Here is a 72,089-nt window from a genome sequence, read left to right as displayed (position 1 = left end):
TCAGGTGCCTAACACCCTGCCAAGCCTGCATCTTCCAAGTAAGTGACAGGCACTTGTGCCACAGCAAGCTGAGGGCAGATCAGCCAACGGACTTTGGTAAGAAACACCGCAGAAAAGTTTAATAAAATTAAACGAGGATGAATTCCCATAAAGGAGGGGAGAAAAAAAAAAATCCGGTTTAGATAAATACTTAAATTAAGAAGGTTCCCCAGAGAATTGCAAGGCAGATCCTCCGGTGACATTATATTTGAACTGAAACCTTATACAAAAAAAATATCCTACTGCTGCTGGCATTAAGACTAAGACACTTAGCATCTGTGCACACAGATCTACAGCACAGTGACAATATTGTCCTCTGCATTTCAAGGATAAGGTACCAATTTCCTTGAAGTCATCAGCACAGCCAGAATTCAAAGCATTTGGCTCATAATGTACTCACTATACAACACTGTTTCAAATATCTTCATGTCTTACTGGAAGCCAGAAATATTCCTTTCTAATCTTCACAAGCTATCTCTTACCCTAATACAATACTTTTCTGCTTGAGTAAATAGCTCTAGCCTGTTCCTGGAGTTAAGAACATACAGTAGTTTTCATTGGGTATAAAACCATAAAACTGTACAGCAGAACAGAAACCTTTAGGGAGGTTCTTGGCATAAATAGATGCTCCATCAATTCTCTGAATGGCTGAAATTGTGAAAGCAGAACAGACACATAAGGATTAGATACTAAAGATAACTTTTGCTCTCAAGAGAACAGATGCTTTCTTCTACGGTTTATGAAAAGTCAATGAATGAAGTGACTGGACCTCTTTAGCTCTCTTTATTGCCCCCAACCCATATCCTGATTAGCCTGTAACGTTTTCCCTAGCAAAGATCCAGTTAGCAGGGCTTCCTGCATCCTTACATTCATATACAGTCAAGGTCTTGGTGTAATTATGAACAAATTCCTCCCTGGGGATTTGTCATCTCTCTCCTTTCTTCATATACTTCCCTGAAATATGCACAACTTTAGCTGGCAAAAGAATTCTAGTCAGTTATTTCACTGAACTCAAGTCATATGTATTTATTTTTATTTTTCTAAACAGGCACCTTCCTGCCTTTTGGGGAAATCCAGCAAGGCCTAAACCAGGGTAGATTTAGACTAGATATAAGGAAGAAATTTTTTGTGATGAAGGTGGTGAAACACTGGAAGAGGTTGCCCAGAGAGGTGGTAGGTGCCCCATCCTTGGAAACATTCAAGGTCAGGCTCGATGGGGCTCTGAGCAACCTGATCTGGTTGTAGATGTCCCTGCCCATTGCAGGGGGTTGGACTAGGTGACCTTTAAAGGTCCCTTCCAACCCAAACCATTCCATGATTCTATGGAACGCTAATAGAAGCGGTAGTTCTTCAGGCTCAATAGCAAAGAAGATTCTGTGTGTACGGAGGAACAAGTATAGAGAAAATTGGGGCGGCTGAGAAGCGAGAAAGACAACACAGCAGAGAAGGAGAAATGTTAAAATAACAGGCCAGAGAAAATAGAAAGACATGGTTCATCAGATGGAGGACAACGAAAATGAGGAAAAAGACTGTGAGCAGCTGCTAATGCTAATTTGCCCCATCCCCAGGTACAACAGGTTCCCAGGGTACCGTAGGGACCACAGGTGGTAACTGATAAAGGCACACACACATGCCCATGCAGAGGGCAATTCACCCCATCTGCCCTTTTATCTCCACTGACTAGAGAGCATAGACAGCCTGCTTACACTGAACCATTTAGGTTATTGATGCACCATGTTCCTCCCTTACTACTGACCATATGTGAGACACATATTTAGGTCTGCCCTGCTTAGAAATAGGCATGTTAAGCTACAGAACATCTTCAGTGGTGCAGGTAGATTAGAAAAAACAATGCTCTTACACTGGTGGGATGCATTTCCCTAGGGACTGAGGAAGTGAGCCACACTGATTTACCCAGGCCGTGTTGCAGAGTCTAACCCAGCTTAACTACCCGATGTCACAGAATCACAGACTGGTTGAGAGGGGAAGGAACCTCTGGAGGTCATCTGGTCCAGCCCCCTGCTCAAGCGGAGCCACCCAGAGCTGGTCTAGTCATTCTACGTTCACAATAATAATAACTATCCACCACACTATAGGCTTTCTCCTTTAGATTTTTTACAGTAAACGCATTGGAAATAATATGTTCACCGCTGGTTCACTTTCCAGTCCTCTTGAAGTTAAACCTCTGTGGGCATTACGCTGGGAAACCCACTGCTGTCCCCGGGAAGTGCTTTTCCTCAGCACCCAGCACTCGCACTGAATGAGAAAAGCCTTCCCTTCTTCACCTTCCTTTAGGAAGCATCCCCAGGGGCAGGAAGAGGGAAAGGCCATCCAAGACAGCCATTACTGCCCATCTCTTGCTGTTTTGAGCTTGATTTTATGTGCATTTGCTCCCTGCTTCAGCACACAATGGAGAGGATCTATCTGCCCAGAACGATCTGTGACAGGCTTTCCTGCTGCCGAACCGAGGCAGTAAGTCATTCGCGTCTTCCCCAGATGTTTCTGTTTTCTGAACTAACAGGAACCGCATGTACTGCCGGCTCTCCCTGAAGACCTGGGCCAGCACAAACAGAGAGGGGGGGAATCCTCCACTTGACTTCAGGAACGCGGCGCTTGCTCGCCCGCAGGAGCAGGGCCGGTCCAGGATGCTTCACAAGCAAAGGCTCTAACAAAGAACCGCTCCTGAACCACCAGGACCAGCATATGCAAGTATGACCCACTGGTGAAAACCCCCACATCTTTCAAAGGTTTTAATCCTTTTAAAGTTCTAAATAGCACCATGGCATCTTTGATACTTACAGTAACAATTAAGCATAACATACAGCAACCTTACCTATAGCAGTAAGTGAAGTAGCCATGCAATTTAAGATATGGGTAATTAACAGCGTCCTGTTTGCTCACTGATTTTTAGCACAGAAGTCAGTGTTTATTTTAACGGTGACAAAGCAAAGAAGCTAACCTTTCCTCCCAGTATTTAAAAAGAAATTCCTTGCAAAGTCCTGTCATCTATTCTCCTACGTTTCCAAATATCAAGGCAATGATGGTACATGCATGGCATGTCTTAGTCAAACTCTGTAGTCAGGATTTAAAAGAGGAAAAGCGATAGAGCAACATGTTTGCAAACACCTAAGTCCCTAATCTGGCCATTACATTTTACTGCATAATTTTTAATTTACTGCCTACTGAAAATTAAATTTTAAAGATAGGAAACACACAATTTATGTCAATCCAAATCTGGACAGGGGAATTCAGGCCACTGAACAGCACTTCACAAAGAGCTAGAAATTAGAACTCTACCTTTTTATTTCCACTGTTTCATTTGTGGTTTTTTTTTTTTCTTTGCTCTCTCATCCTTGCTCAGATATTTGTCAAAATCAGTTGTAGAAGGCTTCCTTTTCCAGCGTCCAGAAACATTTTGTTGAGTTATCAAAAAGAGGTATCAAAACTGTACTTCAGATTTTGTAGAGGCTTTTTTCTATCCAATGCACAAAAAATATTTGTTTACAGATGTTCACCAAAACAAGTTTTATTAAACTGTGCCACAGATATTGTCTCCAAGTTTATTAGGAGGTACAACATGTTTTCAGCTTAAATGCCTGTGGTTTATTGCTTTTTTAGTTTTGACTGCTAAATAGCAGTACTATTAGAAGAGACAGACTTCAGTGAAATATGACTCTCGGGGAAACAGGTTTCAGTAGTAGTGTAGGCTTACATAGTAAAGATTAAAAAAAGGCCCAATGTTCTTGTAGAATATTTCTTCATTTGTCTAGCTCTGGCCAGGCTAGATTTTTTTTATAATGCTTCTTTCAAGGCACTGGCCCTCAACCTGTGCTCAGTAATTAGCTAGCACTCCTGCAGAGTTCCTATGAATTTCTCTGCTGAAACTTTAACTCCCAAGTCAATCTGACTCCATTCTTCACAAAGGCACTCAAGCATGATCAAATAACAAATTAGAGAGAATCACCACATCCCTATGCTGGTCTAAAAAATTAGACCACCCTCTTTCTAATTCTGCACTTGCAGTTGTCAAGTCTCAACATACAATCCCAGGATCCTCTTACACACACTGCTCGAAAGCTTCTCTGCCAGTAGCCTGCAAGGCATGAAGCCGCCACTTATTTTGTCCAAGAACAAACTAAAACATGGGGTTAAAGTTCATAATTAACTAAAGCTCCATTCAAAGTCCAGTGATCTTGATGAATATCAGTAAATTTCAAAGACTGTCAGGTTACTTTCCTCCCCCAGACAAGCAAAAGGGCTTCCAGGAGACAAAAAGAACTTGATGTCTGCCTCCATGCCCCCGAGAATTATTATTATTTTTAATGAAACACATTGAGGGTCCACATTGCTGTAGGCTGTCTGCAACTTGGTTTATTTTTAGCTTGTAATACAGTTAATAAAAAACAGGTACAACCCTCATCCTGCTTTAGAAGCACATCTTGGAAACTGGACAACTCTGCTAAAGTCATCATCGAACAAGATTTTAAGATGCATCTAAAACACCATAAACCAAACTGTTCTTAATATGCCATAAAAGCATTGTTTATCCATGTGCATGCGTTGACACATCTGATGTTGCACTTTCCCATTGACAGGGAAAGCCAGCGCTGTTCAGGGAGACCACACACTATGTCACATTTAGCACCTGTTAGGAAAGTTTCAGCATGATTTTAATTATTTCCAAGCTCAGTAAATCCCCTTCTGCCTCCTTGCCGGAAGGGTTTACACCAATTAAAATGGTGTATCATGTAAACTGTTTAAGCCCCTAGAAAGCTTCAATTTCCATCCTAGTTAGCAAATTCCTCTCCTTTTCACTCTCCAGCTACAGCCTTGGTCATGACAGAATATAAAATGTAGTTTCACAGGTACCATAGTACCTAGAACTTAATCCAAAAACCCCTATATTGCTGTCAATACCTACGATGAATTCATTGCGCTATCTAGAGCTATCCTGCACTGACAGAGAAACCACGCAAGAGCAGATGAGCCGCTTGGCTCTTTCAGCATTTGTATCTAAAGATTAAATGTCTAGAAAAGCTGGGAACATGAATTTGGTATCTACATCTATGTCTATAGGTGTCTGGAAAAAGACACACAGATCGTAGCAAGCAGCCTACTGCTGCAATGGAACTGAACAGCGTGCTCACAGAACAAGCCACACAGAGGCTTTAATTCTACAGAAGGAGGTCACCTGAAGTTTCCTTAGTTCTGAATCTTTGCAAATAAGCCTAAGTTTTCTGGGAGCAGAGAAAGGATATTTGTTAGCGAGGAAGTTCAACTGGTCCTTATATTAACTGAAGATGGATTATATTAGCCGGACAAAACTTCAGGATTCTGTGCAAGCACAACAAATATGCTTCTGATAAATTTCTGCTCCAACTCAGGGTGGAGTTCTCAAGTTTTCAGTACCGTATCCCCTACAAGTCATTTAGGCACCTAAGTCCCAAGTACTCAAAAATCTGGATGCAAAGTTACCTATGTTACAAAGTTATTCTCCAGCACTTGTTAAGAAAAAAACAAAAAAAAAAACCAAAAAAAAAAACCCCAAACAAACATAGAAAAAAACCCAAACAAGCAAAACTTAACAACCTGTCCATAATCTTTCTGTGAAAGTTTTCATGTAAAGAGATACAAGTGCTGTAGTTAAGTTTTGTATTTTTGCAGGAGGAAGAGGAAAGAATTTGGACATAGCCCTGGCACTAATTATTCAACAATAAGGAGTTCTCCTAGAAAAACATTATATTGCCAAACATCTTCCACACAGCCGCACATTTGTGTTGTTCCTCCCTTGCGTTTCAGGAAATAATAAACAATGCTGTGGGCGATACCCAAACACAAGGTGATTTTAGTAGAAGACCTTGTTTGGGACCAACCCCTAGTCATGAACCGTTAAATACAATCCCTTAAATTAAAAACTACTGGCAATGTCCGAGGAAATGCAAACACATAAAACAAGTCAGGGTGGCGCTCGTACACCTAAGCCAAGGGCAACGGTGGCACTCAGGGGCAGACAAGTCTCTTCATTTCCTAATGGTGGATATATCAGTTTCTCCAGTAAATGGGTTCATTGCCAGGGTTAGCGTATGGACTGAGAAAACATCACAGCGCACAGACATACATGCTACCTTAGGCGTTTTAACAGTGAAGGCTGCGGACCCCTAGGAAAACACACCTTGCTGCTACTGCTGTGAGACCTCTTAATTCTCCCTGTTCATGGCAGGGGCTGGGATCCCAAGCAGGCTCATGAATTTCACTCCCCAACCCAGAAACAGAAGAGCTAAGAGTAACACCACCACATCAACGCTGTCAAGCCCCTTGCCAAAGCTCTCGCTGGAGATTCCTGTTACCATGAAACCTATGTGCACGCTTCAAGCCACAGCCCTCAGAGCGAGCCCACCCCTTCCCTAGGGAAAGGGCCAGGCGTCAAGGAGGAGATCCTAGGAAAGTGCTTTGCTAATCCAGCTTTCAGCTCCAGGAGAGTGTTCATGTCCTGGGGCAATCTTTTCATCAAGATTGTATCTGAATGCCAAAAATGAAGGAAATGAAAAATGAGTAAATAGCAAATTAAAATCCCATAGCACTTGATTGTGGAATCAACAAAACGTGGTGTTCCTGGAACAAACGCTGTGCCCCAGGCACCTCAGCAACCGCTGCCCAGCGCTGCTGAGACTCCTCAGTGTCCCTCTGTCCCAGTGGAACTGCAGCTGGGAACCACCAAGGGTCAAAGCAGAAGTCATGGCACACGTCAGGGTTTCTTGTTTCTTCCCTTTTTTTAATGCTTGCACTGCTGTCTCCAGTATGACTAACGAGACCTCCAACAACGGAAACAACAGATGGGGCTTCCACAAAGCAGCACATTGTCAGAGAGGGAACCGCATGGCTGGCAACTCGGCGGTAGCCCAGCATCACTGTTTCCCCCACATGTCCTTACGGGGTTATCTGCTTATTAGGACAGACCTGCAGGCTGCTGTGTGGTCTCTGTTTATGGAAAGAATAGTGATGATGCATTTATATGTATATTATTAAATTTAATTGATGGACATGCCTCCTTGCATATTAATACCAGGCAAATGCTAAAGCTACTTTCATGAGAAAAAAAAATTGGATTAATTAATACGAAAAATATAGTTCAAAGTTAACATATTCAGTGTGGTTGTAATGAGTTTTGCAAGTTCTTTACTGAATTGTCACGCTGTTTTCCTTCCTATACCACAAAACCTGTTGACCCCCCCCCCCATTCCCTAAGTTTACAGTCAGTTTAGAAACTGTGGCTTTTGTAACATGCAAACAGCGTTCTCTGAACACTTTCACTGGCTAGCTTCATCCCAGGACATTAATCTATCATCACTTCCCATCCTTTCAGGCAGTAACAGAAACCCAGAAGATAATTATAGTTAATTTTATGGCACCCTACTCACTATCACACCTGAGAATACTCCACTTGAAATCAGCAGGAAAATCCCTACTGAACTCCAGGGCACCTGGATGCCTCTCCAGATCAGAGTTAGAGGGTTTATGTTGTTTGGGTTTTGGCGTTAAACCTAGAAGAACATGAAGGATAAGGAATGCAGAGCAATTTGCAAGTGGCAAGTGTCAACTATAGGAGAAGTATCCTAAAAGGCTTATGCAATATTTCTCAAAATAAAAGAGATCAGGTAAATTCTGTGTCTAAAAAGATTGTTTCAAAGGCTTATGGCATGCAAACATTGGCGTAAAGTGCTTTACACGAAGCACCCTCAGAAGGGTACCCTTTCACACAAGGAGTTTTCTAAACTATTCTGCAAAATTTCACAATTACCTCTGTCCTGAAAGACTATGCATCTCTCTAAGGCTGCTGTGATGCCTGCAATACGAAGAATTACTCAAACTGTCCCCGAATATGCGATATATCCTTATGAAATCCGTCAATAATGACTGGAAATCTATTATGACACTGGAAAACAGAAAATATGGACTTGGGCAATTGGGTTGCTTCGTACCCAAGTTTCCACATCAGCTGTATTTTATCATAATTATATTGAGTGAAATACTACCTGACTGGATCTCCAGTGCAAGAAATATTTTTTTGCAGCCTTTAAGAGACTCTGAAAAAAAGAGAGGCTCCACTTAGTTGCAAAAGCTTATGCTAGACATGAGAAGGGACCCCATCTGATAAAAGAGGTAAGTAATCAGAAGTAGTCTGGCAAGACCATGATCGAGTAACTCAGTAAATACAGCATTACCTCCTCTCAGTTGTACATATGGTATGCACGAAGCATTAAATATATTAGAGACTGTACCTAGTAATGAAGATACCAATGCAGAAAGCAAATGTTGAACTGAGGATCCAAACTTGTCCATTTCTGACCGCCATGTGTCAGAAGAATCAGAATAAAGAAAACAAAGCCAACTCCAGAGAGAAAGACTCACACAACATCAACGCTGAAAAACAGAGTTTGCCAAAACCCTTGGAAACTGAAGTCCTGGAGATGTGCACAGCTCTGCTGAGGACTTAATTTTTATGGACACCTTCCCTTCTGGCCGCGGGGCCCCAGTTGTCTCAGGTCAAACTTACCGACAGGCCTGCGGTTCCTGCTGAATGCCCTGCCTGTCTGCTTGGCAGAAAAAGCACTTCACAGCCCCTGCAACACTGGCTCTAAAGCTCACTGGTTTAAGGTTACATTTTGACTTCTCCTTACTTGGAGTATGACTGAAAATACCACTTGTTTTGGCAAGAAAACTGGAAGGGATTCAGTGTAACATGGGTGAGCACACCAGCTATTAGCGTCTCAGCAGGAGCCGTTCAGGGATGCACTTCAATCTCCTCATACTTAATATCCAAGATTGCTTCAATCTTGCCTGAAATTTCTTTCCCCTTCCCACTCTCACAGGAGTTACTTTACTTTTCGGTGAACGAGTACTGAGAGCAGGAAGCCAAGGAAAGTCAAACATACCACAGATGGGTATTAAGAAAGCCTCCTTGAGCATTTCTCTGCAAACTATAATCCTTACTCACAAAAAAGCACCCTCAAAAGACAAAATGCCACCTCCAGATACATAAGGCTCTCCCCCCTCACCCCTCTCCTTCAGCCACAGACTCCCTAGAAGCAGATATGATGGTTTGGGGATACCCAGTTACAACCATTTCTTTTAGAGACAGGGTTGGTGGACTATGAATTGATTCCTACTGACTCAGTAAACCCTTTAGAGTTCACAGGCTCACAGGTCAAGGAGCCAAGGCAAACTAATACATTTATTCACAGCATCTTTTGCCTTTTTCTGTACCACCTGCCTGCCCCAAGTTGAAATGTAAGGGGCTTCCAATAGGAACTGACAGCTCTATATCAAGATAAGCCTGCAGTCTCGCATAGGGTTATCATCTAGCATTTCCTCTGCAGCACACAAGGTATCTAGCAATACTTTGTATTCAACCGATATTGTTCCCTGTCTTTCCTCTCAGAGGGAGGCCCAATTAAGTGCTGAACTGGGGCAATTCCCTTTCATGAAGCAGTTTTAACTCTGCTCTTAGAAGTTAGGATACAAAAGGACGTGTAGGCAGAGGCTTTCTCAAGTTTTCACTTCACACGTGAATAGAAATTTCAAAAGGTTCACAAAGTAATCGAGTTGCTTATCGTAGCTACAAAACGTAGCAAGTCATATCTATTTTAATTCCTCTATTAAACTTATGGATATATATATCCACGCAAAAATTTTTATATGTATATACACAGACAAACACAGAAACTGTGGTCCCCATACAATTTCTGCAAGTGTATTTAGAATTCGACATTCAAAATAAGACAGGATCCACAGCATTCCTACCAGAGTAAATCCAGTGCAACACAGAAATCAGGATGCTGTAGTGCAGGTGAACCCCATCAGCCTGTTTGCCTTTACCTGATACCATTGTAGATACACTAAACATTTGCTTCTGTTCTGCTGCTCACCATTTGGTGTAAGAAAAGCTCCTTCATCCAAGTTCCTTCTTTAGTCTAAATTTAAGGATTAAACAAGCCCCCAACAATTCAAGAAAAACACAACACTCCTTAGCTTGCATTTAAGGCTGCCGATGGATGGAGCAGACCTCAGCTGCTGGGAATCAGCGTTACCTCCCCTGGCAGAGCACCGCTGATGGAGCCTGCTCATTCGCAGCAGCTGCCGACTGCCTCACACCCGCCACACCGCTTCCATGAAGTTCCATCAGTGAGGGTTTTAACTAAGTGCTGTAAGCAGCTACGGAGGAAACCGAATAAAATATTGGCAGTTAAAATACATCCCACAAAACCAAGCTACAGCAACGTTTTCACCCTCGTGTTCTAGCTTGATTTTAGCACGCATTTGCGTCACAGTAACAAGCTGTCCCACAGGAAAATGGCAGTGTATAGGTAATGCATTTGAAATGTCTTTTCTACCTTGTATTTTTCCATATAAATTTAAGTTAGCGAACATGAACAAAAACATTTTTTGAAGTAAGTAAAGAAGAAAAACAACGTTTTCATTTCACTGTCAGCTGCCAGGTGCCCCAGAGGAGGACGTGGTGGTGACAGAGGAAGGCTCTGGAGCGTCCCCCAGGTCTCACTGCAGGCCCTGAGGGGAGCCAAAGCCCTGCCTGCAGGAGAGTCCTGCACGTAGGCAGTTACAGGCTCAAGACTTAACGTGCCTCCTTGTCAGGAGTTACCAAATCCTGTCTACTTTTGGTTAGCTCTCCTAGGCACAGCTTCCAGATTTTCTCTTTTAACTGAATGCTGGCAGGTGCCACGAGTGGACACACAGGCTTGCAAAACACCCACCATTACAGCACCCATCGCGCGTGTCACGCATACTCTCTTTCTGATACAGACGCAGCAGTGCGAAGCTGGATACCCCGCAGAGCACGTACTCACCCTCTCCTTCACCTCCAGGCCAGCAGCAGCCAGAGGCTCAGCCCATCTTCCAGCCAGCTCCTGCAGTAACACAGCTCCTGAGTGAGCAGCACACGTCCCCCAAAGACGGGAAGCAGCCACGTGTGAGCCCAACACCTTTCATGAGCTCTCTGGCAAGCTTTAGTCCGACCACGTGCACCAAACTGCCGATTCTCTGCTGCCAGAGCCCAGCTGAACCCCAGCTCCAGGCAGCCTGGGCCGCTCCCCCCACGGCTGGGCCAGGTGTGCCCGCCTCTATCCTGGCCTCACCAGGCTGCAGGCCCACAGCTGTGAGAAGACCTGCTGGAACCAGCCTGGAAACACAGCATAAACGCTACCCAAGCCTTCGTCTTCCCTGGCAGCTCTTCAGGTGCTGATGGAAAGAGTAAAAAAAGCCTAAAAAGTGCAGCCTATTTTATTGCTTATTGCTATGTGTGGTCTCCAACCAGTTAACGCTTGGCCGAACCTTGGCTCAGCTCTACCAGTTTCTGGAAAACCACAGGTCAGCCTTCCCATTTTGCAGCGCCAGCCCGGCAACAGGGGAGTTGCTGCCAGCTTTGGTGGCAAGCAGATGGCCCGCTCAAAACGCCCCCATTGCGGAGAACTGTGCCTCACTGCCTGACACGGTTTTCTTCAAACCATCCATGTGGGTGAAAGAACCATTATCATCAGCCCTGTTTATTCAGATGGGGAAATAAGTTGGGGGTGGAAATAAATATTATAATGTAAAGGCTGGAGAAAAATTCTGTGGTGTGCAATAAGCTAGACTGATCATAAAACTCTCCCTCTAGAGTATAAACTAATGCCCTTCACAGAAATCACGTCTCGTGGACAACTAATTAAAAGTATTGCTCAAATGATGACCGTACAGGTCCAGGTCCAGTTGTTTGGTTTTATTTTCCCCCCTAATCTATTGCTCTGTATTTCTCCCATGACAGCGTGAAAGACCTGCCTTCTCATTTCCTGAATCAACAGGTTTCGCTGCGTAGGAACGGCTGGGAAAGGGGCTGAGAGCAGAAGGCCGCTGGAACAAGCCGAACCAAGTATCAGGATCTACAGAAGCAAATGTCACACAAGGTCAAGCAGGTACTTTTAAAAATCTCCTCCTGGCACAAAGCCTGGGTCTCACTGATGTCCAGAGGCTGTTTTGCCATGTTCTCAATGGCACCAAAATGACACATAGGGACAAATCAAGTGAAACTACTCTTTAGTAAGACAAACACTTCTACAACAAAGAGGACGTCAAATGACCACGGGGTCACACGCTCAACTGTGGTCCTTTGTGCCAGCGTGCACTGGTAATTCTTGCTCAGGGATTCGTGATGAATGCACCAGGAACTCTGTTTTGCTTGAAGCTGCCAATACCCATACACTGGTGGTATCAAAACCAACACGCAGTCTAGCAGTGCTTTTGTATGAACCCCTTGCTTCACTTAGGTGTTGCTGTAGAAGCATTCTGCTCTTTTATTTTGAAAAATGTAAATTTTATTACTGTTTTAAAACTTCATATCTGATTTTATAGTGCACTATATAAGCTGGCCTAGCATTCTGAAAACCAGCAATCCTTAACCCAGAGCCAGTTGGGAGCTTTACAAATGACTTTTCTTTTCTTCATAAATTATCCTCTTCCAAGCTTAGGAAAACACAAGTAAATCGCTGAATCCACTTTGCTGATTTGCCGCATTTTTCTGAACAACAAACAAGAACATTTCTCTAACTTCGGGGCTGAAATTTCATCAGCCATGTTGATTACCTTTATCCACGAATTAGAAACCTGATCTTAGTTTGGTAGGTTAAAAAGTACATCCACATTCATGCCCGTATCCTTAAGACAGGTTTAGGTTACAATATTCCCAGACAATATTGTGTGGCAAGTTTTTTGGCTCATACAGGTAGGCAATTCAAACCAGCTCATAATTGATCTTAATAAACAGGACATACGAAGAGTGTATAGACGGTGTTTGCATGCGTGTAAGTCGGGTACGTAGCTAAGTAGCTTACCCCACAGTCACATCATGGGTCAGTAGCACTACCAAGCACAGAGCTCAGATTGTTCATGTACAAGTTCCCATTGGACATTACTCCCACAGATACTTCTAGAACGACTGGTTGTTTATTTTAATGAAATCAAGTAAAATATTTCCTCAAAAAAAATTATTAATGTTTCACATTCTTAGTTCTAGTGCTTCATTTACCAGCGTCACACATGCATGGGTTACACAAACATAGATGGGGCCAGAAAAGCTTACTTCGTTTTGTATTGTCAAGACAGTTTGATTTGTTTCCTCTCCAAGGAACTTGGAAGAGTCTGTAAGAAGGAAAAGTGCTGGGAAATAAGAATATAACCTTACGTACAGAAAAAAAAAAGCAAACAATAATGTTGGCCCTCCAGTCAGAGTTACTCCTTCTTGAGTTTGCACTGGATGAATGCTGCAATACAATTTTAATTGTCACATTACTGCAGGATTTTCTGATTTGGAGTAGGTATAAGGCATCCATCACGACTATTGTGCTCACTGAAAGAAAACACCACAGGACCGCCCCTCCAGGGTGTCCAGGAAAATTCGAGAAAACCCACGGACCTTGCTGGAATCCACATACAGTTCTAGGCACTTCAGGTGGAAGGTGTTCAGGTAGTGATTGCTGAAGATAAATCGATCCAGATAAGCTGATATGTTTGGGTTGAACATGGGTGGATCTGTGGTAGCTACTTCTTAATTTTTTTTTTTTTTTTTTTTTTTAGTTCAGGCTTTTACTACTATAACAACAGGGTTGCAGGCGTGGATTTAGGTTGGTTTTTATTTTATTGAACTGGACACTTTAATTGTCACTTTTCTTTCTAAATCGCCAGCTACTCACCACTGTTGGACAGCCTCCTAATTCATTCCAGAAGTCAGAGTATTGATATTATTACTACATAAAAATGAGTACATCACCCAAAGACTCTGCAAAAGGAAAGACAGTAATTTAAACAATGTAGTATGAGAATGTATCACTGTAACCATTTCCACAATGTGCCAGTGGCCAATTGCTACAAAAAAATATATAACTTAGTTTGTGATTACCTGCCGTGGCAAGGGGACAATCCCAAAGGGATCAGGAACCGATGACAGAGCCCTTAGCTTCACCACAAGAAATAAAAATTATCTCAATTATCCAGGAAGGCAGAACTAGCAATTTTAACTGTAATGAAGCACAAGAATCCTAGTACCAGATCAAGGCCCCCTGAACTCACCTTTTGCAAACACGTAAAGAGACAAATTCCTCCAGAGCATTTACAGTGTATGTACTGGAGCAGAGACCAAACACGAGATGCCACAGCGGAAGAGCTGACGGAGGTGGTGGACAACACGGCCAAGGCACCGTGGCTTCAGGCAGCCTGCAGCCCCATCTGCTCCATACGGCTCAAAGGCCTGCAGGGGTTAACACGGTTAACTTCTAGCTCCTCCACGGAGACAAAACTACGGAAGTGAATGTCTGCTTGTGGATATTTTAAACAAAAAAGAAAACATATGGCCCTCTGGAACTATGCTTGCTGTTTCTCCAGCTGATATGACACAGGGAACAGATAGCCTAGGCCTAGAACTAAATGCAAAAGCTTTATTTCAAGGAGCAATTAGAGAACAATTTAGGGAACATGCTTCACTTTTAAAAGTTCTCGGATTAGCAAAGCGGAAACACAAAAACGTTGAGAATGCTCATGTACGCTAACTAGTAAAAAATTTTAAAAGCACGAAATATCTTAGCTGTATAAAACAGTGGTTTCTTACCCATGCGAGGAATATTTCTGCAAACTATGAAAGACAACTAAGAATGAATAATTAAAACCAGCCTTTTCTCTCTCAGACGTTGTGATTCTACACATCAGCTAGTAACAAGCAAAAATTAGAACAGAAGAATGACGTTAATTCAGAAGGCTGAAAAGAAAGAGCAGTAATTTCATTTATAAAATCAGAAATTTCATTAAAAATGTAATCACGTGGATTAGAACCACAGGTGTGATTAACAGTGGAGGGCAGCCATGATGCGCATCTTTAAATTCAAGTCTTGAAACATGCTGGTAAATGTTTCACGGAACAAATTCATTAGGTAGTCTGGGCCCAAACGCAGAGCCTGTGTGTGCAGACACAATCCCACCAACTGCAGAAACCCAGCAGGAGCACCCGTGGCTCGCAGGGGGCTGGAGTTGTGCACTCCCCAGGGACAGCAAGGCCAGGAAGGATCTTAAGAAGTCATCTAGTCCAACCTCTGCCAGAGGATGAACTGTGCCTTAAACATCGCCAATGTTTAAAGTCTTCTTTGTTTAACTTTTACTTTAAAATTTGTGTAAATGATTTTCTAATGTTCTCAGGAAATGTATTGCAGGGCTTTGCAAAGTTACCATCAAGATTATTTTTCTTCTAATGCCTAATCTAAAGGTAGGCAATTACTTCTTGTCCCATGAACAGGGGATTTGGAGAACAAGGTTTTGGGTTTTTTTTTTATTGTCTTCTCTGCAATGGCTTTTTACAAATGTGAATACTCCTTTAGTCATTACTCCTGCAGACTAAACAAACCAAATTCTTTCAATTTTTACACACAAAATGATGTTGTCTAGCACTCTCATCTTTCTTGTCTCTCTCCACTGGCCTCTTTCCAATTAGCCCCCAACCTCCTTGAAGTGTGGTGCCTGAAACTGGATATAGTATCCCAGCTCAGACCTCATTAGACCTTATTAGGCCTAATTAGAGTAAAAGGTTATTTCATGTGAATTTAATGGGGAACGCTTATTTATTCAGTCTAGTATGAAATTTGTTTTTTCACAAAAACATTACATTATTCACCCATGATTAACTTGCCACTCACTGGAATCTGCATGTCCTTTTCCACAGAAGTACCACAACTAGCCTGGTCTCCTCCATCCTCTATCTGTTACTTAGTTCAATTCAATACTTTCTATTTGCCCTTAATGAAGCAAATCCTACGTATGTCACCTAATTTCAGCAATTAATTTAAATAACTTCTTGTTCTAATCTATTCCTCCGATACACTTTCAGCCTTTATCAGCAATAATTGCTTGTAAACGAAATATCTAGTGTATAATCCAATCTATTTTATAAAGTATATCGATTAGCATAAAATTGATCTAAGTAAAGGCCTCCTTATTACATCCTCCTAGGTGACAGTGGATTGCTGACAACAACCCTAAGTACAAATCACTCTTGCAGATCCATTTAAGCTATGCTTCCTGCAACTGGCTATGAAAATGCCAAAAGCCCCTTACCAAAATCAAGACGCATCACCTTTGCAGCTTCTCTCTTCACAAGTCAATTATTCTGTCACAGAAGGAATTATTTGATAGGATTTATCTCATATGGTATTTCCCCTTTTCTTTGAAATTGTGTATGAAAAAAAGAGAAGTCTGGAATTGAGGAAGAGATATAGGAACTATTTCCCCTCAGAACAAACATTAAAAACAACTAAAATGCATATTTCAATTTGTGAAGATCTTCAAGATAATTAAAACCATGAAGATAACAGCGAGAACTCAGAAACAGTTCCGAACTTTCAGATTTTGTTCAAAGATGTTTCACAGTAATGCTTGCATGTCTGAAAACATATTCTTAAAGAAAATGTTTGAGGAAATGGACAGCCCTGCTTTATGAAAATACATCTCTGTACTTTATGAGGAGTCATGGAGTCAGGCAAAATTAAAATGTAACTCTACATGCTTGTCTTCTTCCAGTCTACTGCATCTATTGCCTTCTGTTGTAGAGTAGTTAAAGCTCATGCTTACTATGAGATGCTTCAGTCATACGTATACATACTCCTTCACATCTGCCCAATGTTTAGATCTTTGTTGTGGTGACTGTAGCTTCTACTTGCTAATTTCACTGTTCCCCATCTGTCCAAAATTAAAGCTCCAATCACTAGTTCAATATATTGCTGCCATATGACTCCTCCTTGTCTTATCCATAAACTGGTCCATGTTACACATCAAACAGGCCAAGGGAATGTGCAGTTGTCCTTATCTAATTGTATCCCCTTTAACAGAAACGCTTACTTCTTCCAGATGCACTCCTCACATCTAGACTAAGACCCTGAATTAAAAGCCAATGAAAACTGGCCTTTATTTTTCTATAGACTTTGGTGAATTCTGGAGCAGTCCATTGGTGAATAAAACTCTTTCCCTACCTGTTATATTTTATTGAAAACATTGCTGTCCTACACACTCAGACAGAAGTAGTAGGTCTTTAATTAGTCTATTTTTATGTACAGTTTATGTTGTATAGATGATATAAAAGGTTAGTGATGGTCACGTGCTGGCCTAGGTTCTCCGAAGGCACACTGATGCTACCATGCTAGGCAACGGTTCAAAGAGAAAGAGCCAGTATTCACAAACTTGATGGAGGTCCTGTAACCAATCCACTAAACATCACAGCTGTAAAAGATTAATCTAAAACACTTAATTTCATTGGTCTGATTTTTAATATTGTACTTGATGTTACAAATAAAATATAACTTTGATGTTTAATTTATAAAGTTTTCACATTTCCGTGTAAAACCAACAGTAGGTTTAAAGTAAAAACAACTTTGTGGAGGCAAAAGCTTTTTCTTTAACTTCAACAAGATTCTAATTTTATAAGAGTAGAGAAACATGTAAACATAAACATTCATGATTTTTTTCTGTACACATCTGTGTAAATTAGTTGATACAAATATAATTTACTATAGAAACATTTTGTTTGGTTTTGCTACACACAGTTCTATGCTGGCATCACATACTAGTCGATTAATCTTTTAAAGAGTGAGACTAATTCATTTTGCATTCTAACCCCCAATATGTCCATTGCCAGCAGTGGACTTCATGTTCAGAGAATCAGACTCACAGTGTCAGCAATCTAAAATTAAACTTCAGTACAAGATTATAAATAATCAAAAATGAATGCATCATTTTCATATCATAATCTCCAGATGCTTAAAGCCATGATCCAACCCAGCTAAAATCAATGACAGTTTTCCCATTGACTTAGCTGGAATTCACCCACAGTTCCCAGTCACTATAGATTCTCACTTTAGTTTTGCAACTTTATCACAGCGTGAAGAGTTAAAAAGCGTGTAGTATCACAGCTTCAGTGTGAGAAGTAAAGCCTCTAAGTCTTTCTGGGCCTCTTTATCCTGAAAGAAACAGACAATCATGCATCAACTTAGATAGGATAAATCTCTTCATTTGCCTAATACGTGCCTATCCACATTTCTTTACTAACAACAGACATAACACACAACTGTAACAGCCACAGAATGTACAAGACTGCGTAGTAAGTTAATTTATCAGTGATTGCAAAAATAAAGTTTGAAGTGAAAACAAGAGCCAGATGGCAGCCCTCCCTTTACAGCTCTGTTAAAGCACTTAAAATGTTAGCCACAAATAGCCTTCCCAGCAGACCAGTAAGCCTTTCAGCTTAGGCCATAACTTTCATTGGTGTACTTTGCATAAAGTACTGCCTTGCCTTTTACTTTACGTAAGCTTGCAACCCAACTGTGTGCAGTTTTTCTGAAGATATTTCTGTGATGTTTGCTAATGATTTATTATGCAATTAACAAGAAAACATTGGGAAATGTAATTTATGACATTGGTTAGATTGTGGTTTCAATGCATACGGCCATACCTACCTGTAATAACCACCATGGACTGACTACACCCTTGGTATCTTCCACACTGGTGTTGGTGGGCTCTGCCTACGCTAATGGGCTCATAGCAGAGTGGAGCCAATGGGGGAGCAAGAGGCAAGTAATCTGCTATGCTCAGAGCCAACACTGTATTATACCTCCTAGGACAGAAGGGAAAGGCTCCTTTTAGGCTGATGTATAAGCGCACAGTTTGCACAGGGCTTTAAACCAAACCCAGCCCGCAGACCCTTTCACAGGTAACCAGTGACATACGTTTTTGCTGTTCCATGTATAATCTGTTCGGAATGGGGTACATGCATATGAATACGCAACCACAGTACAAAAAACTCCATTATTCTACCTATTTTTGAAACGTCTCCTGGATATAATCCACTTGCTTTACTGGCCAGTGCAAAACTTCTAGCTTGTGAAATGCACCTTGGTTTAAAACCACATTTCTAAAAAGTCAGCACCTCATACCTACAGGTTGGTAAGGGTCCAAACACCCAATACACGCACCCATGTATGCCTAGCTGTGCAAGCCAAAAGCACTTGGCACCTCACAAATTTTGTGCAAGTATTTCTGATGACAGAGACCAGTATTTCTTTCCCAGATAATGCCACAGGCAGTTCTGCAAGAAAATACTGCAGACAGACAGTGAAGTAATCACTGAATTTCAGGATCACTTCATTATCCAATCAACCAAAGAGCTGGAACAAAATACAGGACATTTTAAAATAAATTTTACGGGTGAAGAAATTCCTGCTTCTCTTTATTTTGGTTAGTTGTCTATAATGTCATGAAGAAACAAAGAAGAATATTGAGATGATAGAAACCATATGCCAGGCATGTCAAACTCCATTATATTATTGGTCTGGATTAAGGCATTAATACATTAGCTGGACACTTCTCTTGGAGTCGCTGCCTTGCTCCCACTGGCAACAATAGGCTAAACTATCTGCCTAATCATTTATCAGAGGCCTTAAAAGGCACATACTGAAAAGCCAGTAACCTCTTGCCAAAATACTCTAACAGAAGGAAATGTCACACTGAATTCAGCACCCCTTAACCTCCACGTCACTACAGGCTGCCTGAAGCACCAGCCTGTGGCTTTCAATAAAAATTGGAAAACTCAAAATTTGCATCAATATGTTGATTAATTCAGGGAAAAGACACTTTTTTTTCTGTACTGACTGTGGTCAACTTGTGAAAATTATTCTAAACTCCATTAAACAAAAAAAGTAAAAAGCCAGATATTGTCCCATGCTACTAAGAAAATGGAAAGGTTTCATTGCATCTGGTCCTACTCCTTTCACACTTTTCTAAACCAAAAATTATAAAGATGAAGGTTTTCTCATATCTGAATGGTGTTCAGCATTTCATGGGTTGACGGGATTCTTTACTCACTTTGCACGATACGGCATTTTAAAAATATATCTCCAAGCAACTTTGTATAATTGTCTCTCTCCTTAGAAGCAAAGGATTATATTGGGCAATGAGCTTTAATGAGTTGCAAAGATCCCAAAAACATTGGGCAATCTTTCCTGAATCTTCCTCTGGGCTTAGGAAAAAGAGCGAAACAAATCCATGATTGTTCTAAGAACTAGCTGGAGAAGAAACTGCAAACGTGCAAAGCGTCCTACCTCTGGGTTGCCAGTTCTAAACAAGACTACATCAGTAAAAGCAGGAATTGCTATTGTTGCAAACTACTTAATGGGCTGCGTTAATTGAGCCAGCAGCTTCCAGTCAATAATAAGAACTCAGATGGCAAAAGCATTTAAAAAAATCAGTAATGGCATTAAAAACAAAGCTGAGAATGGTCAGAGAAGGGAACTATTATGTCACCTTTGGATAGAGTCCTTCCAGACCAAGAGGTGTGTCACACGAAAAGGAGAGAGAAGCCACAACGCTGTTCAGTGTACCAGTCTCCAGTTTTAAAGATGAAAACTTCATTAATGCCCAAAGCTTGACTGTTAATGGGAAGACAAAGCCATAAATCCTGTATTTGGCCAACTTTCTTCCTCATTGATTTCTGGGTCTGTGGCTTTCTAAAAATGAACAATCAGGTCAGTTTTGGGGGGGTGGGGGTGTTTTTTGTTTGGTTTTTTTTGTTGTTTGTTTGTTTGTTTTTTTAAGACGGGCAGGCTTTGAACTCCCTCTAGAGTGCAGCAGGGAGAGGAAGAGGTGCAAGTCATAGGAGGAATGCAATATATTTGCGTCAGTCCCATTTGTTCACCCTGAGGCTTAGTTCAGCGCTGACTGAATACACAGCCATTTTTAACCTTGACCTTCTACTGTCAAGGCTTACATTTATTAAACACTTCTCATATCATTTTCAGAGTTGAATATGAGTTCAAAATGTTCTGCAAACTGCTGCACAAAAGGTATTCAAATTACAGGGTCAGTGACTGTGTTTTCCCCTCTTCCTATTTAGTTGCTTTGCTTTTATGTTTCATCATCCACAGGGGATATGCACAGGAAAAAAAGACCTGGGAGGTCAGGGACTGAACAAGGGAAGAGAGGGAGTTGAAAACAAGAGCAAGAAGGAAGAGAGAGCTCGTGGGGAAAAAGGGAATGTTCACTTAACTGGAGGTAGTCCACATTTTGACAGTTAATATCTGCTAAAAAAAATTACTGATAAATATATATACACACAGACATACACATATAAATGTGCATGTAAAAATTAAATGGCAATTAAAGCAGAGACTGAAAGACAATGATTTTACCTTCCATCTCTGCTAATTATTTCCTCATGCACTAAACACATTCAACCCAGGCGCTGCACATGTGCGTACTTGTTGACAAAGTCCCAACTGTCAACAGAGATTGATACAACCCCGTGACCACAGCCAAAATGGTTACACCAGCCAACTATAACATAATTGTGTGCAACCACTGCCAAGTCCCAAGCTGACATGCATCCTGTAGGGTTTCATTGAAGTCAGCAGGGCTGCATGGTATATTAAATGAGCTGGGCTGCAAGGGTGGTCCAAAGCTGTACTCTGATATGTGGTAACAGCAAAGAGGTGCTGAAAGGCACCCCTGCTTTTGGGTACAGCTGTATCATTCCTTTGCAGCTCCAGAAGAAATCCTGGACTGTTACAGAAGAGACTCCCAGACGTGCGCAAGGATTGTTAATTAGAGAGTAATAGCTCTTGTGGACAATATAAATCATATAAAGCTATATGCTATCCATTCTCAGTTTCATGATAGACTCACAGATGGTGTGACTGTAGTAGGTGTTAATTTGCATACAATTGCATAATACTGGTTTTCCCCTTAGATATTTCAATAAACCAATGCAATTATCCACTTGCAACCTTCTATATGACTGCTGTATGTCACAACTTAGGGCATTTTATGTTCTTTCATATTCTTAGTATCTTCCTCTGCAGATGAACCATGATTTCTCAAGGCTTTTAGGATCAAGGCAAGCACAGCTTTAAAATACGTAGCTGACAATAATTCCACGTTTTCTGATTATACTTCAAGTATAGGGAAAAACACTCTTTCACACCCAGAAGACTGAGAATGAACAGTTTGGCTAGTTCAAGGACTGCTGTTGAAAAATTACAGAACAGCAGAATTCAATTTAGAATAATTAATAGTTGTGTAAAATTTTTATCTGAGAGTTCTTTTCTAACTTAAAAGACTAAGTTTCACCTGTAATCTGGTTTCCTTTTACTATTGTACACATCGTGGAGCTTTTGGTGTTCAGGACATTCCCCTCTTTCTGTCCAGCCGCCGCCCCCACCACAGTGGGACCTACAGCCCTTCTTTCTGTGCAGGCATCACTGAAACGGCTTGAACAGGATCATGCCCAGTTATAGCCCCTTCGGAAAGATGCCTCTTGAGGCTCTCCTTCACCCTGTATATTGACTCTGAGACAATATATTTCAAACTTCTGGAAGCTTGACTTTCCCCAGCTGCTCTACAAAAATGGGAAACCGATTGCGAACCTCTTAATCCTGCAGGGCACCAGCACCTCCATGAATACTTTTCCTACTCTCCCTCTGCATCGTCAGCACACCAGCGGAGGAGACAGATACACTCCATGCTTTGCGAAATCGCCCGTTGATCAGTCTTGCGGCACTAACACACTAAAACTCTGTTACCTTTGCTAGGATGTTAAAATGAATACTTTGCAATAAACTAGTTAATTTAATCATAACTATAATAAGCTCGGTATTTATCAGGATAGACTTTATCCTTATGTATGAAACTACTACACTACAAAAAATACCTTCATCATTTTTTGGAATTATTTTTGGAGGGGGAGAAAGAATAAGCAGAGAATGCAAACAAACCTTTTGGCAAGAACTTCAAAAACATGCAGACAGCAAATCAGTCTGATCACTAAGAGAAAAATAGACTGTATTCTCTGAAGTGCAAAATAATGTAAAATATAAGCGGTCTCAACTTCTTTTAGCAGCTCTTTTACAAATGTCTCTTTTACCAGCATTTTACAGTCTGAAATCTGATCTTTTTATAATGAGTTTTTAAAAGGTCCATTCCCTGAGCTTGAACCACTCATATTCAGTGTAAACAGAATCCCTAATTAAGGAATAGTTTTTTAAAGTATATTCAAAAGATACTTTAATTTTGGGTTGGTGGTAGCTATTAGGAAATTCTTCTTCAACTCCACAAACAGTATTATTCAAAATGAACACAAATCTGAATACTTCCATTATTTTGCAATTGAAACACCATAGACTTTTGCTTGGCATTTGGAGAACAAATGTGCATAAAACCTAAAGGAACGAATAGCCTCTGAAAACAATGACATTTTGTATTGAGCTGATGATGTTGAGAAAAGAAAACGTTCTGTTTGATGAGAAAACAAAAACATTTTTTATAAGGTTAACAAATTATTCACATAGTTTCGATGGGTAGTTTTTTCACAAACAAGTCATAATTTGTACCCTTCACTTTAAAAGCAAAAGTAAATTGCTTTTTTCTCCTCAAAATCTTACTTAGAAGGACAGATTACCACAGCAGGTTCAAATGAGATCTGTTGGAAATATCACAGCAAGGTCTGCAACATATGACCACTCTATGGTGGCTGGAGTAGGCCTTTCTTGGAAAATCTGTTTTGGAAATCAAGATATACAAATGGCCTGTTGTAACAGGAACAACTGATGGGTGCTGAAGTTTATACTCTGCCCTCTCTTCCATCCCTCTGTAACTCCCACTCTTTTCCTTACAGACAATATTAAAAATGGAAATTAATGACCAGGGTAATCAATTAAGGTGACGTAAAAAAAAAAAAAGTAAGAAAGTCTTACGGGCATGATCTCTCCTCAGCGGCTGCATTCTTCTGTAAACATTCAGCCATTGTTCCTGCCCAATATTACATTTACCTCCTCCCCCACATGGACTTTTCTAGAGTTTCAAATATCACTGAGGCGAAAGGCAGAGTCTTTAAGAAGTCTCTGCTTCCTGCCATTCTACACCTGTAAGACGTGAATGCTGTAATGATCAATTTCTGTAATATCGAAATCTCTCTCACTTGTTAATTGCAACTCTGAATTGCCTTCATTTGTAATTGCTGGGAAGGAGGGAGTGGTTTTGAAATTAAGATTTTTTTTTTTAAAAATCACCAATAATTTTGTAAAATACATTCTCAGCTTTAGGGAAGTTTTCATCTGCATTTTAAGTATGACTTTCAACAGCTCTCAGTGCAAATAGATTTGCTTTGCATTCTTCCTGCTTTGCTGTCTTCGGCTCTTCCAAGACTACATTTTTTGCAATATAACTGCTGCTTTTTAGATTCGTTTTCAAAAAACACCATAGAGACCAGAACCTTGAAATTTTAATCTCTTTCTCTGCTAGGCTGTTAATCCCTTTGTGGTAAGCTTACTTGTCCTACAAGCACAGAGTTCACTCTCATGCCCATGCTCATCTCTAGATACAAGAAAAAAATAATTTCTTTACTATTATACTTTATAATCCTACATTGAGACTTTAATTTTCTACAAGTTCCAGCCTTGAAAATATCCAACAATTTTTGTTATAAACAAGAAATTAGTGTCCTGTTCCCCTTACGTGCAAAGTGCTATGTGTTAATCAAGAACACACACTCTCTCGTTTTGTCTTTCTATATGCAAGACGAATGCCCGTGTTTTCAAATTTAAATTACATTTTTCTCTCCAAATTTAAAAAAGTCATTTTTTTCCATCACAGTAGTCCACCACATCTGGTTTCGACAGCCCTTCATGTAGTCACACTCACCAAGGCTTTGAGCGTACTACAAAGTAATGAGTCTCAGTAAGGGTAATGCAACATCGACTAGATAAACAAAGCAGCTGTTACGCACTTTACAATAACTCACAGCAGCCCTGAGCATTAGGATCTCTTTTACTGAAGGGGTGAATTTTTCCCAGGACCCTGAGGTTATCCACCTGGACAGCGACCAGAGAAAAGCGGGACAATTTAATGTGCCGTGCACCTCCAGCAGTGAAGTACCACTCTACAGTATGACAGTATTTATGGCCAAGGAAGGACCGTATGATTCATTGGAGGTTTTTGTTTAGAGTAGAGAGGATAAAGAGTCTCTGAAGTAGTACTGTAACATCAGTTTTGTTTTCCAGATGTAATTTGCACCAAATCTCCTGTATTTCCTTTTAAAATAAAAAAATGCGTAGACTGGTTAGTTAAAAATGTGCCAAACTATTTTTAAAAACTGGTATTAGGACTTAGAGGAGTCATTTAATCAGAAGTTGTCTCTGATGGTTTCTTTGGTATCCTTTTTAAGGTTCATAATAGGGTTGAAACTGGCCATCTGATTTTTTTTTTTCTTTAACACAAATTACCTCTGTTTGGAAGCCCCTCTACCCCTTGAATTAAAAACATATTCTGTAAGTGGTAGAACAGATGCACAGAAGGGATATTTGGATGTGATACAACATTCAAGACAAAAATCATCTCACTTAACTTGAAATGTTACATGAAATGAATCCTAGACAAAGTGTCGAAGAAGTGCCCTGAGTTAGACCAGCTGAGAATTTGACCTGAGGATTAAAATGAGGTATGGGCTATTTTACTGATGCCGAGCACCTCTGGTTCCCACTGAAGTCACTAGAGACTGTGGATGCTCAGAAGCAATAAAAAGTAAACCATTGTCTACTATTATTTTTCATACTTATGCTGCAGGATGATTTGTATCATGAAATACTATACATTTCCTCAATGTGGCACCTTTCCAGCAACTTTGTCTCTCAGTCTGCTCCTGATTTTATGCCTTTATACATATACATGTTTCTCAGTAGAAGCCAACAGTTAAAAACAATAAAGGAATTCCCCTGCCTGAAGAAAGAGAGAAAACTCACATGAGAAACTGATTACACTTGGGAATGATGGGTTTCATGTGACTGTGACAACATACCACGCTGCTGACAACCTTGAGATCCTGTGCTGTGGCAAACTGAAAGAAATCCTCAGACTGCTGCTGCTGACCTGTGTTTTTTATTTCAGACCATGAACCCCATCTTTTACAGGGCTGTAGTCAGTTCAGGCACTTTATCAGCACCCGTTTACTATTGTCTCCCCAACACCTCTTTAGCCTTATTACAGTCTCTTCCCTCCCTTAAACTAACCTGACTAAATGTTATTCCTACGCACAGCTCCAAGCCCTGAATCACTTCAGTTCCAATGTTCCCCCCAAAATCAGCAACAGTCTAACACAATAACCAAAACAACACGTAATATTTTAATTCAAATGGGACTCGAGGTAACAGTTAGCATCAGCAGAGTTTATGTTCCAGATCTCCATTTCATAGTAATCCCTTTCAGCGTGCACTTGGTCTTACCTTGTGCTGATTGCTTTTTTTTAAAAAAATTGTATTACACACTATTGCCCCAATGCCATATTTTCCTGGACTTTTTTTTCTAAACTTGAAACACATCACAAGTAAACAAGACAAAGCAGACCAATCTGTGATATCAATAGAATTAGTCAAAACAGAAGAGGACAAGTCATCTTGTCCTCTTCAGATGGACAAAAGATTTTGGGGGCCCGTTTGCTGCTCTTTCTTCTGTTCACAAACCAGCATCATTCTTATTCTCATCACCACCCTGCTTGCCAGAATACACACACACTCCCCTCAGTTTGCTCCCAAATTCCTGCTCTCACCTCAGGGCCCCCTGAGGTCTGCCGGTACTTCAGAAACGTGATGGGGAGTTCCTTTTACCAGGGACTAAGCCCCTCCAGGCGGCCCAGGACACGCTGAACTCCAGCTCATGTTTAGACTGATGACACTGGACTTCAGAGGCAGGATTTACCTCTCATTAACTGCACAGTCCAGGAGTCAGGTGTCTCAGGTATACATCTTACACATATCTTCGCATCTAGTCTCTCTCTCTGCCATCAGGGGACAGAGAGGCAGGATGAGGCACCTGGATTCATCTGTTTCTCTCCACCAACTGTAGGGGGAGCCTCAGCAACTACCTTTGGTCACTAAAATTTTGTCCAGCTATTGTTATCAAAGATGAATCCCGATCTATGCTACCTCTATACTTTTTCAAGGAGTCTTTATGAATATGTAGAATGACTTCCAGTTTACTAAGCACAGGCAGTCTTCTGCCTACCAGAAGTTTCTGTGATACATGTTCATTTGCAATTTTACCAGATAGCTTCAGAGTTCATTGCAAGGTTACCTGGCCTGTAGTAAGTTGAATACAAGAAAAACAAAAAATTCACCAGCACAATCAGTGCAGATACATACAAAACAGGCTGAGTTAAAGCAGTTGTATGCTCTCTCCTTGACACCACTCGTCCTACTTTTTAGGCAAAGATGTAACATACCAAACAACAGATAATTTACAGCAGTCTTTCCTAAGTTATGTAATAGGCAAGCTGAAGGTATATTTCAACAGTAAGAAAAGAATAAAGCAGAGTTAAGAGATTATGAATGTCATATCTGTATCAATACATATTTAAAGAAGCACTGAACTTAAACAGTGATTGCTTAATTTATGATTGGTACATACTATAAAACTCGGGCCAAAAATAAAGGCCACCCAGGAGCAGCTGCTGGTGAGGCATGCAGTGGTCTTTCTTCCCAGCAGGAGCACTTGACATAAACATGTTAGTGCTCCACACACAGCATTTATTGTCAATCAAGTTACAGAGCTATTTAATGGTCTTTTTCCTTAACTTCAAAGAATTAAATGGGATAGGGCCAATTCATCTCTGATATCACCTCTCTCTCTCCCTACCACATCTGCTGTGCTCAGAGGAGGTCCCTTAGGCTGACAAAGCTCAGGTTTGAACTTGTCCCGCTCTGGGATGGTAAGGCACTTCCAGTCATAGGTCGGTAATTATGGAACTTGCTTCTACACGAGATCAGAGTGAACCTCCTTGCCATGACTTGGTTTATATTTGAGAAATTAAATCACTTAAAATCTCTCAAATATCTGTAGAAATTTTGTGTCCACATACTAAAAATACTCTAAAGGGACTAAAAAGGAATTTAATCATCTCTTAGAATAAACTATGTTCCCGTAGATGTAACTGGAAGAACGGTGCCTCTTTAACTACACTGTGGTTGAAAACAAAGGCAATCCTGAGTAACTCATCTACCCCTGCTATAGCTAACATGCTGCACTGGAGGCCTTGACAAGAATCACAAACCAGAGGCTTTCAGGAGCAGAAATAGAGCCTGTGAGACAAAAATCCAGAATGCTTTCAACTGAGAAAAAATAGGTCTGGGGCAAAATTTCAGCACAGCTAGAGTGACACACTCAACTGCTTACGCTTAAGCTAGTCTAATGAAATGGGTTGAACTACAAAGAGTGCAATTCAATTTCTGAGAGCCTCTGACACAGACAAGTCCCTGACAGTTCCCCAGACAAAGATTTTTTTTTTTTTTTTAAAGCTGTTGATACAGACAACTGTAATGAGCCAACCTACAGTGGAGGAAAAAGGAAGGTTCTGTGTTCAGAGGAAAAAGTGAAATATTATGTTATTACTGACAGTGCAATAATGGGTGCCAAAGACAAGACGGCGATCACAAGAGAACAAGTTATCACTCTCAATACCCACCTCATTAGTAACCGAGAGAATTGACAGTGCAGAATCACAGTACTTCAGTGCATTGTTTTTCTGGCCAAGATCTTTATAGCACTGAGAAGAAAAAACATTTTGTTTCCAATCAGACCACTGTAAGAATACCAGAGTCTACAAATCATTATTTTTAAAAGAACTTGGTTACCTTTGCCAAATACACGTAATTGTATTTGGAATATCCTGGATGCATTTCTTCTGCCTAAATAATAAAAAACAGGAAAGAAAATAGACATAAAGCTTGTGTGATGAGATTTATGTGGTCTGCATAGCATTTTTAGTAACGCACTATGCTTCCTCAAACATCAGACTGAATCATCCCTACTGTGTCCACCACAATCTGTTTAGCACTTAAAAAAAAACAAAACCAAAACCTCAAGAAAAGAAAACCCCAAACCCAAACCTTAAACCAGGCACATGAGATGCTGATATTGAACACAAAAATGTTCTATACTTCTTGCTCTCCTCTCTCCCTAACTGCTTTGTAAAGATACTGGATCATTCTAACCTATTGGATTCATTCACTTACACAGTGGGTTGGAAGACACTGCTCTTTCTAGATTATTAATTTTTATTTCCTCATCAAAGAAATAAACAACCAATGAACCATTCACACTTTGTGTAAGGGGTAATGAACTGCATTCTTCAACTTTATAATTATTTTTCTTTCACAGACCCATATCTTCTAGCTCTGGGTTCATCTTTCTTTTCATATTACCATCTTCTGAAAAGGTCAGGTTATTAAAACGGTTCAAGATTGTCTTCCTTTTAAAACACATCAAGGATGTTGAAGCTTGAAACGTCAGTAAAAACCTTACCAATTATCCACTAACCAAGAAGCAGCTTTAATCGACAAACAGATTTTGGGGGAGAAAAATTACATCAGTGAAATTTATAGTAGCTGTAATCCTTGGACCGAAACAATGCTGCTTTCACTACAACTGTGTATTATCAAACAACTGAAAAAGAAACCCAAACGGTTATCTTTTAGACAGTAATTTAATTTTTGTTGCAGAAGATGACTTAGACCCAAAATTACTCTGCATCCCACCACAAAATACCCTGAAGCTAAAGTGAACATTTCAAATTATTTCTACCACCTTTGGAGTTTGACCTTGAAGATAAAATCTCTTAAACTGGGAAGACGGTAACACATTGTAATGTCCAAAATTCAGGAGATCATTCCATCTTTAAATAGACTAAGAACACAGAAAACAAGCACTTTCGATAGTGAAGAAAATATGCTTGTCCAATTCCCTTGAGAAACTGTCTGAAAGTAATTGTAATGATGGAAGTTTATGCTTTGAATTCAGTCAAGTGAAAAACTTGTATTTTTCAGCTCCAGAAGTAGAAATGATTCATATAAAAGACACTGAAAGACAGACTTATTTTATTCATGTGTTGTTTTCTCATAACTGTGCATTCAAGTAGAATGCCCAGGAATATGGACCTATATGACAGAGCTTTCTTTTCTAATTCACTACAAAGGTAAGTTCATCCCCACAAATAAGAAAAACTTCTACTGAAATTTAATGAAAAGAGCTTCAGATCAGAAAAAGACAAGTGTCACAAAGTGGAAGCTTTCCCTGCCTATGTTAACCCTCTTGCAGAAACGGGCAAATCATCGGTTATCGCAATGGTTAATTTGTTTCAATGGCATATATAACTAATCTATATCCATCTCACATTGCATCCAATAAGTCTTAACCATGGCAAGTCATTGAAGAATTCTTTAAAACTAAAGAAAGAAAAGAAAAGTGCTAGCCACTCATCTCGAAACTAATTTTAAAATAGAAAAGAAAAAAATATTTTAGTAGAGAGCTCTATGGTATTTAGGTGAGCCCTAGATTTATAGCTACTGATCATAATCTGTTGAGCAGACATCTTGACAACAGTCAGATATAGCAGCTGGTAAACAGTCACACAGGAAAATCCTTGGCTAGGACTTACCTTAAGGAAATTCTGCAATGCTTCTTCTACTGTTGAAGTTGGTGGAGTCCCAAAGAGAGCAGCAGCTACTTTCTTTTCAATCCAAGACAACTGAGCTACCTATAATAAAAAAATAAAAAATAAAATTAAAAAAAAAAATATCAAAAGTCTTTAGGGCTGTTTCTAAGTTTTGGAGTAAATACTGTCCTGTGCCACTGTACTACTAATACAACCTATTTTGCAAAAGAACCTGTAAAGGAATGTTTTATACTGTCAGTTTGCCAACTCAAAGCATAGTCTTTTGGATTTTAGATTCTGTTAACAGGAAAATGTACACATTAAGAAATACATGACAAAACACCAACATCATTGATATGAGATTATTCCTATGTCAAAGCTTAAAGTACAGTTTTGGTTTCATAAGACCTTGCCATTTTTTAAAACCTAAGGCTAGAAATAGTGCTTTAAACCTCTTAAGGTTTTCATGAGACGGAGAGCTTAGCATGATAGACCATGTACTTGACTACTTTTCAACATTACAAAAAACTGTTGCTACAGTAAAAATTTCAGTGCTTTTGGTGCTTGTAAAGCAATTTCATTTATTACACAGAAGCTGGTGACAACCACTGTTAAGAAATAGGCTTAATTTCTTCCTCTTCAAATCTGACAAATAACATTTGCCAAAGCTCTCTTCTCATTTCAGGGACTGCTATAAAAGGACTTTACAGAGCTGTCAAATTGCCACACAATGTACATGACTTCTTCCCTTGCATATACTGATACCTGACAGAAACCGCTCTGGTTACTGCTATAAGGTATTTGGCTCCATCACCTAATCTGGCGAAACACACCTCACATCTCTAACGAAGGATGGAGCTGCAATGTGAAATGCAATGCGAGACTGGAGCCTGTTTAAATGAAGACATGAAGCCACCCTCCTTTGGACACTTCTACTACATCTGTAAAGAAAGGTCAGGACTTTATTCCTTCACATCAGTATTTGAACCAGCACTGATGGCTCCTGCCACAGAGTACAGCTGAGTTTAAAAATGGTAAAAAACAAGGTTCCATATTTTCCTAGCAATTTCTGGCCTGATCTATGCAGAGGCAACACAGAGAAGGGATGCACACAGGCACAGAAAGAGACCCTCTCATCGGAGACCTGGAGGTAAAATATGAGTCACATAGGGACATGTCTTTTTAAGAGGGAGCTGCAATTCAAATAACAGTTGAGCCTTTAACTCAAGTTTGTCCTACTGCTGTAAAAATTAAAATGGTTTTGGATAGCTTTAGATTATTCCCACCTCATTCCCTGGCTTCCCAGTCTCTTCAGGGCTGTTGCTGCTCCCCCCGCCTTCTCCAACTAAATCCAGCAATTATCCAGTAGATGTCAGTTAATTATGGTAAAACGTAAGAACCCATCCACACATAACTATCCACAGCCATCAACCAGAATGCTTCTTTTTTGGACAGACATCAAGCTCTATGTATTTCTTGTTGCAAACTGCCCTAAAAATACCATTGCAAAGAGTACAAATACAGTCCAGCACGCAACAGGAAAACGCATAGGACCATGTTTTCTCCTCTGGCCTCAATGACTTTAGCTACATAAGAGCAACGTTGCTTGGAGACAGAAGACATCCTGGTCGAGTCTTGCCGGTTGTTCGGCAGGGTCCAGTGCCTTATTTGTTAAATGCCATCAGTCAGTCTTTCACACAAACCCACCTAAAAATTATATTCCAGAGAGAAACAATATGAAGAAAATAAAGCTGGTTTTCATTCTTTCTTACATATCCCATCTTGAAGCCTCTTCTAAGGGAATAAAGTGTTTTTTTTACAAAAGCTCTCCAGCAGCAATCCCAGATTTCTTATCCATGGAAGCAACAAGATGTTTCCCTTCTCTGCACTGCAGTGCTTTCACACTGTGTTACAAGCTGCAGCATGCTGGTTAAAACTTCAAATTGTAGGTATGCATAGAATTCCCTCACACACTTAATTTCCCTAGCTGCTCTGTAGTTTCCGAGACACATTCTGCAAGACATACTAAAAGGATTTTTGCAAAAGTATTGTTTTCTTCATGCTAACTGATAGCCGCAGTGTTCTCTATTCTTTCAGAAGAGGAAGGGGTTTTCTATATTTCTAGGTCCATCACATCAAGATAGAGGTAGCTTACAGAGGGAGGAAGAGAGGGGGAAAAAATAAAGGGAATGCATACGCTTCCACTGTTCTCTGCAAGACCACATAACACCCTTGAGACACACATACACTGCACAGATACAATTACCACACAAGTGTCTGCTGTTACGCAATAGTGAGGGAACAAAACTGCAGTTTTTCCATGTGGAGGTACAATTACCTATTGAAAACACAAGTTCTTCCTGGCAGTTGTTTTACTTTCTTACAAGATGTAATCAGAACTTATTTACTGAGGGTTTAGTCCTTATTTTGTCTGGCTCGGGTGCTGCTTTGCACTATTCAAACTTAAAAAAGCCCAAACATATACGCACTTGGCCATTTTTATATTGCAAATCCCACCAACCTAAAACGACATTTAAAAGTGAAATGCATGTATGCACAATAGTGAATTTTCTTTAACGTGCACTGGCTCCAGCATTACACTTTGTGACTATTAGATAGTCTGAGAGTTCTGTAACGTTTTGAGCAGTCAGACTTATATGCTACTGGCTTGATGACTTCATTGCAGCTAACTCCAGCCATCCATAAATGAAGTGCCTGTTACGCAAGTTGTCCAGGTTCCTTGCACGGTCAACACAGAGACAGCCATTTCCATTAGGCAATTCCTCTTCACCTACATTAGCCTGGGATGAACACTCCTCTCTCTCTCTTCTTTCTTTCCTTCAGCTACAAAAGGAGCACAGACAATTATGCCTTGTGGATGGCTAAAGACAGGTGAGGTGAATCCCATCACAACAGCCTAACCATGCCCCATCTAAGTCAGCCTGCACCCCCCTCTGACTGAGGTGGGACAAACGGAAAAGACCTGTTTTATGCAAGACACAAAATTGTGTCCTGGAGCGATAATGATGAACAGGAAACTATACTCTTCCCCTAAACGCACACAAGCACAGCCTTTAATTTGAAATAACTTTATTAGAGTAAATCTTATGCCATGTTCAGTGAAATGGAAACATCATTCCTACTATACCAACGAACTTTATTAAGCATTCTCTGTGTGTGAGCAAGCACAGCCAACAGAAACCCTGGCGTAGCATGCTCTAGTGTAGTGCAAATTTGACTTCTACAGCCAAGGCTATTCCAAACAGCGCAAAGCATATCTGGAGGTCCATACAAAATCAAGTACAAAGAGACTGTAACTGTCATCAGCTTCAGCAGAACCATGATTTCGCTTGATGCGTGTTCCAAGAATGGTATAGGACAGCAGAAAGTAATAAGAAAAGCAGTTACTGCAGCAAGTAATAGCTACAACGACAACAACAAAATTAAAGAATGAAGATTGCCCTTGCCCTACAGATGATTTCCAAACCTTAAGTGAGTTTTGGTTTTTTAGGTCTCCCAAACCCTGATGTCAGTTCCTCCAGCAGCCTGAAAATTCACAAGAGCACTGCAAGGAACAGCGTGTTTCCACAGAATATCAGGTTTTAATGTGTTGGGTGACTTGAGGAAAATCACTCCCCAGCTGCCATACATGAGGAGAGCTGGTTCCACTCACTCAAGAGCGAAAAACAAGGGCCTGAGGGACCATCAGCCAACGCCTGAACTTCCCTAGGGCTGGAGGGGAGTGGGTCACCACGACAGCCTGGCCTCTGGCAAGGAGAGGAGGCCACTCTTCAGTATCCCAAAGCTAACAGAGATGCTTGTCTCAAACAATCTCTCCTACAGATCTGTCAAACAACAAGCTCTTGTCCATTTATTCTACCCAAATCTCTACCAATACCAGAGATGGAAGGAAGCCACCCACAGAGTTAAATTGTAGCTAACGATAAAGTTTGTACCCAGCATGCTCCTGTCAGGCCTCTTGTTCCTCTAAAGACCAAGGCAGAAAAATGTAGTGCTCCCCTAAATACTGGGAAAAGGGATTGCCTAACTTCCCTTTCTCTTCCTTAGTCTAGGATCAGCAAAAATCACATATGAACTAAAACACTGGCTGGAGTTTGTTTTTTTGGTTTTGTCTTCTGTTTGTTTTTGATGTGATGCAAACCCTGCCCATTGACAGCTCTTTTCAAATCCCAGGATGTTGGTTCCAAGGAAACTAACCCACTTGGACTGAAAATTCAGCCAGGACTGACTTGCAGCCCTAAAGGATTTCCTCCTCCAATGTTTCCTTGCTAATAGCTCACTGAAGACAGATCACACAATTGTCTTCCATAAAGGAAAATCATCCCATCGATCCAGCTTCAGTAAAATATTAATGACACCTACTTAAATATCCCCAGTGAGTTTCTTCTTCCTTTTTATTACGATATATTAATGCAAAATTGTATTACATAATTTTGCAATGTTTTGACTTCTGGAAGAGATTAAGTAACTGGACAGCAGTTTTAAAATACTGGCTTCCAACACAAATATTCTCTTTCTTGCCAGCTGAGGAACCAGGACAGCCTGCACAGGCATTTAGGCATTTATGCAACTTGAATTCCCTGGGCTTTTCACTTTCCAGTAAGGGGAACAGACTTACAGAGCACACAAACAAAGCAACTGGGTCAATTTGTTCCCTGATGTAACCCAAACAGATACTGGGATACACCAGAGATGAATCCAACACATGGCACGTAACCTGCAAAAAGAAAATCCCAAGAGATTTAATTTTTTAACACCCCATAGCATTTACCAGAGGCTCTGATCCAGTTTCACAAGTATACAGTAACTGTTCTGTGTCAGTCCTGTGATGGCAAGTAGCCATAAGTTTTAACTAGATACGTACTCTGTTTTAAAAGCTATTCTAAACATTATAACACTAAAAAACCCCCACAAAGACACAATTATAAAGGATTATCAGATAAATGCACCCAAAACTCTAAGAAAACTAATTCCTGTATACCATGCACCCAGATCAATTCGCTTCCAATAAATATCTCACTGATTTGAAGAGCAAAGTAGTTTCCACTTTCCCTTAACAAAAACAAAGCTGAAACTTGAAAGGCTCTAAACACTGCACTTGTTTTAAATCGTATGAACTAACCCAAGCGTATATCTAAAACATTAAACCTTCCGCAAAACATATGTACTTAACAAAGCCTGGTTTTGTCACAGAAGGCTGAGAAGAAAAAGTTTCATCCACCACCAAAAACATTTTAAACGAAAATTATTTGGCTGCAGTTGTTTTTCTTTGGAACAATAACATCTCTTTTACATACTAAACACTGGTTTGCTTTGCTTACTAGATATTTTAAAGTATCTTCATTACAATTATATGGTAATCATCTTTTCCTAACTTTATCACTAAATCTACCCTGGAAAAAATTACCACTACGTAGAAGTTCCTATCAGCTCTGGAAAAAGGAATATTGAAATAACATTTGGTAGGGTTGCACAGTTATCCATTACTAGCGGTGTTCAATTATGTTTGCTCAATGCATAAATAAATAGGGGTTTTTTTCCCCTTGTCACCTCTGCAAAACAAACAAAGAAATATTAGAGCTATACGTGGCTTCTTGTATGCATAGCAGGCCTCATAGGCAAAATTTTGCCCATCATGACATCTATGAAATGATTGGTAAAAATCTTGCCTACCTGATTGTGATACCAGGAGTAATTTCCTAACAAAGCTGAGATGATATACACATCAGAACAGAATCTTCCTCTCTTGTATAGCTCTACTGGCTTTATAATGGTAAAAGAAACAGCAAAAATTGTGTTTTAGACAAGGTGGCACACAACTGTCACTGGCTCTGCATCAGAGACAAACCCTTGCTGCTGCGAGGCAGTGAAAATCCAGCTCCTCCCTCCTGCTGGAAGGTGCTATGACACTTTTCATCAGCTTCAGATCTGGCCCAGTGAGAATAACTGCTGAGTAAGAAATTTGGCATTGCCATACCATTGCTCTTTGTAAAGGACTGTGTTACACTGCGGATGGTGAGAAACGGCAGTTGGAGCCAAATTCTGGCAAAACTCCACAAATCAAACAGCTTTATGATCACAGCATGCAGTCTCTGGATATAGATTTCAGCCTTCAATAAATCTTCTCTGTTTGCCTCCGCTATACGTTTTACTTAAAAGTGTATTCAACTGATTTTAATTTGTGAAAATGAACTGGAGCCCAGATTTGCAGCACTCAAAGCATCGCCTTTTGCAGTCTCTTATGCTAATGCTCCCAAAAATGTTATCAAAGCCGAGAGAGTATCAAACGCTAGTTATCTTTAACTACACTGCTTCAGTAAAAGAATATGAGACTAAAACCAGACAATAATGCCCCTGGAAACAACACTTGTGAAAGAACAAATATTGCGGCCAGTCCTAACTGGACCCCAAAGTCAGCTAGGCTAAATATAACAACTAACCTTCCTTCCTCATTCATCCCTTTTCTTCTTTAATTTTGTCACATTGGACAACACAGCCTTCCCAGCCTCAATCTCAGCTAGACTAAACAGAAAAAATGAAGGTCTAAGAGGAACATTATCACTCCACCTACAGGTACCAGTATAGAGAAGAAGTGATAAATGTATTTTTCAAGCACCCTATCGTAATCCCTATCTGGGATTATGTATCCCTATTTGGGATTATTAAGTATTTGGAACCAATGCCACAGCCAACAGTCTGCTTTTGGGATAATCACCACAGCATGAAACACCACGGTCTGCAGAAGAGGACCAAGGAATTTGCCACATCTTCCACAAGCTTCTAAGACTATCTACATGACATGCATGGCCAAAACCTGTATTACTGGATCAGCACAGAAACCTACTCATACAGTCTGCTAAAACTAATGAGGTTATCACCAACTTCACTGGGGTACGATTAAGATCTAGTTTACATAGTAGAGCCTCAAAACTAACGTTCCCAAATGATGGCCTCATCCTGCTACTGAAAGTGTGCAACTGACAGAAAGTTTTTAAGAGCTGACAGTCCCCGAAGTTAAAATAAAATGTTATTCAGTCCTATATTTGCATTTATTTGCACTGTGAAAATCTAAGCGTTTCAGGTTACTATTTTGTCATGGCCATCAAGGCTGTCACAGAAGGCAAGAATTTAAAAAAAAAAAAAAAAAGAAGAAAGAAAGGAAATCAATCCTTAAGTATTTCAGTGGCTACATCTGTTTAGGTGGATTGTTTCACTTGATAAAATGCAGGTCAAGTCATACTCTAAGGCAAATGCTAATCTGTGGCTTTAATGTTTAGTAAGAAAGCCCTGCATAGATGCTGCAAGTGCGGAACATGAGTTTGTAATGATATAGCGCAACAAACCACATGTATTAGTCAGGAAGTGGTGATTGTCACTAAAATGAAACGAGTAAAAAACCAGTGCAATAAGAGCAAAGTGAGGTATACTGAGATTACATATGAAGTTTCCAAAAGCGATAGCTCAAGTGAGAAATAAGCCATGAAAAACATCTGGGAGTGTTTGACATAAATGGAAGCTGCACTCAGCTGTTGGACACAGTGCGGTATAAAAGTGCTTAAGGAATCACTGGTGAGAGAGATGCGCTTCAAAGGCAGGACAGCAAGCATACATACATAACTCACTTTTGCTGATAATCAAGAATACAGTATGATGAAAACCAAAATGAAAAGCTCTTTGAAAAAGTTGGTGTCATTCCTTATTCAAATCAACTGAGAAAAAATGTAGTTGCTGAAAGCTTTTTCAAAGTTAAACATATTATCTGAAAAAACTGCTGAAAGATTACTTTGCATTAAGTCTTGTTGCAGATAAAGACAAAGTCAAAGTGTATCACAGCAACTCCTTCTTTCCAGTTTGCAGGCACTTCTTAGTGACTAGCATTGGAAGTAGCTGGAGGAAAAAGGCAGGGATGGAATTCACTGCGCATTAGCAGTTATTATTCTGAGAAGCCTCGCAGTGATCTTTTACAGCATAGACTATGCAAAAACATTTCTTTCTGACGAAAGGTTCCTCACAGCACTAAAGATGAAGCGATAAGGATAGTCATCTGAGCCATCAAAGATGTGGGCTTAAGAACAAGACAACTCTCATATTGCAAACACAAGCAATATTTAAAAAAAAAATTTAAAAAACCAACAGCTAAGTTTGTAAAACAATTATTTTAATTTTTCATATATGAGTACTTATCACTATGTCATTAACACAATATTTAAAAGCACCTGTTGTGTTGGCATAACACAAATTGTATCTCTTGCAAAACTTTTTGGTGAATTGTACATTTTTATGCCTGCATCTTTGTTGTGACATTCTCCTAGAATTTACCAAGCTGGTATGGTAGCCTTGCTGCCACAGCCATAACCCCACAGCATATAAGTACCTTTTACTTCAGTTATGGATGGGGATTAAAGTTCCCAAAAGGCTATGTTACGAGCCCAAGGTCACCCAGAAAGTTTGTGGCAGAGTAAAGAACTGAAATCAAGGCTTACAATACCAGAAGTCACCCTTCCTCCCTTCCAAATATCAGTTACTTTTCACTCATACATTCAGATAAGAAACCTGAACACAGTGAGGGACATACAAGCACAGCTTACTTAATGTACATGACAGGAATGGTCAACAGTTAACATCACCCATGTGGAAGTTAATTCAGGAAATGTAAATGGACTGCTTCATTTAGCTCAAAACATCTACTTCAGTAAACACCTACTTTGTCTTAAGTCCCACTATTTCGTTTCAAATGCATTATCATTTTTCAGTATACTCAATTCATATGTTAGATAAAAAAAACAAAACAACAACTTACTGAATAGCACCATCTTCCATTTAGGTAATATAAAAAAGGATCTTGAGGTTTAAGTTCAATTGCTTTGTCTAGGTGCTCCTATTAGAAAGAAAATCAGTGTCACTTCAGATGTTTGTTTGGCAAGTGTGTTTACATTCTAAGAAGTTTGCTGCAAATCATAACCAAATTCAGAAATTCTCTTCTGCTGCAATTCTTTTCTAACAACCTAAAATATTTTAACTAGCAAACCCCTTCCTCATGGAGGGAAACCACAAACAAAATTATTTAGCAATTTTGCACGCGATGCAGGAAGGCGTGCTGTATTTAGAACATGACTAAGCATCTCTAAAGTCCAATCAAAGAACTCAAGAACTTTTGTCTTAAAAAGGCAACAGCTTCAATTAAATTCATTTTATTTACAGTTAGTATTAGGAAACTGTCACACACCAAATCAGTAAGAAAGCAACCACTCTCTTTGATAGATCTTACAGGCCAGCACCCATCACTGAAGTACAGTCTGTTCCACCCTGGAATGTGACTGCCCCAATGAAATCGTACCTGACATAACAAATTGTTACTATAATGTGAAATTCAGAAAATAAAATGGTTCTGTTTATAGTGAAACCATAAAACCTAGAAAGCATCTAATGAGGTGCTTCTTCCAAAACCATTTTCATTACAGGTCATGAATATCTTTATTTCACTCTCTAATTTCCTAACGAAAGGTCTTATTGCTCAACGTCAGTTTGAAGAAAAAAAAAAAAAAATGTTATTTCGCCCCTAACTACTGTTTGCCTCTCAAAATAAATGTCACTTCTAAGGTTTCTCCCCCCGCCCCGATATCTCTTTTTTTCTAATTAAGTCAGTCACTAAAATATCTGAGTTATACAGATCTAAGAGCCTATTATTCTATCATTTTGTCCACAAACTATTCAGATAGGAGGTATGTTTTCATGCTATTGTTTTCCCAAAACCCTAACATTTCCCGATGATTCACATGGATTTCAGTAATTACTTCTGAAGAGGAAAACCTCCCTGAAAAGGCTACAGCTAACACTGCGGGCTCTTTTTAAACTCCATCCCTAAACAACTGCAGCACTTGTGTTATTTGTCATTTTTCCTTCATTCCTAGCTTGTCCCAGCGCTCGGGGCTTAGCTCGCTTGGCACAGCTCAGATGTAATTAATGCTCTCTCATAGGAAAGCTCCACGACACTCCAAGCCCTAACAGGGAGATGATGCGAGAGAGACGTATCCTGGGCATTCCCTGGGAAGCGCAACACGTCTGCTGCCTCTCACTGACACCCAGAAAGGGGGGACGCCAGCTCGGAGGCCAAGGGATGGAAAGCGCCTTAGCAATGCTGAGGACAAGGAGAGGGAGAGTAGCACATGGAACACAAGCTGCTAACTCTAAAAAACACAATTACCTTTGAAAGGACAGTGTTAAATATCACTTCTTAAGGGTGGCATGAAGGATGAGTGCAGAACTGTGTTAGTTCATCACTTAATGTTTCATATGTTTTTATTTTCTAAACAGAATTGTTACTCCCTTTTCCTCCCCCGCTTTGACCAGAAAATAAAACTGAAATCTTAATGCTGTTCCCAGAATCCTACCTCAGTTCTTATATTTTGTAAGCATATCCTCTATTTGCATACATAAAAATAACTTTTTCACTTTAACATCGGCACCAAAATAGACCTGTGAGGCTGAATTGCTGCGTTGGAAAAATCTGTCTTAAGACACTATATAAGGAAATAATTTAAAGGAATAGCTTAAAAAACCCCAAATCCTACAAAAACATACCTTAAAGAGATAACCATTCCTGATTTTGTTTTGTACACTTTCAAACTGAGACATATAGCCACACATAATTGCAAACCTGAGAGGGGAAAAGAAAAACACACACACATACTTTTCGTGATTTAAATAAACCTTTGAATCAAATTACACAACATTTCAATACCTAATTCACAGTTTAACACCTGTTTTTCTTCCATCTTGATGGCTGGATAGAAGTTTGGCATGAGCTGTACATATTCAGGAGCAGACAAAAAACCAAACCAAACCAAAACAATAATGGAAACAAGAAGTTGTTTAAATGACACTGTTTGGGCTGTCAGCGAAGTGAAAAAACGGGGATTTCTCCTCCAAAATTTCTACCATTTAGATCAGAGTGCAACACTTCCAGAGTCGCTCCAGCATTGACAACAGTTTAAGTGGACACTGGGAACGTGAACACCATCAGCCGCAGCACCTCACCCGGGCAGGCAAACCCTTGGGGCGTGCTCAGCAGAAAGCTGCGCAGACCTCAAAAATCGTGTACAGTCATCTTCTACCCTTCTCAAGCATCTTGGTGCATTCCTGCACCTCTAGCATTCTTTTTATATCTTTGAAATTATTTAAAAACATACACATATATTCTGCTCTAGCAGGATCACTGCTGCTATTACTAGCTGCCTATTGCTAAGACTATTACTATTATTGTTACTATTATTATTATAAGCTGGGGGCACTGACAGTGATAAAAGAAATGTGAGATCATTTCTATTAAAAATTTGTATTGTTAAGCAGGTATAACTGAAAATATTTTCAGAGGTTCCTACCGATAAAGATTCAGATTTCCTAAGCAACGCTATTGTCTTATTGACACTCCACCTAAATTCCTATTGCTTTTTCCTTATTACTTCAACAGCTATAGAACCTACTATGCATAAGGAATCTCTTGCACAGGTGTCAATTGTACTTTCCTTGGACCTATTTTTATTGGTATTATGACAACCTTGCATTTCTGTATAAAACTAACAGAGCCGCTGAAGATATATTTAAGCAGCATAAACTAATACAGATGATTTCTCTAGATTTTTCAGAATTTTGCTTTTGTATTAAAAATATTACAGTGCAATATCAAATTAAAACACAAATTAATCCTAAAAGAGGGAAACCAAGTTGAAGTCCAGAGGAAAACACAAGAGTTAAGCAAGAAACTTACTAGTTATGGTAACAGACCCGCAATCTGTATGGCACACACAGTTTTTAAGCATTACTAAACCTCAGCTTTCTTGAATTTCTTTATATAATGTAGTTATTCAAGCTTCAGTGAATCCTCATTAAAATGTCCCTGCTAACATAACTACAGAAATTATTTTATTGCTTACAGCTATACCTAATGGTTTTTAAGTCAGAAATACGCATGTTACAGGTTGTTGCATTTTTAGCCAGCAAGTGTTCCCAGGTAAGGCATGCGAGTCAGCGTAACAACAGGAGTTGGACTTGTAAGAGCTCCAGACAGACCGCCAAACGCCGTTGAGCAGGATGCATGTTGTGACCAATGTGCACTGAACAAAATCCGGCTAATGGCACCCCTACTTCTGACAGTCAGAGCTGCAGGGGGAGCGCATTTCACATGGGAACGAGCTGCGGTTGAGGTAAAAAGCCAGAGGTGGGGGTCAGGAAAGTTCAGGTATTTAGAAAGAGGGGGAAGGTACTGAAAACTGTATTAGGCTTAAGTAACTCAGGCAACATTTCCCCTATTCCCTTCACTCATTAAGTGCTAATCAGATAAACTCCGCATACCATAGCTAAACGGATTGCTGCTACAAAAGAAAACAATGAAAAGCGAACAAGCTAATCCAGCATCTTGCAGTATTTCCCTGTCTGTGCGTGACAAGAAAGAGGGCCTTAGTTTAAATCAGTTCAAAGAAAAACTTCTACTTACAGCTAAAGTCTCTGGCGAGAGAAATCCCAGTAAAATTTTCAACGAATGAAAAATAAGCTAACCTACTAACTTTAAATATATTTTATTTTTCCAAGGAAAAAATAAGAATGTCTTTCATGTATTAGCTTTTTTTTTTTTTTCTATTTTATACTTTTGAACTGGCCTAGGCAGGCAATTGGCATAAAGCAATTATTTAATTTTTGGAGTTCTATGGCATTTCAGATATTCAATTCGTTTCTAAAAAAAAAAAAAGTTGTTGTGTGCTTGGTTTTTTTTCCCAGAAAAGAATTTTTAGGCATTTTAAATAATTTTCAAAGCGTTTAAAACACAAAACAAACTTTAATTTCCACTGATCCAAAGGGTAACATTACGAAAATGACCAGAGAAAACGAGGAAGGAGCTAATCAGAAATGCTTCCACCTGGTTCTTGTCGCTCGATGCCGAAAGCACCTTTCCAGACGCCGAGCCCCGCTCTCGGGGAAGCCGGCGGGCCGGGGCCGGGGCCGGGGCCGGGGGCCGGGGGCCGTGGGCCGGGCAGAGCCGAGCCGCCGGCGGCCGCGGGCCTTCCCGCTCCGCCCTCACCTGCCCCACCTGGTGGTGACACTCGGACACGGCAGGCAGCCGCAGCGCCGGCGCCTTGCACCGGCTTTTTCACATCATCACCTCGTGCGCCGTTATAAAAATTATGGAGAGGAAATTTAAAAAAAAAAAAAAAAAAAAAAAACAATCACACCATAACATGCAAATATCCAACGAAATGGGTAACACGTACATATCTTTTATTAGAGCAAGCGATACTGGTTTTCCTCACAACCACTGCCTGCCTTACGGCCTTTGAACATCAACATTAAAATACCATTCACAATATCTTCATGGAGAGAAATAAAGAGAAAATCGTACCAGCTAAGCGCTGCAGGGAAGTGACCTAACTGCTGAGCTAATGCTGCTCCTCGAGAACGTACAAAACCAGCCACAGGCATCTTCATCTAAATAAACATAACGATCATAACCTCATTGAGAGAGACACAGTACTTCTGTTAACATAAATTTTATTCCCAGGTAGAAGAAAAGTTACTGAAAACAGTGTAGAAGCATAGGGATTAATTATCCACAATTAATACTCCTTTTCTAAGCACAAACACAATCAAACGCGCTCAGTAATCAGTCAGCACCGCGTCCCTTTCCTACAAACGATGTCACTGAAACTCAGACTCACAAGAAACCGGAGTTGACAGAGATGGATGCCGAGTGCCTACATGGCCCTCACGTAGAGGGGTGCGGATCAAGGTGCATTAACGCCTTCCCACCTGGTGCGCCACAATTTCTACACGTACTCCGACAAGATGAAACTGTAAGGGGTATACCTTACCTGCTGCAAAATGAAGAACAGCAGGTTGATCCCGCGAGTTTTATCAAGCATGTTCGCAAGCAACCTGAGTTTTAATACCAAAAATGTAGAGAGATGCTACCACCAGTTAGACTCTGGCAGCCGCAGCTTATCCCATACGAGATGGATTTACAGAAAAGATTTAAAGTCTCAAATCAAGATTAAGCCACATTAGGACACTCAAATACAGCAAGTTTTACCCTTCCTGTGATAAATTTCACAGGGCCCAAATCAGAAATGACATGCATCTTCCCAGACTTGTTCCTCCCTCTTCTATATCCTGTTCCACATATTCCAACTCCAAAAAAACTTATTTTATGCGGACTTTGGAAATGTGAGGGTACAGGGCTTACATTTCACAGGCTAGGTCTCTCTTTTAGCAGCCTAGTATCAACATGAAAGTTTTTCTTAATAGTAATTGGTATGACTTTGTGAATGGGAGGAGAGTTTGTGATATTTACTAACACCAAAGAATTTAATTAATCTGTTCCATACCTAATTTTTCACTCCCTCCTCTTCACCTGAGACACATTTGACAAGGTAGTATGAGTAAAGAGTGGTGGGTAACACAAGAGAGAAAGGTCATTTCCATTCCAGTTCTAAACGTGTTCTTGCGTTTCCGCATCTCTGCGTGGCTGAGTCCTGTGCATCACATCGTATTTCTTAGCCACCGACTCCCTCACTCGCCAGTTTCACGCACTTACGTATTCTGACAGCCTCTGCAACGCAGCCAGACCCTCAGGCTTTCTTTTTCATCTCACTTCAATGAGATATCAATTCCTAACATATTACTGTTTATGACCCCCGTTGCATTATCCTTCCAGAGATCACAGTTTTGCGTACTTAAAATTGCATCACTTTCCTACCATGGTATTTCATCTATAAAAATGCATCTGATACTAAGTTTCCATGGAAAAGTAAAGTATCAGTTTGATATCACCTTCCTCATGGTGGTAAGGGTATGGAAGCAGTGGCTAAGAATGTGAAAGACTGCCAACATACAAAGTAAAATGCGCCAAGGTGCAAAATGAAGTGTTTAGGTGGTTTTTTGTTTGTGGGTTTTTTTTGGTGTGGGTTTTTTCTCCCCCCCCCCCCCCCCCCCCCTTCTTCTTGGAATATAACTGAGTCTACGTTGTAGAAATCGGCAGAAATACAGTTTTTATACTAAAAATTCACCAGATCACTGAAGCTGAGCTCCAGGGAAACATCAGATATAGCACACACTTGCATAGGTGACACTTACAAAAACACAGGAAACGAACTCCTATTTTGGTGAAAAAAAAAAAACAGCAGAAACAAAAGGAAGGACATTTAAGAATTCTGGCTTACTAATTTATTGCAATACATACAGTATACCAAAACAAGGAAAAATGCTGCTGTTAAGGCATATTCACAGAAGTTGCCCAGTAGAACATGCAGATGCCATGTTCTGCATTTCTGAGGCTGCGGAACCCACAACTGTGTTAAATTTCTGTGTTCCAGAAATTTAACTTTTATTTTTACAACAGACATTTTTAGTCCTTATAGCTGCAAACACAATTCTGAAGAAATTAGCAGGATATAGTCTTCACAAATGTGGAAACAGAGTGAAACAATAGCTTTCAGAGACAGTAACACAACAATTCTCCTCGACAGAAATGTAGTAGGGAACACTAGTTTGCCAGTAGTATTTCTTCTGTGACCATTCTGGCAAAAAGCTTGTAGTAAATACATCTTTTCACATTTCAAACCTACCTCCTTGGCACTTGCATGAGGGTGCTGCAGTGTTTCACCAATGCACTGCTATTTCAAGAACCTTTTCCCATGCTCCTCCTCACAAGCTGGACTACAGACCTGAGCTCAGACCCTTCCAAAGGGCTACTGTCACGCAAGTGCCAACATCTGCTACCTCCCTTCAGCGGGGAGGGAAATGTGCACTGAGAAGGAAGATCAACAGATGGAGAACTTGGAGAAGGGACCACAAATGCCCTGAGGAACTGCAACGACATTTCTGAACTGAAATACTCTACTGACCTGCCCTGTGGAAAAGGAAAAAAAAACAAATCCAACCCCCCACTAGATTGTGATTTCTTTTTTTTGCACACAAAGTGATTTTTGTCAGATCTAAGCACTAACCCCAGCAACCACACAGTCCTAATGCATGACCTTCCACCATTCTCTCATTGAACTGCTCTTGAACCAGAAACACACAAGAAGCTACACATCCCTCTGATCCACTTACTACAGAACAAGTTACAGCTTTTCAGAAATGGCTTCTGAATTTGCCTTCCTGTATTTGAAATTTAAAATTATTTTTGCCAAAATAATAAGCAATTTAAAGATAATTGGCCAAGATTAAGCATAATTAACAACAACGATTGATGTAAAACTTTTTTGGTCATCCCATGAATCAAATACAGGGCAAATAACTACTAACCTGAAACTCTGCTATACCAAGTTTTGACTGAAAGCAGTATTTCTGGACAAGGACTCTTGAAAAATAAGACTGTATCATAGAAACAGATGCCTGTAGCTTGTAAGGTATCTGTCTCTTCTAAGTCTAAATAAGGGATAATTAAGGGCAGAAGGTTACAAGAATTTAGTTAGAAACGTGGTATGAATTTAATTTTAAAAGTTGTCGGCAGTATGATAATATCCTATAACATAGTTATAGTTTTGAAGAGTTTCGTTTCACTAGAGAAATATTTTTATGTCATTGTACTCTACAAATCTGACAAATTATCTGTTATAAGTCTACTGCTGAGAGTATATGATATTCACTTTTTTGTGGGAAATTTGTGTAAAATGCCTTTGCATGTTCATGCCACCTAACACAAAAGTCCTTCTTCCACAAGAACTACGTTTTTCCTGCTTCTGCACAGCCTCCCACATTTCTGCAAAATAACCAAGTTATACGGGTTTAAGAACTTGACTTTATCATGCTGGGTAGTAATATCACTTAATCTTAAAGGTTAATCTGGGAGAAACTTAATCCCGGTTGAGTCAAAATAGTAGTTGACTTTCTTAGGAACCATCTTCTGAGCAGTTCTTTATCCTATTATGAGTGGTTTTACCATCTTTTGTTCACAAGACACAAGAGTTAAAAGTTTCTACATTTCTGAATACCTTCTTTGCGCTTCTTTATGTAGAAACATATCTTTCTACATTTCTGAATACTTTGTACCTATCAAGTAATACAAAACATCTTCTGGCTAAATACTCTTGCTGTTACATACAAGGCTCTCGGTATCTTTGCAATCTCTAGACTTCCTCACCGAACTATCTTCTGCCTGGGACTATCACTTCTTTTGTTTTTTGCATACCAAGTACAGCAAGTCCACTCAGAAGTATAAGTCATACTAGCAAATCAAAGATTCCCTAAGCATCAGTTCTAGCCCAGGCACAAACTTAGCACAAAATTATATGTGAACACAAGCGTCAACACTTTGATTTAGCCCTGGAAGTGAATAACAAATCTCTACAACTAATAAAAGCTAATAAGATTTCTACGACTACATCCTTCTCCATTTTTTGGCTTACTAATACAGGTCAGCCAAAACACCCATGTAAGTGGTAATTATTCATGTCCTCAATGAAGCCAATCCATTCTCTTCCATAGCGTTCCCTCTCAGTGAGAGACCATCAGCTCTGGAACCGGCTTCCATGGACAACCCTGGGCTTGTGAAACTTGTTTCTGCGCTTCCAGGTAACTCACATGTACGGGACAGAGAAACGTCTTGGGGGCAGCTGTGGTTCAGGGGAAGTCTTCACTTAAAATTACTAGGTTTTCACTTGATAACTTCAATCTAAATGAGACACGTGCTATATGACTCCTGTCAGCGGGTAAGCTCTATAGAGTAACTCAAACTTAATGGCAGCACTAAGTTTGTTTGTGGCAAACAAACCAAAGCTCAATGCAAAGAATGATCTTTCTAAGTGAGTGTCATGAACACCGGCCACACCTAGTAACCTTTCAGTTCTTTGCAAAGCCTGTAAGAAATCCTCCTCAGAAAAAAAGGAGGCACGGGGTTCTGAGCAACAGCAGAGAAGCCTTCTGGACCTCTTCCAAACTCTTGAAGAAAAAACAGCAATAAAACCTCCCCAAACATAAAAACTCACTTGTTTTGCAAAAGAAATTTAAAGTGATTGTTTAGTTTTAAATAAAAGCACTATTATCATGCCTCTACATTTTGTTTTCTGTGATCATAAACCATCCGAAGCAACTACAGCACTGAATTGTTTGCATAGCACTTCCAATTAAAATCTAGATGATAAAGATGCTCCATGGTCCAAGACGAGCTGTGAAGATTCACAACTATCATTTGGGAATCACTGACCCACAAAAGGATTTTGTTTGAGGCTTGGGAAAAACAAGACGACCCGCAGCTGGCTGATGCCAATTTTTGCATGTGAGCTCCTTCACAACTTGAATAATTGACACCAGCTGAACAAAGGAACAAGTCACTTAGAATATTTACTCTGCCTCTCTTTAGGGTGGTCACACAAATAATAAAAGATTACAGCTATGTTTTTCCTTTCCAGTGTTTCCATTTACTTCAGTTTTTTAGAGGTCACCATTCAAAAAATCTGAAAGTTTTTTGATCTCACTGGCAGCTACAATATTAAGTATGATCACATGCTTTAAAAAATCTGGATTCAGATATGAAAATTATTCGCAGCTGCAAAAGTTCATTACCAAAACTGACCAACTACTTCAAGATATTTTGCTCTGTTCTTTCTGCATATGTTTTATCAAATTTAATTTGAAGATGAATATTGGTTACTTGCCAGTGTTCTGCTCAGTAAGTTGGCTAGTTTTATCGTTGATATATTTTACGATACAGTTTTATAAAAAAATATAGGTGACCTACTAAGAAGATACATGGCATTTTTTTGTTCTTAACTGAAGTAAATATAAAGAGTAAGGCAAGACAGCTGAACTCTAGGCCTACATTAGCAAGAGTTTGCTCATGAGACCATTCCACTAAATTCTCCCGGTGGAGACAAAAGATACATTCTATTTCTCAGACAGCTTATAGTAGTTCCACAAAACAGGAAAAAACCCTGCTCTGGAAAAGGGATGTTTTTGCCAGTATAATTCTGTCTACACTAGGGCTTTACTGGGACCATTATGTCAGTCAGGGTGTGACAAAAACATATTTATGCAGTAAACAGAGCTTTCAAGCAGCAGGGATAAGCTTCCAAAAGAAACTTTCAGAGAGATCTATAGCCTTAATCTTTGCTTGACAGGCATGGTGTATATTTCTAATGAAGAAAACTAAACCATAAAAAAGTGCCATGTTATAAAAAATTCTAGAGGAGAATTATTAAGAGACAATATTCAAAAGCACAGCAGCAAATGACCCTTTTTGATGCACAGGAAAAGTAAGAAATAGTTTTAAAGACTAATTCAGCTCCAGTGAGGTGTTCTCTATTGACTTAAAAATCCAAAAGTAATTGAATCTAAAAGTGAAAATAAGAGCACATGGCTAAGTTAAGGATACTGGACGGATATTAAAGATATATATATCAGAACTGGATGGCATATTTAAAGACATATGTCAGAAACGGTAAATTCAAACTGAATTGCAAGTCAGAAGAGACATACGAGGCAATAAGAAGAGGTTCTATAAATACAGCAGAAGGAAAAGAAATATAAATGAAAGTACAGAACAATTAGCAATGAGGAGAATATCACAAAAGATGAAACCAACCAGGCTGAATTCTATTGCTTCTTTGTTTATATATCCTCTGCCCCCCAAGGGTTAACTGTAAGTAGAGCGCAAGGAAGAGGACCAGGAAAAGAATAGGCCTATCATTTAAACCCTCAATCATTTAGTAATCCATAATATATTAAACAGTTTAAAAGAACAGTAGAAATAATGCATGAGTTGACAATATAGATAGCAGCTATACCAAACATGAGTTAAAACCTCAGTTGTGCTGATAGGAAATATCAAAACCCCTCAGAAATAAGAGAGTACAGATTAGTAAGAAATCAACCAAAACTTTCCTTAGGCAAGGTCAGAAAGCCAGCTTCCTCATCAGTAGCTAATACAGAATGAGATAACCTTACATGAAAAACGAGAAAACTGTCTAACGAACAGACAGGCTTATCTTATACAGGCTAAGATTATTTACCTTACACAGCTTAAGAAAATTTTACGTTGGCAGAGAGATGAAAAGGAAGGATTTTTGTTTGAGACAGCACTGCTTTCACACTGAGCTTGCATTCATGCTGAGCTTCTCATCTGTGTATCTAATCTCCTGTTACGGTCAATGGAGACCCTGTTCAATTCACAGGATCCCTACTTGGACACAGGTGCCTACTGCCACTGGAGACGCCCTAGGGTTTCCCACCACTTCCAGCTGCCGGCCTGGAAGGGTACAGACCCCCAAAGGTCCTGTGTGATATCTGCCATGCCGTGCAAATATCATGGCATGTCAAATGGCACGTGTTGCCTATTAAATGTCAACTCTCCATCCCCTATAAGTGGAGGATAAGTCCCTCACTCACATGTGGACATACAATGGAGACAGTACATTTAGGTGTCAATCTGGAGTTGGGTAAAACTGGTACACCATTCTTCTTTAAGTGACCGCCTGCTAGACATCCTAGTATTTCTGTATAAATATTTGTTCTATTTTTTCTTTTAAGTTTTGTTTTCTCTCTTATTACTCTTTTTAACTATGGATTTCATATTACTTACATATGATTTCTTCATGCCTTAATTATATTGCACTGTTTTCTGTTCACACACAGTCTTATCTATTTATGATTTTAGGTAAAATTCTGTTTGCATACAACTTTGAGAGCACAGTTTCTACAGGGAAGATTCAATGAAGTCTTATTTCCTGTTCGTGGGGATTAACACGTAAAATAATGTTTAGATAAACTGGATAAATTTGCTTCAGCCAGACTCAAACAACCCAGATCTGACATACAACTGACTACTAAAATCTCCTGGGTAATGCGGAAAGTCCCAGCAGAAAGGAAAAAGGCAAACATAGTTGCTAACTACAAAAAAAGGAAAGGGAAAGGGAAAGGAGGGAAACGGAAAGGAGGGAAAGGGAAAGGAAAGGACGGAGGTTACGGACAAACCAGCCTAACCTGAAAGCATTCCAGGATAAATTATTCTCTAAGTGCAGAAGCATACAAAAGAGTTAACACAAGTTTTTCATGAACAAAGAGTATCAAACAAAAATATTTTTCTTTGCTGACAAGATAAACAAGCCCGGAATATTAGAGGAATGCAACAAATGGGATATAGCTTGACCATAACGTGGCCTTTCACTGTCCTACCCGATGTTCCTCAAAAATCTAACCATGGAAATATCGTTTGGATTAAATCACCTGTAGATGGTTGCAGAACCAGGTTCATGCGAACTTAAGCATCGTTATAGGTATTCCACAAAGTTTTTGTGCTGTCCAGTAAACAACAAAACACTGTTTTAAAACAAAATCATAACCTGGGAAAGGATGCAAGCATTTACAAACCTAAACGCCCTCAATAAACCTGAGAAATGGTCTGAAATCAACAGGAAATCAATGAAATGTGTGTAAAGTATTCTACCAAGGAAGAAAAAAGAAATGTACAGTTACAAACCAAGTCCACCTGGTTAAGCAGCAGCATCTGGTTAAGTATCTACTGGAACCACAGACTGAACAACAGTTGGCAGGCTAGACAAAAATATACAAATGTCTGTCTGGAGCATGGAATTCCATTCTGCCCAGTATTCAGAGTCTCAGCTAGAGTGGCATAAGCAGTATGGGGCATCACACTTTAAAAATTATGCATCAAGTTAGAAAGGCTTCAGAAAAGAAAGACAAGCAAATAAAATATTCAGAAAAATAATACACCCAACTATTCAAATCTGTGGTGTCCATCTACATTACTAGAAAGGCACCAGTTCAACAGTAACTGATAAAACCCTCACATTCACTTGCAACCCAGATACAAAAAGGATGAAAACTGTAAACCATACAGAAATCTATTGCCTGTTACAAGAAGCAGTAGCTTATAAAACGTAAGATTTTCTACTTAAACCTCTCAAATAGGCTTTCTGAGCTAACCTCTGGAACACATCTCTTTGCACCCATAATTCTTCCCTTGCTAGATGTGCCTGCCAGTACAGGATCTCACATCTGAAGTCCAGCAGACCACCTACATCTCCCTGAACAACATGTAAGCTTTTATCAGCATAGTTTCTGCCAGTGAAGTTGTCTTTATACTAGGAGATTTTGTCAGTCTCGTGGGCTGGGAACGAAGGGGCAGGACTTGTGCTTGCATGTGATATTGTGGTTGTTTATACACATAGCTCTAGCTGAGAAGGGTACACCAGCATTACCCCAAAGAATTGACCGTGGCTGTGGTCAAGCAAACAGCAGAAATGGCTGTGAATTGCTTTCAGCAGGTGCTCGAGCTATATGGGCTTCAAATCACCTTGCACTGAGGAGTGATGCTTAGATGATCCTCTTCTGTTAGTTTTGCTGCCACAGTGGCAACCTCCAGCTGATAGGAATTAACAAGCAGCTGCGTAAGGCCAAAAGCAAAGGCTCCTATCTTAAAGTGCCACATTATAGCCACCTGGGGCCTAGGCTTCACCTCCGGGCATCATCATCACTTCCAAGACACTGGAAAGAGCAAATGCAAATCTGCCTTTGATCATGCAAGCCGTCAGAAGATTCCCGCAGCACACCACTTCTAGCACCCCGTTGTTACAAAGCAGGTGTTTGGATCTCTAGTTGTTATAAACAGAAGGAAAAAAAAGAATCATAGAAATATGGCAACGCTCACAGGAACACAGCATAAAGCAACAACATAGCCATCTTTGAAGTTTAGGAGAGAGAGACCAAGCCAGAGAGTCACCTAATTAAATGAAAACATCTGTGTCTAATCAAGTATCTAAACCTGAGCTAGCTGACATGTACTCCCTTTATTGGCAATGGAGATGTTGCCAACTGAACCTCAGGAGAAATTCATCTCACCCTAATGCAGATGGGCAAAATGGACTCAGATGAACTGCACTCCAGAAGTGGCTACTTCTTTTTAGATTGTGAAGGAAGCCTGGGATAAAAGGATTTGGTTTAGAGATGTAAAAGTTAAGTGAAATCCCACCCTACATGTGTAATGACAATATTAATGAAGAACATAGAAATCAAAATGGCAAGGAAAAGCTAACAATATTAGAAAAGAAATCAGGAGCTCAGTAAAACTGATTAATAAAATAGTAAGGTGAGGAACTCTCAGTTAGAACTCAGGAGAATTACCTTTTACCTGATAATGTTGATTTGATTAAAAATATTTACATTTGCAAAGAGTTTGTTAGTCCTGGCAAGGTCTACAAAATTAATCCAAGTGCCAAGCTTGGAGGAAAATAATATGATAAAACAAAAATTGAGAAGTTAATTGAAACTTCCATAGTTTTCTCATTGTCTATTTTTGATTATTAGAATTTAGATTATTACAAGTAAAAGAAAGGACAAAATACAAGGTCAAATGACATTATTTTGCAAAGTGTTGAAAGAAAAGGTAAATGGGTAACTATGGCTTCTCTGAGCAATAATATACTGGTTTAAGCAAATACTCCCTTCTACGCTTCATGGTACACACTGAAGTATGATTATTGAGTTGTTTCACATGCTATAGTAAATGCTTCACAGAATACTTCAATGTTATTTTTAGCTGCAACTGATGGTAACTGAGTTCCATAAAACTATGAAAAGATATTAATGAATAATTTAAGAAATTTATGTCAAACTGCAGCATGATAAATGTAACTTGCTGTGGGCACTATTTAGAGCCAAACACAACTGGGGTTTTTTTGTTGGATTTTATAAGTACATATAACTTCGCAAAAATGCACGCTTTCTCAAACTTACCACTGGTGACTCTCAGCACTCCTGGCATCCAGCTCAACAGCCTTTTCAGCTTTAATCTTTCCTGTAAACGGAATACAATATATTAAAGGATTTATTGTACCCTTCCACATTTTAGGCAACTCCCAAGAAAGAAGCAACCTGATATACTCCAACTGCAAAGAAAAAATTGCTTCTTGCTCTTGTAAACATTTAGATGGACAATGTAACGTCCTGGCTTTACATCATTTACATACCCATACATACATATATATATGGGTGCAATTTTAGCATTTTCTCTTAAAATCCAATTCAGATGCAGCTAAATCAGGGAAGGATTGGACTGGACTGCCAAAGAAGGCCATATTGTCTGTAAGACTGAAGACCCTTAAAAGCAGGTTAGAGAAGCACCTGTCAGAAGAACCAGCAAAGCTGTTTCCTGCCTTGGGTACAGGAATGAAGTAGCTGAAGTTCCTTTCTAGCACAAAGACTTCCATTAAGTTCCACTTTTAACTGAATAAAGATGACAGTAGGTGATTTGATCAAACCCGTGCTCCCAGTAAGAAGTTCAGCTGAGATGCTTGCTGTTTGCAAAGTCTCAGCTGCAACCAATTAAGCCACACTGACATTTCTGTATTGCAAGTTAACTTCATAAAAACAAAGAACAGCATACACAGTCCTCCAACCCAGTGGAATGAAAAAAACCACAAAACTACTGCCAGCTCCCCCACAGTCTCAATTCCTCTGCACCACTTCCAAAAACGAAGATGAAAAAGGCTGCCGCCACCCACCACTTCATGAGAACGAGCCAAACTAGGCTGGTTACTCAACACCTAAGACCCAATTTCATTCCATCATTCTTTATCTCTCCCTGTCTCCTATGCCATTATTTTTCATCAACTGAGGCTACATGTAGTCACTGGTAGAAGCAAAGGATCCAATAACAGAGCTTACTGTTGTAATTTAGTTTCTGTCATAATCCTCACTGCACTGGGTGAGTTCCATACAAAGAAGCCAAGTTGCTACTAAAGCAAAGACCTTATCAATTAAGTAGCTAAGACAGCACAAGTCTTCATGAGTATTTAGATGACAAAAGGATACGGACAAGAACCTTGGACAAGCTGAGGTTGACTATGGAATACGTAATGACAGCACAAAGGCATGACACTGCCTTTAAGGATGAAAAAGGGCAGCCAAAACTGCTTTGTCAGTGATGTTGTCACTGCTGACAGAACAAAAAGTAGAAAATGGGAGAAGAGTCACAAAAGACAAAATAACCTGAACAGGGAATATGCTTATAAAACCTGAATTTGGTGCAGGAAAAAAGGGAGAGGCAATGGAGAAACAAAGGAGAGAAGTATTCCCAGATACAGGCAAAAAGGATTATTGCAAGAACAGTGTGTTGACTGGAGGAGAGTGACACAGGTAGAGAAGACGTAGGTTTTATTGTAATAAAGAGAAGGAGGCCCAAAACAAAAAGGGAAATGTAAACTGTACCTCTAGCCAATATGCATCCAGGCAGTGAAAGAAAGGGTAATGCTTTTAAAAGCAACAAAGAAAAAGTGCTGTAAAGAAGAAAATCAGAACCTTGTTGAAGTTAAGCTGTCAAACGGGACACATGGGGAGAGATGCCTGGAAGCAACATCAATTGTCACAGGACTTCTGTTTCTGGTCAACAGTTTTTCCAGATTCACAAAGTTTCACCCCCACCATCACCACAAAAGAGGCTGCTGATATGCAGGAGCGCTCCTTTGCCACAGGAAAGCACAAAACCCTGACTTTGCCTTGGCATTTATTTATTCCTCTCGCTCTCCCAAAGATGTAATTAAGAAACTGTGCTGACAGCATCTGTCTTTTTTTACATTCTGCATCATCCGATTCTCAACAAAATACAAGATTTTAAGGCACCATCCAGAGTCAACAGCTTTCAACTGTGACTCACAATACTTCTTCTCCAACAATTTTGGATCTCTCCGGTGAAGAATGAATGGACTGAAGTTGTATACTGTGGCAATTTATTGCGCAAAACATTACCGTTACAGTACAAATGTTCCCATTTATTGGACTGGAAATTCCTTGGATTGGAAAACTTAACCGAAGTTCAAAGCATGTTTCAGTACATTCAGATGGCATTCTACAAAAAACATTTTTCCTCTGCTTACCATCAGTAACATATTTCCTCTTCTCCTCAGCATCAGTAGTCATCTCAAACAAATCTCCATAAGCACGTGCAAGCCTCCAAAGAAAGTCCACACAGTTTTCATACTGAAAGTAGAGGACAGCTGGGTAGTTAAAGTGATCAGAATGTGATTTAAACAGTTTCCTTTCATAATGCTTAAAGCAGGTTACTGGAACATGGCATAAATCTTTGGTTATTTTGCATCCTTCTATACTACTTTTAGTTTATGTGAGAACCAGATGACCAATTTTTCATGACCAAAGGAGAAGAAAGCTTTTGGAAATAGCCCGGGCTGTCTAAAGAGGTTTTATTTCATAAATCAGTTTTAAAGTTCTTTTATTATAAAAAATAAAAAGGTAATCCAGTAAAGCAAAACAGATCCCCGAATGATGTGATGTACCCTTTCTTTAGATATGCCATAAGCATCACACTCACTCACAATTAGTATCTCATCTACCTTCCCGGATATTTCAATATGTAAACGAAAATATAATCAGAACTAATGTTAGCCAAATCAAAAGAAACTGATACACTGAATTAAGCACTGCACATGAAACCACTTTGAAATTTCACTTGGAGCTACAGATGTGCACAGTAAAGTCAAAGGAAAAATTCACATGAAGTATACCAGAAAGGTATAAGCAGATTACAGGCTCATAGTTTGATTTCTTGAGAACACTTGGTCTGGTTACTACTTAATTCCACAGGAGTTTCTCACATAGACCATTCTGAAAGCAGCGAAAGTAAGTATCATTTAACGTAGAAAAAAGCCCATGATCTTTCTTTGTCCCATGCAAGAACACATACCTCAAACAAAGCCTCAAAGTTATTGAGCGTGGATGGGATATAAAATAATAAAATTTCTATGCTCTCCCAGCATGAATATTGATACCACCTTGAAATATTTCTTTTTCACTGTATTTTAAAAATACACATGAAATTTCATCTTCCATTCCTGTGTGCATTTTAATGCTTTTATTAAGGAAGTTCTCAAAAGCAGTGCAAAGCATAAGTTAATAGCAACAGAATATTAAGTTTATCCATTAATACCTTGTCATCGTTCTCAAGCAGCAGTCTGAAGCCCTCCTTTTTATCATCTTCTGAACCCTTGTGCAAATTGTCCACCTGTTGTAAAAGATTAAATAACTCTTCTTCTTCTGACTTCACAATGGCATCGGGTGATTTCATATATCCCTTTTCTTCCTCGGAGTCTCCTTCAGAATCAGTATGAGCTGTAAGATAACTAAAATCACAGAAAATAATAATAACCATCTTTTCTAAAAATACTGGTAGAGCCTTGTTAAATTCAAATGCAAAAAATTTTGGAGCACAATTTCTTCCATTTGTCCAACCTTAAAGGAGTTTTTATTCGTGGTATCAAGCCATTATTATTATTACAAAACCTTCATCTTCAAAGGGACAGCACAATCATATTCCAAACGTAACAGGCAAGTAATTACACTGTCCTGCTGCCTAATACTGCATAAAAAAAATGCAGATATATATTAGAAACACATGTATCCTTGTGTTTCAAATGCAGAACACTTCAAATCATTAATGTGTATTAAGACATGCTCTGTAATCCTGAATAGGCCTCTTCAACTCTTCACCTCAATTTCCCTGTTTTTTGAAATAGGAATGAGCTTGCTAACCAAAACATAAGTGCTATAAGAATCACTTATACAATGTTTTGTTAAACACTTGTAAGATCTAAATATAAGCAATAACATCACTGCTATCAATTCTTTTACTTATTTGTTTTGAACGTTCTGAAGGTCACAATATCTGAAACTGGTAAAGAGCTTACATTAATTCATTATGCTTAGTGCACAAGTACTCAGCACAAGGCAATCAAGTACAAAGAAATATTTACAAAAGCCATAAATACCATGCAGAGATAAGCAGGTGGCCTTACTGTCCAAACTGCTGAGCATACATTACGGTCCTCCAGCTTCATATAGTAGCAGCTGAATGGCATTATTTTTAAAAAGTAGCTTTTCGCTTAGGTACTAAAAATGGACAGAAAAGCCTAATCTTCTGCATTTCCACTTTTGAAAATACTGTTCTGATGAGAAACAATAATGTAATATTAGCTGCCAGGTTCAGAGATTTTTTAAATGGTAACTATGAGCAGAAAAAGCATGAAATGTACTATACAACTGAATAATCAAAATAGGCCATGACAGCCAAAATATATAAAATCTACCTTTTTTCCCAGACATGTTACCAGTACAGAATGTTAGCAACATAAACGGAGGTTAATGATCATGGCTTTTAAATATTCTGTTTTCAGTATGTTGCTTTCACAAGTGACCAGAACTAAAACACAAGCAGATACACTTAAGAGCCTGTAAATGAACAAGTACAACTGCTTGTCAAGCTACAGAAGCGCTAGATGTGGTGTGACAGTTTCACAGCAAAATTAACGCAGTAATATGGGAAAGAGGAGTCAAAAATACATTTGGATAAGACAATACATACATAAACCATGCGTACGTGTCCAAACTGAAAAAGAACATGGAGCAGAGCAGAGATGGGAAACTTCATAGATTCCTACAGATTTGTTTTACATAATCTTGATGATGCTGAAGTTGATGACACATCCTATGTTGTATCCTGCAGAGTCTTTATTTGTAAGTCACCGAACATATATTTTGGTTCTCCAAAGCATCTTTAAAAACACAGCATCTTGTTCTTCCATAGTTATTTTGAAGTGGGTGCAGAGCTACATCATATATAGGCTGCATTTGTAGGAGCACTAACTCTACCAAAAGGTCACGGGATTTGGTGGGAGGGGGGCAGTCTTTTAGCTTCAATACATAATCCTATGATGTGAAGTATGTTTGGAAAGTACCTTTCCTCACACGGTTGGGATGCCCCCCAATTAAAAGACAAATGCACCAAGGGTTTGTGCAATTACCGACCTAAAATAAGGGCACTAGATAACAAACTAGCAACAACTAAGCAGTAAAGGCAATTTCAAATTCCAATACAACCACAACGCTCCTTAGTTACAGGAATTTGGGCACTGCATCAAATGCTACCTAAGCAGGTAGATATGAAAGTAAGGAATCAGTGTTTGGAAGTCAACGCTGATGTTGTCATTTTTATCTTTGCCGCACAAACATCTGCTAAAATTTCTATGATCACTACTGTTCCAATGTCAGAAAACAGACAAAAGCAATTATTACAAAATGTTACTATCCTAGCAAAATATAAAGGTCAAGGTTAGGCTGACAGCCAAGCCCTGCCGCTCCAAACAAGCCCAACAGAGAATTCCAGCAGCACCGTAACAAACTGTCATGGCCAAACATCAAATTTGTATGGCATCAGATAAGTCACACGAGAATATTCACTGAGAGACTCAAATGGAAAAAATGTTAAGTCAGTTACTATCTAACAGATGATGTGAACCCATTAAGGAGCTAATTATAAAATATCATGGAAGAATAATCTTTTAAGATCAGACCATACTGCATCAAGCCTTTCCTCATCCCACCTCTTCTACAGAAACATGGGCTACATTTGTGCTGAGAAACAGCAGAGAGGACAGGTCATTTCTTCCCTGCTCTCTCTCACCTCCACAGTCCTGAGAAATTGTTTCCTACCTCCTCTATTTATCTGCTTTATGAATCCTCAAATAATTTAAATGCGGAGCAGACCATCTTAAACCTTGACGAGAATGCCATAAGTTTCAATTTACTTGTTGATTGCATGCTTTAAAGAGGGCAAAACAATACCTATAAAACAACCTGTGGGAAGTGAAGAACACAACAGTAAATAACTTTTTTCAGTGTAAGGCAATGTCAGTAATTCCTAGGGACTGCAACAAACCATACATCCCTGTGCCTGCTGACATAGATGAGAAGACACTGATCTACACTAAGGAGCAACAGTTTTCACACAACCAACAGAAAAACGCCATTCTCAAATGAAAGAAACAACATGTTTAAAATCTTCTCCAAGTTTGGTTTGAAATGAATAGTGTTTTTCATGGGAAGGCCAGAAATTACATGTCCTGATACCAAAATGTCCAAGGGAGTGCAAACTAGCACTTGCTAGTGCTTAAGACTGGGCATGCTAGTTACCCCCAAGATGTACCAGCATTCCTCTAAATTTTTCCTTTCCTCAGAAAAGTAACTTCACAGGGCCTTCAGAGGGCCCTCTCTTCCTTGTCTCTTCTTTGGCTCCAGAGCTGACATCTCTGCCTCCCAGCATTTTCCACAGGAAAAGCACTAAGGTGACAGCCAAGGGCTTCATGACTTATTTGTGGCAAGTTCCCACCTCACTAGTCACGCACCCCTAGCAAACTCCTACATTGCTCAGGAGTCATGGGGGTAAAATGACAGCAAGGTGATTTAATCAAGTATAAAACACCAAATATCACTTCAAACATTGTGGCAAACTAGGAATAAAGAATGTTTTTCTGTTTTGTTTCTGATGACATTCATTTTCTTACCAGCTCTCTGTTCGATCCTTATCACAGCTGAAATGTTTTAAGCATGAAAACATAACATGTTAAGAAGGCAATACAGACTTTTAAAAAATAAATAGCTAGGATTTTTCCTAACAACTTGAGTAAGCTGTACTTTACCAATTTGAACTGAAGCCAGTTTTATTACATGACAGGAAGTCCTTCCAGGTACTTAAGGACAAAATAACAGTTTAACAGATATTATTGATATAAAACTATGATAAGAAGAGCTTGATAACTGACTTCAACAAAGCAGCTAGCAGGCTTCTACATCTACTCATGCTAGAAAAGTGTTTTATGAAGAGCAATACTATGAAAAAAAAAATCAGTACTAACACAAACAGAAGTGGAGATTCTTTTTAACACAGTTTAAAAACTCCAAGAGTTAAGGGCTGATGACACTAATCCAAAAGGGAAATTTAAAACAAGAAAGAGTCATTATGGTTTGTCTCACAAATATTTCATATAACAACACTGATATCTGCAATTTTACCTGGTGTTTTCCTGCAAGAGGTTTTATCAGATGATAAACAGAAAAGTGAATATTTACATATGATAAACACATTGACCAATATTTGAGAAAATGGAAGAACTTTAAAAATATCTACAGTCAGTGCCAACTTGGTTTCACCTTTATTACCAATACATTTTATTTAAAAGAGAAAAACAGTGGTAAGAATGTGAGGAGCAATGATCAACCAACAGGACTCAGCTGGATCACAAAGGACTGTTCAAAGTTCAAAGAACAAATGGAAACTTTACTGGAGACTCACCACACTGTGGTTAAGCTGTTCAGTAAATCCAGGCACTTAGATCTAGGCATTAAGAAAAAACTGAGCTACATGGTATAAAACACTACTGTGGTATAAACTCACTTTGCTCGTTCAAAAACTGTGCTGGACTGCCTGTAAACTGGCAGACACTGCGCCTAACCAGGTATCATCTGTTCACAACACTTCAGCTTTTAGACAGATCAAATGTCATCTGTTGTCTCCCTGCCAACTTAAAAAAATCACAAGCTGACACAAACACCGTCTCATCCACTCCAGCTAATTCAGTAGAAAGGTGATTATATGTCACAGACTAATCTGGATCAAATTTGCACTGTATGACCCAGCAGAGTGCATATCCATCAGTAATGATAAGCAGCCTTTGAGGAAAAGTTTGGCAGACCAGATTCTTAGGGTAACTGAGGGCTGCATTGAAAACAAATGGGCAGCAAAAATAAATGAAAAAATGATGAAATGATGAGTGAAGTGATACTCAGAAGCAGGCAAGAGAAATGTTTCTTCTGATGAATATTTAAGCTATTTCAAGGAAAAATTATAAATAAAACATCTGTAGGAAAACGATTTACTGAGGAGAATCTTTCTGGTGACTGATGCCAAATGTAATTTGAAAAGCTTGGATGCCAGGCCAGCTGAAGACCAGTGCCAAACGTGACACCGATGTCAATGGTTCAGCACTGCTGTATCAGGGAGGAAAGAGCTTTAAAATCACAAAGAGGAGAATCAGGTGACACTCTCCATCCCAGGTGATCATCTAGACACAATTTATTGTATTTGTAAATGAACGAGTGCTTGTTACACATTCTCAAATGCTAAAGATTGAGGGTTTCACTAGTAAATGATGGAAACTGAAACAAACTATTGAGAATAGAATACAGAAAAGCACAAACTAGAAACTGTAGGCTCTTTAGCATTCAGTCAATGTCCCATCCACTCATTGTACCTTCCATTCAGGCTATCTGTTATTATGTAAAAATATATCTCATTTATTAAAAGCATGTGATATTTTTCCACTTACAGAAACATATAGTTTTTGAAAGGCAAAATAGAAAGCTTCTCTTCCCGAGGTGTTGAATACCAACAGTGACATTGAGAATATGACCAGAGCAGATCAAAGCAGTGAGGACCACATCAGAGACTGCCAGCTACAAATATTTTATGGAAACCGAGGTAGTATTAAAAGCTTTTCTGGAAGAAGTTTACAAATCTGAAATCAATGGAGTCATCCAGCACAAGTCCATAAAACTCTTAAGATTACTTCATCTGTCAATTCCCAGCATCTACCCATTTGTCAGTTAAAACCCAAAGTGCTTAACACAAGCAAAATCCTATCTTCCAGATCATGAAAATACTGCTGAGGCAGTGTTGCACATACTTTAGATAGAATACAGAAAGTGAAAAAATGTTCAATTTGTAACACAGAGAAAAATTGTTGCTCTAGTGCACAAACTAGCAACCGAATGAATTACTATGTGTGAAATTCACCGCAGAACAGTATAAAACAATGCACATGGTGTTATACCTACAGCAGATGAAGTGGTGATGCACATTAACTGGAAAAAAAAAAAAGTGTGTTGTTATTGTCTCTCATGGCAAACTCTCATAGAACATGCACCACTGTCGTTAAAGTTACATAAGACCTCAGAAAGAGCTATATACATTGCAACTCTACGCACATTAGGGTTAACAACCTATTTCCATTTGCAAGAGGAAGAAAAAAAGCCACAAAAAGCAAATTACTTAAATGAAATAAAATTATCTTAAATTTAGAGAAGATATGCAAAACAAGCACATCAAGTACAAGGTGTTAGTAGGAAAAAACCACCTCTTTTCAAAAGGGATTAAAAAAAAGAGCATTGGAAAAGCACATACTCAAATGACTAACACTATCTATAACCTTGAATCATCTTCCTTCCTTCTGACTGTATACAAATACTTGCCAGAGAAGGCCTCTCTTAAGGACACTTTCAAAGCTCTTGCACGCTATTGGATCATCTCATCAGCTTCTTCTTCACACAGAACCTGAACAGACAAGTTTCCTTGGCTAGTTCCCAAACAGCAATGCATTTCTCCTGATCAGAAAACAGGACCTTCTCAAATGCTATCTGTGGAATAACTCTTATATTGCGTTTGTGAACCTGATTATTCATAAACTCGTCCTTTAGCCTTATCTACATCTCCAAATATTTTAACGTAAAGGCGCCTGCAAACCAACTAATGGATAAAACAATCTGAGAAACTAATAGAACTGAAACGTTTCTACACCATATGAAGGGGGAATGTCTTTGAATACCCCTGCCAATACTGAATACTTAAAGAACTGGTTCATAATAGAACTGACAGGTCCCAAAATATGGTAGCAAAATACAGGACTTGTGAAGCATGTGGGCTGGGATGTAACACAACAAGAAATTCTGCCCACAGGAACTGAAAATAAATTTGGAGGAACTCTTAAAAAAATAGAATTCCATTAATTATTATATGCATGTTGCTATCTTCAGAATATTACAGTTAATTAATATATCTTTAAAGATAAAAAGTGGCTTAAGATAGGCAACTCAGAGACATAATGCTGCCTACACAGGCATGTATAACACACCGAGGAGACGGTGCAAAAAACTCAATTGCTATAAACATACCCTTATGAAATTGCATGTAAGTATCTAATCTGATTATATCAAAACAAAGTTGCAATTACAGGAGAGTAATGCCATCACCATTTTTACATTACTACTGGAGGATATATTAGGTAACACATAAAAAGACAAAAATATAGTCCTTCTCCTGGACTCCAGGTACATCTGATCCTTCAGCATGTTCCTCAACTCGTGTATAAAAGATCCCATTAAGCACAATGGGACTACAAGATGTGATCAAAACTAGGAACTTTGTAACTCACTGAGTCAGTACCCTAAATCCCTTGTGATTACTTTGGAAGCCACCAGAAAGTGTATACAACAGCAAATATACATAAACATACTGCCATTTGTACGGGTGTTGCATTCAGACATAGCTTTCATAGCACGTAATACCTTCAGGCAGGACACTGTAATAACTCATCTTTGAGGCCCACAGAAGCCAATTATTATGAAAAGCAGAAGAGCATTCGTACAGTTTGAACAAAGTTTGTCAGAGACACAAGATTACTTTCTTACTAGAAGCACTTTTAAAATCACACCATTATCCTGAACTTTGCCTCTCATTGCATAGCTATGTAGCAATTCTGCATCAGGTTGTTATCAAATGCGCCCTTAAAAATCTCTGTTATGCTTGGTGTTCAGCCAGCTTCAGCTGTAGTGCAGGTTCAGAGATGGTCACCCAAAGTTTTCTCTGATCTAAAAATTACTAATCTGAATTTTTGGCTTTTTTTCCCCCTGAATGCAGAGAAATATAAAATATACATAAAACTTTAAAAGGGCTCGTGTTTACAATACAAAGTTTCACATAGGTAATGATGCAATTTGCACTGTATGGGTACTGTAGCATATACAAAATATTATTGACTCACCCTCCTTCACTTTCGGCCTCCTCAGAGCTGGTAGTTTCTGCTGCACCAGAAGCTGTCTCAGCTTTTCTCCGCTTCGTTGCTCTGTGTGATGGGCTAACTCTCTGAACATCTCCCTTCCCTTGAAGCTCATTTCGAACAAGCTCTTCAAGCTTTGGAATAGCTTCTTTCAGAAATTTCACCTCTCTCTTCAGTTCATCCACGCTTACTAGCAAGCCATTCAATTTTTCTAGTATCTGCAGTTGCCTTCCGTGTAAAACCATTACTACTCCTTGCTCATTAGGAGCTTCATTTTGCAAGCCCACAGAATTAAGCCTGTTACCTACATCTAGGAACACAGGTAGACGCACAGCTGCACCGGGTTTTCGGATCTTACGGTACCAAATCAGCATCAGGCTTACTCCAGCAGTCCCTGCCATTATGCCCAGTATTAGTCCTTTATTTTCAAAGGGCGACATGTCTGCAGTCTCCTAAAATCGTGAGACAACAATAACAGTCGGAGTTAAAGATGTTTTTTCCTACTCTACCCAAACGACTTACTGTGCTTTTAAGTCACAAAAGCGTAAGGCTAGAGTAACTGGCACACGCTGCACATACAAAGTTACAATATAACTCTAGCAGATTCTGCAATAAAAGGCTATGTGCTATGACAGCAAAACCAAGGCGGTTGTGGGGCTGGGGCGGGGGGTCGGGGGGATGCGGGGCACACACTTCTGCACCGGCACCTGCGCAGGACCGCAGCCCTCACTTTTAACCTTCTCCGCAGCTCGGGATTGTTTTTGTTTTAATGCGTGAAACTCATGTAATGGGATCTTCCGCTGCTGCAGAGCGGCGGAAGCCCAGCTGTCAGGCCGTGGCGCAGCCCCCGCCGCCCGCAGGGGTGCCTGTCTCGCCGCCGCCCCGGCCCCACCGCGCCGAAGGGCTGCCGGAGCCCCGCCGCCCGCTCCCCGCGGGGGACCGCCCGTCCCGCAGCCCGCCCCAGCCCCGGCCGCCCCGGCAGGGGGGCGCCGCCGGCGGCAGCGCCAGCCCCGGGCCCGGCGCCGCCCCCGTTACGTACCGGCGAGCCGGTCCGGGAGCGGGTCCGGCCCAGGCGCGGCGCGGTGCCGCGCAGCCCCGCTGCTCTCCCGCCGCGGCACAGGGGGCGGCGGCGGCGGCGGGGCCGCCCCGGGGCGGCGATACCCGGATCGAGGGGGACGGGCCTCCGCTGCCGCCGCCGGCCGGGCCGCCCGGCTCTGTGGAGGAGGGCGCTGGGCTGGGCCGGGCCGGGCCCGACCTGTGGCCCTGGCAGCCCCAGAGCGGGCGGGGCGGGCGGCCTGCGGCCGGGCCGGCGCCCGGGCCTCCGGCTGTGAGCCCGGGCGGGCCGCAGCTCCGGGAGTCCCGCCGGGCCGTGCTGGGCTGCTGCGGGGCGCCCGCTGCACCGGCTTCGGCCATTGCTGGAGTACGCCGTTCATGTGCAAATGCACCTGTTTGTGTGTCTCTCTCCAGTCTGTTGGCTACCTGTTTTCACTAGCTTAACCTTTGCTACTTCTAGGCCCTAGAGAAACAGTATTTCCACTGCATTAGTGGAGACCTGAAGCCGCAAAATCACGGAGAAGCCTCACCCAGTTGCCAAGAAGAAGAGCCATCCTGGCGCAAAAGCTTCATCGCAATTTTAGCCGTCTAGGGGCCCAGAGCCGATTTCACCAAAGCCCATGATAGACTGCCCAAAGTCACGGAGGAACTTGGGTTTAACAGGGTGCGGGAGATATTGCTCCTGCGTCCCCTCCGAGACATCACTTTTGTCGGTGACGCTCACAAGACCCTTCTTTCTCCTTTATGACAGTACGTATTTCTGGATCTGCCTCCTGTTTCTGGCCTTGAATGGAAGAGGGGTCACCACAGACACCCTGCTGTGCCCCTTCGTCTTCCCGAAGGCTTCCGGAGGCTGCCCGTGCCCAACACCCTACCAGAATTTATAAGCGTAAAACTCATGTTCTCTGCGGGAGGGCTCAAGGACACCGTTACGGAAACCACTGTATCTGTGCAATGAAGGAAACTGCTCTTCAACAGGTGGAATTTTCCTCAGCCATATCACTCGGAAACAAAGGAACACAATGTACAGACTAATAAAACTAATTAAAACATACTAATTACCTTTATAAAGTGAAAAAAGTGCTGTAAAAAAAAAAAAAGTACCTTAAACAGGTACCAAGAACTCAAGAATTTTCAGTCTTACTGCAAATTAGCAAATGTAAATCAGTCTAATGTCTATTTATCTTCAAACAAAGACTTCCTTTAAAATAACTACAGCTGCTAACTAATTCACCATTAAGAACCCAAGGATGAAACTAGCCTTACCTGAGACCAAACTACAACCTGAGACAAAGATAGAAATTTGTTAAGATGGAAAAATGAACACTGTTTCAGTATTCTACAGTTTTCCTAGTTACAAAAAAATATAATCTGTTCATGTGTTTGTAATTTGTGATTTTTAAACCGAAGATGGTAATAAGTCTTTAATTTTATGGAAATTTTACTAAAATAAAATTATTTTAAAGAGCAAATTTCACTGTAAGTAATCATTTTAAATTACATAATCCATCAGTGTTTTAAAATGGAACAGGACTACGTGAATCTCCATGCTGATGGTATTTCAAATGTTCAGGAATGGTAATAAAAACTTGTTGGAGAATCTTTATTTTTATTTTCTCTTTTCGATACCATCTGCCAAAAATCGTTCTATAAGCCAATTAAAACAGGAAAGGATTTTAAGAAGAGAATTAATTGAAGGGCAAACACAGCACAAAGCTGAAACAAAAAATCATGGATGCAAAAAACAAAGTGAGTTTTTCAAAGTGGCTGTCTCAGGCTGCAGGCCTTAGACAACTGGCCTGTTTTCAAAAATAATAGCCCAGGAGAACTGCTGTCTACGACTGCCTGGATGTGTAGCATCTGTGAAAATCAGGTCACCTGTCTGGTCCCAAACTCCTTGTTTGCTTTCCGCTTGTGGCCATTTTACCCTGGCAGAGCAGCACAGAAGCATAGAAGTTATTGCATGCATGTAGAAACCTGCCAGAACACAACAGCTTTCCAAGCTGGGGAACTAAATGTGAATTCACCTAGATTTGGCAAAATTAAATTGGCCTAAATCTGACATACGTTCTAAAAAAGTGAAAGGAACTGTTGTTAGAAAAGTGCTGTTCTGCGTGTGGATTTTTTTTTCCTAGTTCAAAAGAAACTTTGTACCTGAAGTCCTAAAAAACATGCAAGTCCAGACCACCCTCTGTTGTAAAATGGTTAGCCCCGTGTATTTTCAGTATTTTTAGTGTATTTTTAGCCTTACTTCCTAAGAAGACAAAGCTTATGTCCCTAGGTAGTCCATGTGCAATACCTTCTGTCATGCAATACCAGGACACTTTCTCCACCCAGTAGTAGCTCCTCAACCTGTAGCTTAATTTCAGCCAATTTTGACAGTCAAGATACTGAAGTTCCAACAAGTTTCACGAAGGTCAGCAGCGCTCCGGGGTGGTAAGACCCTGTGAACATCCTGCCTCCCTCCACCCCTGGCCCCGGGCAGGTGTTTGGGGATGAGCTCAGCACGCCAGAGCTGCAACCCTGACACACCTGCATGGAGCACCAGCCTTCTCACAGCACTATTTGTGTAAAACCAGGTCATGTAGTTTAACTGATCTTTGGGGCAATTTTGAACTTGGACAGTATTTTTGTGTCATATTAGAAAAGTTAGCTTATTATTGAGCAATTGTGTTCAATGGGTGAGCGAACCATTACATTGTAAGTAGCAGATGCATGCTATTTCCAGCCAACGTGTTGCTTAATTTACTGGTGTTTTCATTTCTGTGTGGAAGGCATTGATATTTTACAATTTACATAAAATTCTTTAGCTGTAATTCTTCTGTAAATTTTCTTTTGTGGAATGCTGTTCTTTCTGAAATGCCCCTCTCAACTAGAGATTAATCTACTGCTTGTAACAAACACAGAAACTTTTAATGTGTTAGTGACACTTCATACTTACTAGTTCAGCAGTTGTCTTGTAAGCGTATAATCAAACTTTGTTAATAAATCGCCAAATATTGTGAAAGCTTAAATACCTTTGACCAGACTTGCAACCAGCCTGCCAGAAATCCTACTGTTCTGTCAAGTTGTATTGAATTCTCCTGAATCTTTTGCTATAAAAATAAACAAAATTATATCTTACCTCATAGGGAGGGGAAGCATTCGCTGTCAGACTTGTCAATATTCTCTGCTGCTCTTGCCCTGAACAATTGTCCAGCGTCCTTAATGAAAAATTAATAAATTGGAGTTAAAAGGAGATGGGTAATAGCACACTGATCTCTTCTGTTTTCTTCAAATAAAGATATACTGCTTAGTGTAGTTCCCAGAGGAGAAGTTATTGTAGCGGTGCTGTCTTCATGTCTGTGCGTGTGCAAGTGTAACTGTACCTCTGCATCCTCGCCAGTATTTTTGAATATTTGGCCAATCTCAGTCAAATTCAACAGAGGAATTAACTTCTGACAAATTTCTTTGAATTAGTTGATCTTTTAAAGGAGAAAGCCCTGAATTAGTGCCCCCGCTATGGGGACTATTGCTCATCCCTTGTTACACAACTGAGAATCCACACAGGAGAAAAGCATTTTGCAAGGATAGGAAAAGCTAAAGCAGAGTTTACATTTTATTAGATGTGAAGGAATTGAACTACAAGATACAATCTGATAGGAAACCTGGCTTCATTAGTTCAGCTACACACACAACCATCTGTTTATTTATTTAGTGTGTTGATACAATCCAGTGCTGCAATTTCAGCTAAGTACAAATGGTCACTGATGCCACGGCGTTTAAAAAAAAAAAAAAAAAAGATGTACACGCTGTTCTTGCTTCTTTGTGTTTGTCTTCGTCTCACCAGGAAGCTCAAGGACATTATCAAATATGTTTATGCAAGCTATGATAATTTTTTAGGCCAAGGTACATGATTCAATTTCCTTGATGTAAGAGATGAGAGTTGGCAGCCCAAAAGAGTTTGTGTATGTTGTGTTGACAACAAGAGGAATAAATACCCAAAGCTACACTAGATGTAATTCCACAGCACTGCCCGATTCCTTCACAAAGAGAAATGGTCTTGGGAGTGCCTGGGTATACTCCGTAGAGGAAAAATATATGAATAGTCATAAAAAACCATAAGAGTATGTGTGTATAAACGTATATTCTACATATACATGTATATATTCCTTGGGAGTCAAAACTCAGAAAGAGTCAAGCTCTTTCTAAATATATGTGTGTGCGCACATGCATTCCACATCACCTAATGCATTTTCTTCTGTTTAATGAAAAGTGTTTCTTTTTTCAGTTTCCCTATCAATATGCAATTTCAGAGCATATTAAAGTTTAAAGCCTTCTACCATTTCTACCTGGAAATGGCAGAGTGCCCCTTCCTGAACTCCACAGATCGGGCCCTCCAGTAAATATCGCCTAATACATGGCCTTAGGATGTCTACAGTTTCACATGAAAAAAACCCCTTCATCTCGGTGATGTGTTCTTCCATCGTTTCTGCCCCTGTTCTTTACTAGCACTTGTGAGCTTATAAAAAATTTCCTTTCTGATTTTAACTTTACATCTAGGCCACTAAGGCTATGCGTATATTAGCAAGCAGTGGGGACCGACAGGCGTCCGTCCGTCTGTAGGGAAAACAGTTAGTGCTGAGGCCATGACGTCCATGCCGTGCCCCAGGTTAGCTTTTGACCAACTCTAGTCTGAGTGCAGGGGCTGCGCGCCCATTGCGGGCTGCAGTGCCTTGGGTGTGCTTCTGCAACGAATCTCCCCGAAGTGCAACCCGTGTGCCCCGGGCCTGCTCCGCGGGGTGAAGCAGAGCTCGCCACGCTAGAACAATTGGGAGATTTGCCTCAGAAGTGCACGCCTGACCCAAGCCAAATCATTACTCTATACATACATATTTACACTAGGAGGTTTTGACGTGGGTTACACAATTATTCAGGTAGGACAGAGTGAAGGCAGGGTGGGAGGTCTCCTCTCTGCAGCAGTTACTGTGTGCTGGCACAGGGGTCCCTCCTTCATCATAGGATCATTTTTGGACAAGGACAATTGATAAATGCGGCAAAAAGCATGAGGGAAAGTGGTGAAATCAGGAGAGTTAAGGGGAAGCAGAAAGAAACTCCTAATAAGTTATAAGATTTTTGCTATATACAATTACAAGACAGGATTTCTACTGTATTCAATGCACACACACATATACACTCACACAATTATATTTATATACTCAGCATTTAGTTTCATAGGTTGTTTGAAGTCCCCTGATGTGCTTTTTCAGCAGGAGACGGATCTGTTAAAGTAAAATGCAAATGTAGATTTTTATTATTTTAATTGCTGTTTGTGCCCAGTCCTGGTGTTTAAGAAGCTTTTCCTCTGATTCTGAGCTGCAGATTCCTGAAGACTAAAAAGTGAATAAACCAGGCAGCCTTTCTGAATTTTGGTGAGATGGGCTCACAAGCCTCTTGCTCATTCATAGTTCTAGTGCTGCTACCTTGTGGGGAAAAAAGGCTGCAGCAATTTCAACACCAAGTTAGCCCTCCAATAAAAGAGGGTGTTAAGATCAATTGTCAAGAATGGTAACGATGGCCTTTTAAACGTTTGCATGTTTTTGTGTTTGTTTTTTTTTTCTTTCTAATTTAGAGATATTTCACCCAGCCTGTGTTAGTGTGATTAAACCAGCAGGTTATATGGAGAATCACTATTCAGTGTGGTCCAAATTGAGATTTGGGTGCTTTGACCGCCTAGAATTTTGTACTGTATTTTAGCAGAAGTTACAAAA

The 72,089-nt window shown here is 40.0% G+C and overlaps 1 protein-coding gene across 5 annotated transcripts; it reads right to left on the bottom strand.

Annotated features, from left to right (window-relative positions):
• Positions 1 to 16,565: 16,565 nt before the first annotated feature.
• Positions 16,566 to 69,969, bottom strand: RMDN2 (regulator of microtubule dynamics 2). 5 transcript variants are annotated; one of them, XM_087775913.1, is made up of 12 exons: positions 69,708 to 69,965; positions 69,464 to 69,542; positions 65,272 to 65,738; positions 57,552 to 57,744; positions 56,485 to 56,587; positions 54,347 to 54,407; positions 41,186 to 41,261; positions 39,405 to 39,482; positions 30,587 to 30,685; positions 28,785 to 28,838; positions 28,616 to 28,696; positions 16,566 to 18,077 (listed from the first exon to the last, which is right to left on the bottom strand). In XM_087775913.1, the coding sequence occupies exons 1-12, from the start codon at positions 69,713 to 69,715 to the stop codon at positions 18,024 to 18,026; spliced, it is 1,353 nt and encodes a 450-aa protein (XP_087632039.1). In that variant the 5' UTR covers positions 69,716 to 69,965; the 3' UTR covers positions 16,566 to 18,023. The 5 variants fall into 5 exon arrangements, with proteins under 5 accessions (XP_087632039.1, XP_087632040.1, XP_087632043.1 ...); XM_087775914.1 differs by lacking the exon at positions 16,566 to 18,077 and adding an exon at positions 18,596 to 18,730 and having other exon boundaries at positions 69,708 to 69,968; XM_087775917.1 differs by lacking the exon at positions 16,566 to 18,077 and adding an exon at positions 18,775 to 20,131 and having other exon boundaries at positions 69,708 to 69,969.
• Positions 69,970 to 72,089: the final 2,120 nt, after the last annotated feature.

This window comes from Nipponia nippon, unplaced genomic scaffold, assembly GCF_047370975.1.
Source record: "Nipponia nippon isolate SJK-2023a ecotype South Korea unplaced genomic scaffold, ASM4737097v1 scaffold_4, whole genome shotgun sequence".
In the NCBI taxonomy this organism is placed as follows: Eukaryota; Metazoa; Chordata; class Aves; order Pelecaniformes; family Threskiornithidae; genus Nipponia; species Nipponia nippon.
This window is presented reverse-complemented; position numbering and strand designations above follow the sequence as displayed.

What these genes read in the sequence shown, in the direction of transcription:
- RMDN2 (XM_087775917.1), bottom strand. An exon ending in ATGCTTCCCCTCCCTATGAG is followed by an intron (nt 65,739 to 69,463) that starts GTAAGATATAAT and finishes TCACGATTTTAG; the next exon opens with GAGACTGCAGACATGTCGCC. An exon ending in ATGGAAGATGGTGCTATTCA is followed by an intron (nt 30,686 to 39,404) that starts GTAAGTTGTTGT and finishes TTTTTATTATAG; the next exon opens with GTAGCTCAGTTGTCTTGGAT.